The sequence below is a fragment of the Urocitellus parryii genome, chromosome 15 (genome assembly GCF_045843805.1).
Source record: "Urocitellus parryii isolate mUroPar1 chromosome 15, mUroPar1.hap1, whole genome shotgun sequence".
Lineage (NCBI taxonomy): Eukaryota > Metazoa > Chordata > Mammalia > Rodentia > Sciuridae > Urocitellus > Urocitellus parryii.
Window position 1 is genome coordinate 8,271,276 of NC_135545.1, and position 72,089 is coordinate 8,343,364.

The 72,089-nt window shown below is 42.3% G+C and overlaps 2 protein-coding genes and 4 pseudogenes across 2 annotated transcripts; 5 read left to right on the plus strand and 1 right to left on the minus strand.

Moving 5' to 3' along the window:
* The first annotated feature begins 3,805 nt into the window (after window positions 1-3,805).
* Window positions 3,806-5,870, plus strand: LOC144250383 (protein-L-isoaspartate O-methyltransferase domain-containing protein 1-like; annotated as a pseudogene).
* Window positions 5,871-13,300: 7,430 nt separating this feature from the next.
* Window positions 13,301-26,599, plus strand: LOC144250445 (sulfotransferase 2A1-like). Its single transcript, XM_077793289.1, has 6 exons — window positions 13,301-13,436; window positions 14,482-14,690; window positions 16,192-16,318; window positions 19,567-19,661; window positions 24,240-24,417; window positions 26,294-26,599. The coding sequence occupies exons 1-6, from the start codon at window positions 13,301-13,303 to the stop codon at window positions 26,404-26,406; spliced, it is 858 nt and encodes a 285-aa protein (XP_077649415.1). The 3' UTR covers window positions 26,407-26,599.
* A 12,882-nt stretch (window positions 26,600-39,481) lies between these two features.
* LOC144250275 (protein-L-isoaspartate O-methyltransferase domain-containing protein 1 pseudogene) lies at window positions 39,482-44,673 on the plus strand (annotated as a pseudogene).
* Window positions 43,865-46,772, minus strand: LOC144250342 (signal recognition particle receptor subunit alpha pseudogene; annotated as a pseudogene).
* Window positions 46,773-50,997: 4,225 nt separating this feature from the next.
* Window positions 50,998-64,310, plus strand: LOC144250438 (sulfotransferase 2A1-like). The gene is made up of 6 exons (XM_077793278.1): window positions 50,998-51,151; window positions 52,197-52,405; window positions 53,911-54,037; window positions 57,284-57,378; window positions 61,960-62,137; window positions 64,013-64,310. Exons 1-6 carry the CDS (start codon window positions 51,016-51,018, stop codon window positions 64,123-64,125), a joined length of 858 nt encoding a protein of 285 aa, XP_077649404.1. The 5' UTR covers window positions 50,998-51,015; the 3' UTR covers window positions 64,126-64,310.
* A 5,790-nt stretch (window positions 64,311-70,100) lies between these two features.
* LOC144250276 (protein-L-isoaspartate O-methyltransferase domain-containing protein 1 pseudogene) lies at window positions 70,101-71,100 on the plus strand (annotated as a pseudogene).
* Window positions 71,101-72,089: the final 989 nt, after the last annotated feature.

The window sequence follows — 72,089 nt, forward strand, 5'->3', positions numbered from 1 at the left end:
ACAACCCTTGTGACAGATAAAATGGGGGCATTTAGATAAGGTGCCCAGTAGCACAGAAGGATCTCCAGGATTGGCACCTTGCTCTACCTGAGGACGATGCTCACATGTCTCCACTGGATTGACAGCTTCACTGAACTGTGTTCTAAATGCAAACTGGGAACAACATCTTCACTTCTGTAATAGATAAAAACTGACCCACAGCTCCCTCCATCTCTGGGAGAATCAATGGCAGTTTTCACTGAGCTGTGATTCATTGTTTCCTATGGAAGACGGGAACCAAGTGCAGCTCTGCCACTTGGTGGAGTATTGACCTTCAGTAAGATTCTGTTTCCTTTTTACATTACTATGTTATTGGTGCATGAAGTACAAAGGAAGAGATGGGTTCGTGGTGGCACACACATGCACACAGCATAATCAGGTCTGTTTCACTGCTGGACACCCCTCCCCCTTCCCCTTCCCTCCTTCTTCCCTCTTCTGGTTTATTTTTAAGACTCCACTGTCTCATCTATTTCCTTTTTTCTTTCCAGCTTCTGCATATGAGATAAAATGTACAACCCTTGACCTTCTGAGTCTTATTTATTTCACATCAGGATGTTCTCCATTTGAATTCATTTGCCTGAAAAATGACATAATTTTGTAATTCTTTATGGCTGAATAAAGCTTCCTGGTGTATATATACCACATTTTGTATCCACTCATCATTTGACAGGTTGTTTCCCTTAACTTGGTTATTGTGAGTGTCACTGGCATAACCAGGGTGTGCATGTACTGGTGTTTACTATGCTGACTGGAATTCTTTTGAGTAAATACCAAGCTGTGACAGAGCTGGGGCAAGTGATGGCTTTATTCTTAATGCTGAAGAATCTCCATTCCTAGCTCCATAGTCCTTGTGCTGAGTTATAATTCCATCAACAGTGCAACGGTGCTCCTTTCTCCCGTGCCCTCACCAAATTTATTATTACACTTCACTCTTGACTTTCTAATTAGAGTGAGATAAAATCTATTTGCATTTCTGATTTACATTTTCCTGATTGCTAAGGATATTGAACATTTTTTGACACATTTGTTGACCATCTGTATTTCTTCTTCTGGAAGATCTCTATTTAGTTCATTTTCCCACTTATTGTCTGGTGTATTTGGGTTTTTGGAGATAACTTTCTTTAAGCTATTTCTATGTTCTGTCAGAAGGGTAGCTGTTGAAGATTCTCTCCCATAATTTAGCATCTTTCTTCAGATACTTGCTTCTGTTTCTGTTCAGAACCCTTTTAATTTAATGTCTTTCCATTTGCTAATTTCTTGTTTTATTTCCTAAATTTTAGGAGTCTTATGGAGGAAGCCTGTGACTCTATGTTGGAGACTTGACCCTCTGATTTTCGTAGCAGTTATAAAGTTTCTGGTCTTACTGTAGGTCTTTGGCCCACTCTGTGTGAATTTTCTATTAAGATGAAGTGCAGGCATCTACTTCATCATGTTCCTGTGGAAACTCCTGGGTGACATGTTTGGAGAGTCCCAACAGAGGGACTAGACAGGAAGAACAGATTGTAGCCATACAGTCAGAGTCTCCTTGCCACCAGGGAGAACTGCAGACCTTACACAGCAGGCACTCAAGGGCACTGGGATAACTGTGGTGAGCACAGCACTGTCTCAGGGATCACCCAGTGTTCTCCATTTATACAACAGGAACTTGGTTATCACCAGGAACAGGGTATTGCAATGCATAGATCACAGTAGGCCAGTGGGTGCTGGACTCTACTGTCCCTCAGTCATAGCACTGGTCTAGGACAGGGCATGGACTGAAGTTCAGAACTGAGAATGGGTTTGGGTGACACTGTGCGATCCAGCAGAGAGCATGACTGGGTCACACCTGGTGACACATTTTGGACAGTGCTTCAGAGAAAATATATGTAAGTGTCACTACAATCCTGACACAGGGACTCACTTTAATAGAGTAACCATTTTACCAAAAGAACTGAAAAGACACTTCTGAGAAGAGCAAATAGAAATGGACAACACATATATAAAAAAATGTTCAGCATCCCTAGCAATCTCAGAAATGGAAACCAAAATGACATTGAGATTTCATCTCACTCTGCTCAGAAAGACAGTCATCAAGAACACAAATAATAAATGTTGGGGAGGATGTGGGGAAAGGGCACACTCACACTTTGTGGGTGGAACTGCAACTTAGTACAACCACTCAGGAAAGAACTATGGAGATTCCCCCAAAGACTAGGAATGGAACCCCCATGTGACCCAGCAATCCCACTCCTTGGCATTTATCCATCTCTAAAGTCAGAATACTGTAGTGATGCAGCCACATCAACGTACACACCAGCAGAACTCACAAGAACCCAGTTTTGGAACTAGCTCAGGTACCCATCAACAGGTAAACAGGTTAAGGAAATGTGGTGTATACACACAGAGGAGTATTACTAAGTCATAACAAAAGATGAAATTATGGCATTTACAGGAATTAGATGGAACTGGAGAATGTCATGCTGAGTGAAATCAGACAACTGAGAAAGTGAAGGGTGAAATGTTTTGGCTCATATGGAGAACCAAGGTCAAAGTAGAGTTGAGAAGTATATGTGTGGCAGGTGCTCTGGTATCATAAAGATAGAGGGAATATCAGTGGAGAAGAAGAAAAAGATGAGGGGGCAGGAGGGACCGGAGATGAGAAAATGGAGACTAGAGTGGACAAAATCATGCAGTGTGCATTATAAATACAGCACAGTGGGCTCCACCTCAATGCATCTCTATAAAGCATAAGTGCATAAATACTAGTGGATAGAGGAGGGAAAAGTGGGGGAGGAACATCACAGCCACTGGGGACGGAAGTGGATCAAATTATATTCCATGCGTGTGAGGAACTAATGTGACTCCATTTTTGAAAAACAAGCCTTTACCTCCAAAACCCTGTCCAAGGAAGGCGACATGACCCTTATCCTTGGAGAAACCAAAAGAGCCTCTCTAGGCACATACCCACTCTGCTGAGTTGTTGGTCTCTAAATAATAGGAGAGGTCTGAGGCGCCAGGTGTCCCTGACTCATTTAGGGTAGATGAGGACCCATAGCAACCCCCTAGCAACCACCAATCAGCATGAGACAGGGAACATACCTGGGATGCCAGGTGACCCCCAATGGTTTATGGGGGTTGATAACATGTTGGGAAACCATGTAGTTTAGCACATCCACTATTGTGGCTTAAACCAATCAGTTCAAAGGAATCCCCCTGTTGTACTAACCCATCAACCCTACCCAACTTGTTCCCGCCAGTGAATGTGCTAATCAATGTTAAGAGTTGTTGTTTGAGTTTCCCATGGTATGGAATGATTTGCTGTGTGATGTTGTGATACATAGAATACCCCCCAAATGCTGTAAAATCTCACTGAACAAAGGACGGGGGCTCACTCCATGGGACTGTTGTGTCGGGAACTGTGTGATTCCAGGCTCGAGCTTGCAATAAAGACTCTTGTGGGATTGCATTGTATTCAGCTCCTGGAGTTCTATTTGGGTCCCATGAATCTGGCATTTCACGTGCATGATTGTGTCAAAATGAAGCCACCTGAGAGCTTTCCGCATGCCCAACTCTCTGGGGGTACTGGAGGCTGGGACAGTCTGGATGCCCTGGTGCAGGTCCGAGCCCCGCCCCCCCCCCAGGCGGTGGTGGTGGCTGGTGGTGGTGGTGGCGGCCGGCGGACTGGGAGCTTGCAGAGTCCTAGTGCCTGGCTCCTGCGCCACAGGATCAGTTTATTTTTGGAAATCAAGTGCAGTATTAAAAAGAAAACAAACCATACTACATTATTGGAAACCATTTCTACTGATCTTATTACATTTTTAAATTTATGATTTGATTTGAATATTATCATGGGAGGAGCTGTGAGTGCTGGGGAAGATAATGATGACTTAATTGATAACCTTAAAGAAGCTCAGTATAGCCTTCAGAGCAATTGATCGTGGAGATTACTATTTGGAAGGCTACAGAGACAATGCTGACAAAGACTTAGCCTGGAAGCATGGAAACATACACTTGTCAGCACCTTGCATTTATTCTGAAGTTATGGAAGCATTGAAACTTCAACCAGGATTATCTTTTCTTAACCTGGGAAGTGGAACCGGATATTTAAGTACAATGGTGGGCTTAATTTTAGGACCTTTTGGAATAAATCATGGGATTGAGCTTCATTCAGATGTGGTGGAATATGCCAAGGAAAACCTGGAGAGCTTCATCAAAAATAGTGATAGCTTTGATAAATCTGAGTTCTGTGAACCTGCATTTGTGGTTGGTAATTGCCTCCAGATAGCATCTGACAGTCATCAGGATGATCGATTTATTGTGGAGCTGGAGTTCAGAAAGACCGTGAAAATTACATGAAAATATCACTAAAAGTTGGAGGCATGCTAGTTATGCCTATAGAGGATCAGTTAACACAGATTATGCGAACTGGACAAAATACTTGGGAAAGTAAAAATATTCTTGCTGTTTCATTTGCTCCACTTGTACAACCCAGTAAGAATGATAATGGCGAACCAGACTCTGTGGGACTCCCTCCCTGTGCTGTCAGGAATCTAGAGGACTTGGCTCCTCTTTACATTCGGCGCACACTTAGAAATTTCATAAATGATGAGATGCAGGCCAAGGGGATTCCTCAAAGGGCTCCACCTAAGAGGAAAAGAAAGCAAGTTAAACAGAGAATCAACACTTGTGTGTTTGTGGGTAATCAGCTCATTCCTCAGCCTTTAGACAGTGAGGAGGATGAAAAAATGGAAGAAGATAACAAAGAGGAGGATGAGAAAGATCATAATGAAGCCATGAAGCCAGAGGAGCCACCACAGAATTTACTGAGGGAAAAAATCATGAAGCTGCCCCTCCCTGAGTCTTTGAAAGCTTACTTGACATATTTTAGAGACAAATAACTTATATCAAAAAGAATGCCTACTGATGATTCCTTTAGTCTTGAAAATGTAGTGTTTATTAGGAGTTAAAAGAAAGAGAATTATTTGTTTCATCAGAGTGAATCATAGTGGGGAAAAAATATAACTTGTTTCTCTTAGTAACAAAGATGATGTATTCAGTGATGAAAAAGAAACTCTTTTATAAAATCTATTTTTCTTTAAATCTTGGGAAAATGCTGTTTTAACTCAGTGATTTCAAAGAGGAATGCAGCAATAGTCAAGACTTTGTGTAATATAAGTCCTTTTCTGATTCCCTACAGATTTGTAGAGGTGAGGGTTAGATTTAATTTTATATAAGTAATTGTTAAGCATATATAATCTGATTTGAATTGCAGTTGTTTGCATTTCCTCTATGAAAACTTTCTTATCTAATAAGGAAATCAAATGCTTTGTAGACCTATTTACCTTACTTTTGTTGCAATCACTGTTGCTGAGTTGCTGTAGATATGTTCCTGGCAATATATGAGTGCAATAATAATACAAGATATTGAGCAATTTAGCTTTAAAAAACCCACACATTTCATGAAATTTTACAGCCCTGCAGCTTTTACTTTTGAATTTATTGCCAAAAGACTTGGGGAAAATACCTGCTTCTCTTATAGAGATTTTAAGAGCACAGCAAGTGAATATTAAAGTAGAAAGTATATACTTAATACAACTCAATTTGTATGGACCCTTTACATTTTCAGTATTTAAAAATAATGAGGTTATCTTAACTCAGAATTTTCAAAGGTAGTATATTTAGGATTGTTTTTCTCTAGTTCACTGTACAAAGTATTTGGTTTTTTAAAAAAAATCTATCATCCTCTCTGACTATAATAGCATAGAGAAAAGAGTGAATAAATAAGCACGAGTGATCACCACTTTCTCAGCTCCAAATAGCAGGGCCAGAGCAGATATGGTCAGCTGATGCACTTTAGCCAATGGGACTTCTAGTCTATCTGTATATTTAACATTACAAGATAGGGATAAACTTGCCTACATTTGCTTTGGATCTTTCTAATGTAAGAAATATTCACAGAACTTGTATGTAGACACATTTGTATTAAAAATCTGGTTCAGAATCATAGTGTAATCTTTGGGACCTACACCGTGTGCATTCAACTTCTTCCCATATTTTTCTGTTTCTTTGGTAAAATTATATATTCATTTTTGCTTAATGTCGCATACTTAAGCTACATAGTGTATTAGTGACAAAACAGGTAATGCCGTTATTAGGTTTTTTTTTTCCTCTTAAGGCTAGAAAACACTCATTCCTTGTTAAAATGTACAATGTAATATATTTACTACGTAGTGTTAACATGGATCATGTATTTTTTAATGGGAAAAATTTGAAATTACCATTTATTACCACCAGCATCATATTAAAACAGTTGCTCAGATTTTCTTATGGAAACTCAAATCATTGTATAGTGAAAGACTGTTATCTCTTTACTAAGATTCAAATATTGTTTCAAAAATCTCAGCTCTAGTAATTCCACATATCTAAAACACTTGTTTGGAGTGGGCACCTAACTCATTGGTGGACCCCTTGACTAGCATGTGTGAAGCCCTGGGTTCTGTGCTCAGAACGACAAAGACAATAACAAGCAATTGTTTGAAATGATCTAGACACGAAATTGCTCCCAATCATTTTAGTAATGTGAAAGATAATTTCTTGGAAGGTATTTGTTTTATACTCATGGCTGGGAAATGGAATGGGGGACTCTAAATTTTTTCTTAGATAATTATTAACCTTTTATTAAGAAATTCCCCATCTCATTTCTAAGAAAAAAAATCAGTTTTATGCTTTTGTTATCTGTTACAAATATTCATTTAATTCTTGAGTTGTTTCGAAGTTTAATCATGAATTCCTGGTACCCACATATTTTTATCTAGAAAACCTAGGAGGAGTTTTCATCTTGTCTGATTCCCCACTCCCATTTTTTAAAAAAAATTGTTGTCATTTGAGCTGGTGCCAGATGCATAAAAATACACATTTTTTTTGTTGATGCTCTTACCCATTTAGTAAAATTTTTGTTAAGGATATATTTGAAGATGGACATTTTCATATTGTCTTTCATTCTGTTGACCTTAGCAAAATATATAGTAGATTTTCAAGATCACTGCTTATTTTTTTTTTTGCCATTGAACTGTATCTTTTGTGTTCTTAAATGCATTTATTTTACAGGTATGACTTTTATCGTTGACTTTAAATAAAGAGGTAGAAATAAAATATGAAAATTCAAGTGAGAGCCTTCTTATCTATTATGCAAATATATTGGAATAAGAATATTTTGGGTTTGTGTTTTTAATGAACTCATATTTACTTGATTATAGAAAATTATGCTTTTATCAGTAGAGAAGTAGCAAATGAAGATGAAATAGAAGTAAATGAATGTAATGGGGAATATCACGGAATTTTATAGATAGATACAACATTAGATATCATCGAATTGAGGCATTTGATTTTGCAAATAAGAAAGTAGGCCTAGAGTGGTGGCATGTTTTGCTAGTTATATAGCTAGTTGGAGAAAGGGCTTGAAATAGTATTCAGCATTAGCGAAATCCCAAGATTCTGGCAATGATACCATAACTACTGAGAAGCTAATTTAAATCTGTACGGCTTACTGGTTGATACACGTGGTTCTGATATTAATAAAAAAATTAAAATAGCATACATAGTGATTACAATAAAATACAGAGCGCGTATTGATTTCTAGCTGTTTTAGATAATAAAATTGAAACAAAGCCTGTTGAATCATTGGAAGACTTGGAAAGTCATTTTAAATAAAAAATTACATATAATTAAGCATCAAAAAAAAAATGAAGCCACCTATTATGTGTCACCACAATGCTCCACTAAACCATCAGAAAGCTCACCATTTTACTATGTTGCCTGGGTGGTGTCCACACTTCCTCATTGAACTCATGGGATTGGTGGGATGATGCAACTGGCGACACGTATTAAGTGTGCACAGTGCTTTAGACACATGTCACCACTCCATAATGACTGAGCGCTCACAGGGTCACATGATTGCCATAACTCTCTAGAATTTCTTGGCAATCCTGTAATGAAACAAAACTCAGGAAAGAGTTTCCCCTTTTATAAAAGGTAGCTCTTTTGTCTTTTTTAAATTAGTTGTTCAAAACATTACAAAGCTGTTGACATATTATATTTCATGCATTAGATTCAAGTGGGTTATGAACTCCCATTTTTACCCCGTATACAGTTTGCAGTATCACATCGGTTACACATCCACGTTTTTACATATTGCCATACTAGTGACTGTTGTATCCTGCTACCTTTCCTATCCTCTACTATCCCCCCTCCCCTCCCCTCCCCTCCCCTCTTCTCTCTCTACTCCATCTACTGTAATTCATTTCTATCCCTTGTTTTGTTTTGTTTCGTTTTTCCTTTCCCTCACATCCTCTTATATGTAACAATGAGGGTCTCCTTCCATTTCCATGCAATTTCCCTTCTCTCTCCCTTTCCCTCCCACCTCTCATCCCTGTTTAAAGTTAATCTTTTTCTCATGCTCTTCCTCTCTGCTCTGTTCTTAGTTGCTCTCCTTATATCAAAGAAGACATTTTGCGTTTGTTTTTTAGGGATTGGCTAGCTTCACTTAGCATAATCTGAATTAATGCCATCCACTTCCCTGCAAATGCCATGATTTTGTCATTTTTTAGTGCTGAGTAATACTCCATTGTGTATAAATGCCACTTTTTTAATCCATTCATCTATTGAAGGGCATCTGGGTTGGTTCCACAGTCTAGGTACTGTGAATTGTGCTGCTATGAACATCCATGTAGTATCCCTAAGTTCTTCAGGGAATAGTCCAAGAAGGGCAATAGCTGGGTCAAATGGTGGTTCCATTCCGAGCTTTCCCAGGAATCTCCATACTGCTTTCCAAATTGGCTGCACCAATTTGCAGTCCCACCAGCAATGTACAAGTGTACCCTTTTCCCCACATCCTCGCCAGCACTTGTTGTTGTTTGACTTCATAATGGCTCCCAATGATGGTATCTTAGGGTGGTTTTGATTTGCATTTCTCTGACTGTGAGAGATTGTGAGCATTTTTTTCATGTACTTGTTGATTGATTGTATGTCCTCCTCTGAGAAGTGTCTGTTCAGGTCCTTGGCCCATTTGTTGATTGGGTTATTTGTTTTCTTATTGTTTAATTTTTTGAGTTCTTTGTATACTCTGGACATTAGGGCTCTATCTGAAGTGTGAGGAGTAAAGATTTGTTCCCAGGATGTAGGCTCCCTATTTACCTCTCTTATTGTTTCTCTTGTTGAGAAAAAACTTGTTAGTTTGAGTAGGTCCCTTTTGTTGATTCTTGGTTTTAACTCTTGCGCTATGGGTATCCTATTAAAGAATTTGGAGCCCGACCCCACAATATGTAGATTGGAGCCAACCTTTTCTTCTATCAGATGGGGAGTCTCTGATTTGATATCAAGCTCCTTGATCCATTTTGAGTTAACTTTTGTGCATGGTGAGAGAAAGGGATTCAGTTTCATTTTGTTGCATATGGATTTCCAGATTTCCCAGCATCATTTGTTGAAGATGCTATCCTTCCTCCATTGCATGCTTTTAGCCCCTTTATCAAATATATGAGAGTTGTAATTTTGTGGATTGGTCTCTGTGTCCTCTATTCTGTACCATTGGTCCACCCACCTGTTTTGGTACCAGTACCATGCTGTTTTTGTTACTATTGCTCTGTAGTACAGTTTGAAATCTGGTATCGCTACACCTCCTGATTCACACTTCCTGCTTAGAATTGCTTTTGCTATTCTGGGTATTTTGTTTTTCCATATGATTTTCATAATTTCTTTATCTATTTCTACAAGAAATGTCGTTGGGATTTTGATTGGCATTGTATTGAACATATAGAGAACTTTTGGCAATATCGCCATTTTGATGATGTTAGTTCTGCCTATCCATGAACAGGGTGTATTTTTCCATCTTCTAAGATCTTCTTCTATTTCTCTCTTTAGGGTTCTGTAGTTTTCATGGTATAAATCTTTCACCTCTTTTGTTAGGTGGATTCCAAAGTATTTTTTTTTTTGAGGATATTGTGAATGAGGTGGTTTTCCTCATTTTCATTTCAGAAGATTTGTTGCGGATATACAGGAATGCTTTTGATTTATGCGTGTTGATTTTATATCCTGCCTCTTTGCTGAATTCATTTATTAGCTCTAGTATTTTGTTGGTAGACCCTCTTGGGTCTTGAAGGTATAAAATCATATCATCCACAAATAGTGACAATTTAAGTTTTTCTTTTCCTATCGTAATGCCTTTAATTTCTTTTGTCTGTCTAATTGCTCTGGCTAGTATTTCTAGAACTATATTGAATAGAAGTGGTGAGAGAGGGCATCCCTGTATTGTTCCAGACCCAACAATATGCTGCTTTCAGGAGACTCATCTGACAGAAAAAGACATTCACAGGCTGAAAGTGAAAGATTGGGAAAAATCATACCATTCATATGGTCCTCAGAAGCAAGCAGGAGTGGCCATACTCATACCAAATAAAATCAACTTCAAACCTAAGTTAATCAAAAGGGATAAAGAAGGACACTAAATACTGTTAAAAGGAACCATTCACCAAGAAGACATAACAATTATCAATTTGTATGCACCAAATAATGGTGCTGCAACGTTCATAAAACAAACTCTCCTCAAGTTCAAGAACCAAATAGACCACAACACAATAATTATGGGTGACTTCAACACACTGCTCTCACCATTGGACAGATCCTCCAAACAAAAGCTGAATAAAGAAACTATAGAACTCAATAACACAATCAGTAACCTAGACTTAACTGACATATATAGAATATATCAACCATCATCAAGAGGGTATACGTTCTTATCAGCAGCACATGGATCCTTCTAAAAGATAGACCATGTATTATGCCATAGGGCAACTCTTAGTAAATATAAAGGTGTGGAGTTAATACCATGCATCTTATCTGATCATAATGAAATGAAACTGGAAATCAATGATAAAAGAAGGAAGGAAAAATACTGCATCACCTGGAAAATGAACATTATGTTACTGAATGATCAATGGGTTACAGAAGACATAAAGGAGGAAATCAAAAAATTCTTAGAGATAAATGAAAATACAGACACAACATATTGGAATCTATGGGACAAAATGAAAGCAGTTTTAAGAGGGAAATTCATTGCCTGGAGTTCATTCCTCAAAAAAAGAAAAAAAACCAACAAATAAATGAGCTCACACTTCATCTCAAAACCCTAGAAAAGGAAGAGCAAAACAACAGCAAATGCAGCAGAAGGCAAGAAATAATTAAAATTAGAGCGGAAATCAATGAAATTGAAACCAAAGAAACCATGGAAAAAATTGACAAAACTAAAAGCTGGTTCTTTGAAAAAATAAATAAGATGGACAGAGCCTTAGCCATGCTAACTAAGAGAAGAAGAGAGAGAACTCAAATTACTAACATACAGGATGAAAAAGGCAGTATCACAACAGACAGTACAGAAATACAGAAGATAATTAGAAATTATTTTGAAACCCTATATTCCAATAAAATAGAAGATAGTGAAGATATCAATAAATTTCTTAAGTCATATGATTTTCCCAGATTGAGTCAGGAAGATACACACAATTTAAACAGACCAATAACAAAGGAGGAAATAGAAGAAGCCATCAAAAGACTACCATCAAAGAAAAGCCTGGGACCAGATGGGTATACAGCGGAGTTTTACAAAACCTTTAAAGTAGAGTTAATTCCAATACTTTTCAAGTTATTTCAGGAAATAAAAAAGAAGGAGCTCTTCCAAATTCATTCTATGAGGCCAACATCACCCTGATCCCAAAACCAGAAAGAGACACTTCAAAGAAAGAAAACTACAGACCAATATCTCTAATGAACCTAGATGCAAAAATCCTCAGTAAAATTCTGGCGAATCAGATACAAAAGCATATCAAAAAAATTGTACACCATGATCAATAGGATTCTTCCCTGGGATGCAAGGCTGGTTCAATATAAGGAAATCAATACACATTATTCACCACATCAATAGACTTAAAGATAAGAACCATATGATCATCTCGATAGATGCAGAAAAAGCATTCGACAAAGTACAGCATCCCTTTATGTTCAAAACACTAGAAAAACTAGGGATAACAGGAACTTACCTCAACAGTGTAAAAGCTCTCTATGCTCAGCCTCAGGCTAGCATCATTCTGAATGGAGAAAAACTGAAGGCATTCCCTCTTTGGTCTTGATGTGCACAGTGTTCTGTCTGTCCAGAGCACATGTGCCCCTGCAACTTTGCCTGCTTCAGTTCCTCTCTGCCTTCAGCCAGGTGAATACTCATGCCCCAACTCTTGGTCATTCTTCCCAGGATGCACACAGCAGTCTGTGGCCACATAGATTTAGATTCAGTGTCCACAGCTCCTAGTTCAACACAAGTGCTCAGTCTATAGATTCTCCCAGGAATCAGCAGGAAAAGTGGAACGTGTTTTTGTTCCTGATCATCAACATCTACATGGAACCCCGTTGCCTTCAATGTGGGGTTTACGTCATGGATCAGCTGGTTTTCCTTGTAGCTGACAGAAGCCCATGGGAACTGACAAAAATGTAGGTGCATCTTTCAGCATTCCTGGAATCAGTAGGTGGCTATTTATGGGCACCCTGGATAGGAGTGTTACATGAACATGTGGAGCTGTTGGTCCTTGTGTCCCCTGGGCACTGAGAGTGCTCTACCAAGGATGAAAGAGAGCTTCGATGGATCTTTGATGTGGGATATGAAGATTCTCTCATCTCAGTCCCTAAATCCTGACACCATGAAACCCACTCCCACATGTTAACCAGGAGGAAAGGAGGACTGGACCCTGGAATCAGCGACAGTCCACCCCTCTGTCTGCTGACTCTGAAGCAGGTTCTTGTCCTTTAGAGTCAAGGAGTCTTCCATCCACAGATCCACAAAGTCCTTCCAGGCTATTATTTTTACACTGTAGCTATTGATTTCATGTAAAATTTCTATATTGAAAACTCTTCAAAACACGTTTAAACAAAAAAAAATGGCTTTCTTCAGGCCCCAGACATTCCTCAGTGGGGTTATTTTGCAGCACTTGCTATGGGGTCCTGCCTATAAACTCATGCTCAGATCCTGATCCTTTTGTTCCCTGAATGATTGCTAAATTGCTCAATGCAAAGAAACTTTGATCACCAGTCACAATTTCGTTTTATCACCAAGTTAATTTGACAACAAGGAAAGTTAATGATTCTTTTGACTTTACTTCAAAGTCCAGCCTCCCAGTACCTCTCCCAATATCCAGTGGTGGATACAGCAGGAATCCCCTGCACCTCACACAGAGAGCTCATCACCATGACAGATGGCTACTTGTGGTTTGAAGGGATACGTTTCCCTGTGATTGGTTATAGCTATGAAGTTTTGAAAGAAGCATGTGCTCAGTTTGTGATAAAGGATGAAGACACAGTATTGGTGACCTACCCCAAATCAGGTAAGGAAACAGGACGGGGACCATCAATGGGAAAGGCAATGGCTGCATTCCTCGATTACTAAGCAGATGGATGGCCTCCCCTCTCCATGCCAGTGAGCCCTGCTTTGGGGAAGAAGGGGGCAGTGCCCCAGGCCACTTGCATCCAGACTAGGACAGAGTGACTAAGTGCTCAGCAGGGGTCATCTGAGTTATGAGAGGAAGATATAGGAGTGAATCGTAAGCAGATTTGGGCATTTGTGTGGTGGCACAGGAGAAGGGGGTGGAAGAGGGTGACCTGTGAAGACCTACTGGTGAAATAACAGCTCAATAGGAATGAAAAGTTGGAATGGAGGTCATGTGGTGGAGGGGTTCTGTAGAGCAGGAGGGTCAGCGTGGACTTGGAAAGAGCCTGGAAAATTCAAGGGACTGAAAGGACAGGTGTCATGCACCTACAGGAGAGGGGCATGGAGCAGGATCAATGAAAACTGGGTGAGGATTGGGACCAATGACCTTTGATGGGACACAAGGTTGGAAAGTCAAGGGAAGTTGGGACATATTAGAAGGATCTCAGCCAAGAGCCAAGGGCTGGAAGCATCCAAAAATCCACTGGTAGTTTAACATGTAAACAAAACGTGGGGAGTAGATACAATGGAGTAAGATTCAGCCTTAACCAGGACGACAGGCTGACTCCTCCTACAATATATTCAATACTGGGACCCATGCTAAGTGAAGTCTGATGGGCACAAAAGGAAAATACTGTAGGAATCCAGGGGGCAAAGTGTAGTCAAGTTCACAGAAACAGAGAGCCCCATATTGGTTCCCTGGGGCTGAAAGATGGAATTAGTAGGAAAATGTTGTTAAGGAGCAGAGAGTTTCAGTTTTTCAAGACAAAAAGTTTCTGGACATTGGCTGAGCAACAGCAGGAACATGCTGAACTCTGCTCAGCACCACCCCATGGCATGCTTAAAATGGGCAGATGGTAAAGTGCATGTTATGTATTTTATCAGAAGTTTTGTTCACAAGCCAGGTTGAAGTGAGTGACCGTCAGTTTTCCTTTTTTATCTAGGAACCAACTGGTTGATTGAAATTCTCTGCCTGATTCACTCCCATGGTGATACCAAGTGGATTAAATCTGTGCCCATCTGGGATCGTTCACCCTGGATAGAGACAGATGTGGGTTACAATCTTTTAAATGAGAGAGAAGGCCCGGGTCTCATATCCTCTCACCTCCCCTTCCATCTCTTCCCCAAGTCTCTATTCACTTCCAAGGCCAAGGTCAGTGCCTAGTGTTCAGCCCATGCTTTCCCCTTGCATGTGCCTAGGTTAACCCTGCAGATCTGCTGGGGCGAGTGCTCACTGGGTAGATTGGTGAGACTGCGATTCCCAGATATTATTTAGGTACATGTGGCCACAACCAGACCACACGTGAGTGCAAGGATGTGGATCATTCAGCAGATTAGCCTCAGCTGAATTCAGGGGTAATATGACTGGCTAAAATTAGAACCTTAGAAAAGCACATTCCATGTGTAACCAGAATTATAACTGCATCTACACTCGAGTGTCCCAGCATACAGCTCTTACAGATGTCCGCCAATACTCCCTCAATCACAGCCTCCTGCCAGGTAAGAGGAAGCACCCAAATCAGTGTTTCCCATATGTGGGGAGCAGACCTGCATACACTGATGAGTGCTCACATCCAGGGGACTGCTAGGAGTCGTGGCTAGCTAGGTAATGACGCCAGCCCTCTGAACGTCACTGTGCTCTGTGATCAGCAGCCTCTCCAGTCTCCCCATGGCTGATGGGTGATCAATACAGACAGTGGATATCCAAGATCTAACATGCCAAAGACTATATTTAGGAAGATCCTTTCTTTAACTTGACTTCTGAATTCTTTCATATATTAAGTTTAATTGATGCCAAGATCCTAGAACAATAACCAAGTGTCTTGGAAATGTCACAAAACGCCTAATAGTGAGTCCCATTTGCATGTCTCCTGTTGGATTCCATTGGCCTCTGCCTGAGTAAACTGAGGCTGTGAAGTAAGTCCTCCAATAAGAACTCCAAGAAAGTTGGTGCAAATAGAAAGTTAGTTTCGAATGATTAAGTACCAAGTGGTGTGTGTGTGTGTGTGTGTGTGTGTGTGTGTTCACTAATCTTACACAAGAGCCTCCTCATGTGAACAAACATACACAGTTGGTCAACTATCATGCAGAGCAGGTGTACAACATTTCTATAATCCAAAAATTCTCCCCAGTCCCTGTCTACCACCAGTGCCCACCACCTGAGGGCAATACTCCCTAGACTTACAGCCACAGATTACTTTTGCTTATTCCTGAATTTTCTATAAATGCATGCATGCTGTCTGGATGTCATACATGTGAGAGTTGTCGATGGTCTTGAGTGAAGAATGCTGTATGTGCAATGAATCTGAATATTCCATAATTTATTAATCCAGTGTGCTGTTAGTGATCATGTGGGAAAGCACACACACCCCTCACCACTTACCATTTAACACTTTCCAGCAGCTTCCCAGGAAGAGTAGACAAGTATCCCAGAAAGAAGAGCCAAGGTCTTCCTCCTCTCCTCCTGGCATATGACCATGTAATAGGAACTTTAAGATGTGTATTTGGTGAATGAACGCTGTAACTAATTTATTAAAGGAACCCACAGTTTTAATAAAGACTAAGGAAGAACTGCCCAGGGAAAGATCAAGATCAAGGTGGGGAAATGAGTGACTGAGACTGATTTTTATTTTTCTCATTTTCCCTAATTTAAGGTGATATATGTCATGAGAAATCCCAAAGATGTTCTTGTGTCAGGTTATTATCATCAGTCTATGATGAAACTATGTAAGCAACCAGAGTCACTGGAACAGTATTTTCAATGGTTCATCCAAGGAAACGGTGAGTGTTTTTCCCATATAGGTCTGTGTCCTGTACTCTGCTGGCCTTTTTCCTATTTTGTGGTATACCTATTTTATTCATCTTCTGCACACTTTCCACATATGAGAGAAAGCAGACAACTCTTGACTCTGGGAGTCTGGCTTATTTCCATCAGCATGCTGGTCTCCAGTTCCATCCATTTTCCTGTAAATGACATAATTTAGTTCTTCTTTATGACTGAGTGATATCCATTATGTGTATGAACCACATTCTCTGTATCCATTCATCAGTCAGTGGACACCAAGGCTGTCCCAGAGCTCAGCTGCTGGGAGTTGAACTGCTATCCACCTGGGGGGCATGTGTTGCTATAGTGTGCTGACTTTGTTGTGATGGATCCAAGGAGCTCTATGATTAGGGCACATGCTGGCTCCATTCCTAGTCTTTTGAGGAATCTTCAGACTGTTTTCCAAGGTGTTGTACTAGTCTCCAATCCCAAAAGTGTGTAAGTGCTCCTTTTCACTCAGTCCCTCCCAGTGTTTATTACTATTTGTGTTCTTGAAGATTTCCATTGCAACTGGAGTGAGACATGATCTTTGTGTAGTTTCTATTTGATTTTCTCTGGTTGTTAAAAACGTTGAAATTATTTTCATAAAATTGTTGGCCATTTTATTTCTTCTTTTGAGAAATGATTGTCATTGGCCCATTTCTTGATTTGATATTTGGTTTTTGGTGTTAAGATTTTGTTTCTTATCCAAATCAATAAATTGGCTAAGAAACTGAACAGGAACTTTTCAGTGGAAGATATACAAACAATGAACAAATACATAAAGAAGTTCAACATCTCCAGTAACAGAGAAATGCAAATTAAAACCACTCTAAGATTCCATCTCACTCCAGTCAGAATGTCAATTTTCAAAAATACAAGCAACAAGAAGTGTGGTAGGATGTGGTAAGGGGAAATGGCATACTCATACATTGGTGGTAGGACTGCAAATTGGTGCAACCACTCTGGAAAGCAGTATGGAGATTCCTTAGAAGACTTGGAGTGGAACCACATTCGACCCAGCTATTCCACTCCTTGGTCTTTACCCAGAGGAGTTGAAATCAGCAGAATCTAGTGACACAGCCACACCAGTATGTATACCAGCTCAATTCACAATAGCTAAACTTGGAAGCAACCTAGATGCCCTTCAGTAGATGAATGGATAAAGAAGCTGTGGCACTTATTCACAATGGACTATTACTCAGCATTAAGAGAGAATAAATTCGTAGCATTTGCAGGTAAATGGATGGAGTTTTAGAATATCATGCTATGCAAAGAAAGCCAATCCTAAAAACAATGGCCAAATGTTCTCTGTGATAAGTGGACCCTGAACCAAAAGGGACAAGGGCAGTGGTCAAGGGAAGAATAGAGGAAATTTGATTGGGGAAAGCAGGGGAGGAGACATGGGGGCAGGAAAGACAGTGGAATGAGATGGACATCATTACTCTAATTCCATGTGGGAGTGCAGATGTGGTGTGACTCTACATGATTCACAACCAGGGAAATGAAATGTTGGGCTCCGTTTGTGTACAATGAATCAAAATGCATTCTACTGTATGTATAACTAATTAGAAGAAATAAATACTAGTAATAATAATAACATTATTTTTGAGTTCTTTTATGCTCTGGATGTTAATCTTCTGTCAGAAAATTAGCTGGAAAAGGTTTTGCTCCCTTCTGTGAGACCTCTCTCTCTGTCTCGCCTCCTCACTGTGTGGAAGCTTTTCAACTTGAGCCTCTCCATTTATCAACTCCTGGTTTTCTTTCCTGAACACTAGGAGTCTTATAGAAGTAACACTTGCACCTACAGGTCAGAGGATAGGCACTATGATTTCCACTAGTAGTTACAGTGTTTATGGTCTAATTCCTGATTTTTGATCCACTTGGAGTTGATTTTTCTGCAGGATTTAGTCTCATTCTTCTACCTGTAGATGTTCAGATTCCCAAGCAGAATTTATTAAATAGGCTTTGTTTTCTCCAACATTTGCTTTTGGTGTCTTTCTTAAGGGTCATTTGACTCTATCTGTGTGGGTCTGTCTCTGAGTCTTTATTCTAATCTACTGATCTCCGTGAATATTTTGATATTAGCACACATTTTTTTACTATACCTTTTCTGTATGACTTGAGACTGGGTGTACTTTAAAACATGATAGCTTCAGCATTATTATTATTATTCTATGGCACTGGGGATGAGACCCAGGGCTCTGCAGGTTCTAGTCAAGTGCTCTACGACTGAGCCACATCCCCAGCCCCTTTACATACTTTATCTAGAAAGAGGGCCTCCCTAAGTTGCTGAGGCTGGCTTTGAACTCTCTCAATCCTCCTGCCTCAGCCTCCCAAGTATCTGGGATATAGGCAAGCACCATCACATTCCTCTACCTGGGTATTTGTGGATACCTTTGTGAATGGAATTGCATGTTTTAATTCTTCCTCAGCAGATCCATTCTCGTGATGAAGAACAGTGCTTCTTTTTTTGCATGTTGATTTTGTATGTTGCTATTTTCCTCAATTGATCAGTTCTAGGAGTTTTTGGGGAAAGGTTCTTGGGTGTTCCCAGCAGAGCCTCCTATCACCTGCAAACAGTGACCACGTGGCCAACTGGTGAGGTTTTGATTCCCTTCTCTGCCAACACCTCTGGCTGGAGTCTCTAGGGCTCTATTGTAAGGCAGTGGTGAAAGTGGACATCCTTGCCTTGTTCCTGATGTTAGGAGAGATGCTTCCCGTTTTTCCCTGATTAACATGATGTTGGCTTGGGGTTTGTCACACACAGCCCTCATGATGCTCAGCCAAGTTCTTCTGTCAAGGCAAATTCTATTGATGTGGTGAACCTTCATGGATTTGCCTGTGTTGACCAACCTTACATCCCTGGATTGAAATCAGCATCTCGTGATGTACAGTCTTAGAGTGTGAAGACAGCATGTCCTGAGTATAATCTTAATGCTGAATAGGATTTGCTGGAATTTTAGTAAGCTGTTCTGTATCTGTGTTCAGCAGGAATATGGGTCTGTTATTTTCTTACTTGATCTGTGTTTCCCAGTTGGGTATCAGTATGTGACTATTTCCATAGAATGAATTCAGGAAAGATCCCCCTCTCTATTTCATTACCTAGTTTGAGCAGCATTGATCAATAATATGTGAATCAAGCTGTCAGTGTGTGTAGAGTGATATGGATGCTGCTGCCCTGTTTTGGCAGTGTGTAACCTGCACCCCTGTGCCTGCCCCACAGTGCCCTATGGATCATGGTTTGAGCACATTCGTGGCTGGATGTCCATGAGAGACAGGGAGAACGTCCTGCTGCTGAGTTATGAAGAGCTGCAGAAGGTGAGCCCCCTCTCATAGTTGGCGCCTACAGCACCCCAACATCCTCACTCTCCCCGAAGTCCCTGGTCCTATGTGTCTCCCCTTCACGTTCCCTGTCAAAGCATAGGCTGTGGAGGTCACTGAGAGGAGATGAGCCTTTGACCTCCACTTCCCTGCTTCTGTGAGACCCTCCCAAACTCCAAGCTCTTTCTTCATATCTTCCAAACTTATAGCATCTGGCATCATCTAAAGGGCCCTCCCACAAACTCTTGATCCTCCTGCCTCAGCCTCCCGAGTATCTGGGAAACAGGCAGGCACCATCAGACTCCTCGACCAAGTGCCACGACTTATGCCACCCACTAGGGCTGCCAGGGTCTCTGCCTGCAGGACCCCCTCTGTTCCCAGAAACCTAGCCATCAGAAGGGGTGGGCATGAAGCACTAATCCCAGAGTTAGGTCCACTTTCTGGCTTCCCCCTTGACTGACAAAGTGACATGAATGAGAGGTGCCACTTTGGGTGACTATTGTGAGGGGTCAGGGGCTGGAGTAACAGGCAGGGCCTAAGGATGAGCTCAGCCCTGGTGGGTGGGTGCAGGGTACAGCTGGGAACAGCAATGACTTCCAGTGATCTGAGGCTCAGGGTGGGACTGTGGAGAAGAGTAACTAAGTATATATTTCAAAATAGCAAATGGAGAGGGTTTTGAATGTTCCCAACTAAATAAATACTGTCATCTGAGTTAGCAGAACGGCCACTTACACCGATTGAATCATCACACAATGAGCAGGTACTTACCTAACGCTATTTTCTGCTGGTGCAGAGAAAACTGCCCATGAACAGCACAGAGATTCACAGGGCTCTGAGGGAGGCTCACAGGTCCAGACGGAACAGAAAGCTTTAAAATATTTAGAAGCGTTTTCAGAAGTGGTCAAAAATGAACAAAATGTAAAGGAGTGAGCAGACCTTAGAAAACACTTCTCCTGTGGGTGTGTCTTGGGGACAGAGAAGGTGCCACAGGCTCAGGCATCTGTTTCCCCTGGAGAAGGGACCCTGGTCACCTTCCTGCAGCTACTTCCTGTTCTGCTGTGTCCTCAGCATGAGGTCGGTCCTCAGGGAGGAGCCTTGGTGCCACCTTCAGCCACCTCAGCAGCAAGCTGCACACTCCCTGTGATTCTCTTCTCCAACCAACAACATGTTCTTTTTTTTTTTTTTGGCTATTTGTTTTTTTATTGGTTGTTCAAAACATTACATAGTTCTTGATATATCATATTCCACACTTTGATTCAAGTGGGTTATGAACTCCCATTTTTACCCCTTATACAGATTGCAGAATCACATCAGTTACACTTCCATTGATTTACATATTGCCATAGTCGTGTCTGTTGTTCTGCTGCCTTTCCTATCCTCTACTATCCCCCCTCCCCTCCCCTCCCCTCCCCTCTTCTCTCTTTACCCTATCTACTGTAATTCATTTCTCCCCCTTGTATTATTTTTCCCTTTCCCCTCACTTCCTCTTGTATGTAATTTTGTATAACCCTGAGGGTCTGCTTCCATTTCCATGCAATTTCCCTTCTCTCTCCTTTTCCTTCCCACATCTCATCCCTGTTTAATGTTAGTCTTCTTCTCATGCTCTTCTTCCCTACTCTGTTCTTAGTTACTCTCCTTATATCAAAGAAGACATTTGGCATTTGTTTTTTAGGGATTGGCTAGTTTCACTTAGCATAATCTGCTCTAATGCCATCCATTTCCCTCCAAATTCTATGATTTTGTCATTTTTTTAATGCAGAGTAATACTCCATTGTGTATAAATGCCACATTTTTTTTGTCCATTCATCCATTGAAGGGCATCTAGGTTGCTTCCACAGTCTTGCTATTGTGAATTGTGCTGCTATGAACATCGATGTAGAAGTGTCCCTGTAGCATGCTCTTTTTAGGTCTTTAGGGATTAGACCCAGAAGGGGAATAGCTGGGTCAAATGATGGTTCCATTCCCAGGTTTCCAAGAAATCTCCACACTGCTTTCCAAATTGGCTGCACCAATTTGCAGTCCCACCAGCAATGTATAAGTGTACCCTTATCCCCACGTCCTCGCCAGCACTTGTTGTTGTTTGACTTCATAATGGCTTCCAATCTTACTGGAGTGAGATGGTATCTTAGGGTGGTTTTGATTTGCATTTCCATGAATGCTAGAGATGGTGAGCATTTTTTCATGTACTTGTTGATTGATTGTATGTCCTTCTCTGAGAAGTGTCTGTTCAGGTCCTCGGCCCATTTTTGATTGGGTTATTTGTTATCTTATTGTCTAATTTTTTGAGTTCTTTATATACTCTGGATATTAGGGCTCTATCTGAAGTGTGAGGAGTAAAGATTTGTTCCCAGGATGTAGGCTCCCTATTTACCTCTCTTATTGTTTCTTTTGCTGAGAAAAACTTTTTAGTTTGAGTAAGTCCCATTTGTTGATTCTAGATATTAATTCTTGTGCAATAGGTGTCCTATTGAGGAATTTGGAGCCCGACCCCACAGTATGTAGGTCGTAGCCAACTTTTTCTTCTATCAGATACCATGTCTCTGATTTGATATCAAGCTCCTTGATCCATTTTGAGTTAACTTTTGTGCATGGTGAGAGAAAGGGATTCAGTTTCATTTTGTTGCATATGGATTTCCAGTTTTCCCAGCACCATTTGTTGAAGATGCTATCCTTCCTCCATTGCATGCTTTTAGCCCCTTTATCAAATATAAGAAAGTTGTAGTTTTGTGGATTAGTCTCTGTGTCCTCTATTCTGTACCATTGGTCCACCCGCCTGTTTTGGTACCAGTACCATGCTGTTTTTGTTACTATTGCTCTGTAGTATAGTTTGAAGTCTGGTATCGCTATACCACCTGATTCACACTTCCTGCTTAGCATTGTTTTTGCTATTCTGGGTCTTTTATTGTTCCATATGAATTTCATGATTGCTTTCTCTATTTCTACAAGAAATGCCATTGGGATTTTGATTGGCATCGTATTAAACCTATAGAGAACTTTTGGTAATATCGCCATTTTGATGATGTTAGTTCTGCCTATCCATGAACAGGGTATATTTTTCCATCTTCTAAGATCTTCTTCAATTTCTCTCTTTACGGTTCTGTAGTTTTCATCGTATAAGTCTTTCACCTCTTTTGTTAGGTTAATTCCCAAGTATTTTATTATTTTTGAGGATATTGTGAATGGAGTGGTTGTCCTCATTTCCATTTCAGAGGATTTGTCGCTGATATACAGGAATGCCTTTGATTGATGCGTGTTGATTTTATATCATGCCACTTTGCTGAATTCATTTATTAGCTCTAATAGTTTCTTTGTAGACCCTTTTGGGTCTGGTAGGTATAGAATCAAGTTATCTGCAAATAGTGATAATTTAAGTTCTTCTTTTCCTATTTTTATGCCATTAATTTCCTTCTTCTTTCTAATTGCTCTGGCCAGTGTTTCGAGAACTATGTTGAACAGAAGTGGTGAGAGAGGGCTTCCCTGTCTTGTTCCAGATTTTAGAGGGAATGCCTTCAGTTTTTCTCCATTCAGAATGATGCTAGCCTGAGGCTTAGCATAGATAGCTTTTACAATGTTGAGGTATGTTCCTGTTATCCCTAGTTTTTCTAGAGTTTTGAACATAAAGGGATGCTGTACTTTGTCGAATGCTTTTTCCGCATATATCGAGATGATGATATGGTTCTTGTTTTTAAGTCTATTGATGTGGTGAATAACATTTATTGATTTCCGTATATTGAACCAGCCTTGCATCCCAGGGATGAATCCTACTTGATCATGGTGCACGACCTTCTGTGGGTGTGTCTTGGGGATAGAGAAGGTGGCACAGGCTCAGGCATCTGTTTCCCATGGAGAAGGGACCCTGGTCACCTTCCTGCAGCTGCTTCCTGTTCTGCTGTGTCCTCAGCATGAGGTCGGTCCTCAGGGAGGAGCCTTGGTGCCACCTTCAGCCACTTCAGCAGCAAGCTGCACACTCCCTGTGATTCTCCTCTCCAACCAACAACATGTTCTTACATCATTGCCACAGTGGGGTCTTCTTGTCACTCAGTGACTGGGGCTTGTTAAAGCATAACTATCATAAAGGACTATGGTACTGACAGGAGGTCTAGGTCCCCAAGGAAATCCTCTCTTCTCATAATGACCTGTTCCCTTGCTGCGATCTCCCAGGAAAACCCATCGATAATCATAGTATCAAATTAAGGAGATATTGTAAAGCCCCGTGTGTTAATAAGTACCAGTCAAGGGACGCAGGATCACTTGGGGGTGAGGATTAGCCTTTGGGGACTTTGTTTCCCTGCCTTATCTTGAAATCTCAGGCGTCTCCTTGGAAACCCCAGCCCCTGCCTTTGGGGTGTCCTGACTCAGCCTCCTGGGAAGCCCCTGTGAGCTTCATGTCACCACATACCTCACACCCTCTGCTGGCCCTGTGTCTGTCTCCCTCCTCTGCATCCCCAGCAGGCTTCTCCCATCCTGATGTCATTCCCCTCCTCTTCCTCCCCACAGCCCTCCTATCACCTCCCCCATCCTCCAGGTCCTGCTCTCCTGCCCGCTCATAGCTTCCCTCTTCATGCTCACATGTAGGACCCAAGAAGCACCATAGAGAGGATCTGTCAGTTCCTGGGAAAGAAGTTGACTCCAGAAGAACTGGACTCAGTCCTCAAGAACAGCTCCTTCCAAGTCATGAAACAAAACAAGATGTCCAACTTTGAAATGGTGCCTGAAGCTTTATTTACTAAGCCTTTCCTAATTACAAGAAAAGGTAAATGCCCTGGATTCAGAATGGGTTAGACTACGTGGGCATCTTGTGTTTGCCCCTGGCACTAAGAATGCAGGTGTTGGGACATTTCAACTTGAGTCCTTCATGGCCCAGAGCCTCTCGTTTCCTTCAGGAAAACTGTGTTCATGGGACTGGGGTGGGCTGCAGGTACCTGGAGAAGGCTGACTCAGTCTTGGGGCGGAGGTGGGTTCTGGAGATGGTGGTGTCTGGGCCACTCCACTGGTGACTTACCACAGATCACTGCCCTAAAGAGAGAGATACACAAAGAAAGACATGATTGGAGAGAGTAGAGAGGAGGGCATTTGCTATGAGACATTGTAAGGCCTCCTTCCTGTGAGGAAAGACGAATCATTTCCCCACCCTGGCGATCAGGCCTATTGAAAATGTCTGTTCCAAGTAGTGGCAGGACCTGTTTTGCAAAATTCCTCCAGTTCACATGGATCTGAAATGGTGACCCATGGAATCCATATAGTAAATGCTTCAAGGGATATTCAGGAGGTCAGGATTCCTGCCACCCAGTGAGCCTGGAGCACAGAGCCATAAAACAGAGATGGGGATGGGACTCGGGAAAGAACCCAGCCTGGCAGAGGAAATCAGTAAAGATTGTTCTACTAATGAAGATAACTATGTGTCATGTGTGGTATTAGGACAGCCATGACATATGACATAGGCTGCTACTTTATACGCATCTGAGTGTATGGTTTCCATGCGTATTTTACATTGGGTTAGCTATTGTTATGTTTTTATTAATTAATTAGATCGGTCTGCTATTTGAAAATTAATTTATAGGATGCATAATAGTCTAATCACATAAGTAAAGGGTAAGAATCATGTCCATATCTTTAGCACCCATTCCACCCCCACCACTCTGTCAGTGGGTAACCCCTCCAGGGAGTTTTTAAAACCCTTGTCTAAAGCTAGTCTATTCCTCATTTTTTATCAATCCTTTCAAAAACTATTTATTGAGCATATGTGGTGAATTCATTTAAGCAGTGAATTCTTAGGCAATTTGTGAAAATGATTTCATACCTTAATATGTTAGAAATGCGTACCTTATGCACATTCAAAAAGTAAGTACAAAGAAGATCTCATGTTTGATCATTGCTTTCAACGAGGATAGAGCTGTAGGGTTCTGAGCTGAGAGCCCCACTAAGTCACTGCACTGGAGTAAACATATGAGTGAGGCCAATGGACAGAGGTGGAGGTGTCTGCTAGGACAGCACTCTGGGGTAAGGAGCAGGAAAGGTAAACACCCTGAGGAGGGGGCAGCCTGGCATGTCTGAAGCTGAATCAGAAGACTGTGTCATGGAGCCGAGAGCAAATGGGCAGTCCCAGGGATGGAGTCCCAACCAACAAGGACCCTACAGCTAGAGCCTCAAAGCACCAGGGAACTTGGCTGAAGGAGAGTGGACGTCCTGGGAAACTCTTAGCCACAAGGCACTGGAGCCACTGGATCCGGCAAGGGGTCAACATGGGTTCCTTGTGCAGAAGAACTGATCACAGGGATTGGCCAAAGCAGAGACTAGGTGTGACCTGCTCTCATCACCCAGGTCAGAAATTTTGTTACCTTGGGTCAAAGTGCTCAAAAAACAAGTGGTCAGACTTAGTTCCAGTCCAGATGTTCTGATTTATAGTCAGGATCGCTGCCTGTGGATTCTGTGCAGGATGGTTTGGGAGAGCAGGGCAGTCAGGACACACTTTCCAGACAGGGAGAAGGGGAAATGCGCATGGTGGCCAGGCAGGAGAAGGCCTCATCAATGACCCAGGGGTCACTCTGCTGTCTACACTGAGCAGGGAGGTGGTAGCCGTCTTAAGCCCTATCCCTAGATCTCATCTGTGTCTACTTCATGTTTTCCAGGCATCTCTGGGGACTGGAAGAATCACCTCACAGTGGCCCAAGCTGAAGCCTTTGATAAAGTTTACCAGGAGAAGATGGCGGGTTTCCCCAAAGAGCTGTTCCCATGGGAGTAACCTCTGACAGATCCAGGATCTTCCATGGACACTGTGATGGTTTTCCTGTCCTGGACAAGTACAAGACTGAGAGGTTCTCCACATAAAAACCACTTCTACAGCAAAAGGGGGTGGGAGGATAGGATAACATAGAGAACCAATGAAATATAAGATAATCAATAAGCAAAAGGAATTCTAGTTGGTTAGAGGAGGAGAATGGAGGAGGAGGGGCATCCGGGGAAGGGGGATCAAGAAGGGAAATAAACTTTCACACATGGGTGGGTTTTTCTGCATGAATCCAACTCCTATGTGTACCTACAATGCTCTGAAAGCATTTAAAACCTGTTTCTTCATTCTGGAGCCTTTATTTTGGTTCTCTCATCACTTGCTTATAAAAATGACTGGAATTTCCCTATTCACTTTGTCACATCCCAGCATTTAAAAAGTCATGTATAATTTTAAACAGACAGAAGTCTACCAATGTAAGATGAATATCACCCACAATTGTGTCTCATTTTTAAAACAAGAAATAAAATGTAGCCACACTTAGGTTCCTTTCCTTTATGTGCATCTCCAGACTGTGTTGTGATGAGGATCTGGAGGAGTGTAATTTCCAGAGTAGTTTATTCTCATTCCTGGTGGTGTTTACATCATAAATAACAATTGCTCTGTCTGGGACTTTTAAAACTTACATCAGTGGTGAAAGGAAGGATATATTCTGAGCTCTCTTTTCTACTCACCTTTACCCCATGGTTTTACCTGAGCTGAGGTGTAATGAGTGGTTAGGAATTGACTGAGACTTTGGACACAGTTTTATGATCTCCTATAAGTGACCCTGGGTTTCCCCCTGACCAGTTTCCCCATATTTAAAGCACTATTTGGTAAGCGTGACACAAACAAAGGTATGAGTTTTCCTAGGATACATTTAGAACTGAACTGGACTGTTCTTTCATTGGCCCCTGGTAGGTGTTATGAAAATTTTCTCCATAAGCTTGTAATGAAGGTAAAGTTCAAATAAACTCTACCCCTATCTGCTTTTAGTTCACTGTACCATTCACTAAATTTGGAGGTCATATATAGTATTTGTCTCCTGCACTTACTCCTCAGTCTATACTCAAAAGACTTGAAATGTACATAAGATAGTGACAAGCCACATCAATGTTCAAGCTCACCCTGACAGAGTCCCAGGGTTTTCTGTCAAACCAAACATAATCTAAACACAATAAGTGTATTTTAGTTATGATTTTTCATGAGCAAGTTGTAAATCCCACCCCCAATCTATGAACACAAAGGCATTGGTAAGGGTTATCCCACAGCCCACCAACAAGGCTGTTCACACTGTTATCAGTGCAGCAGAGCTGGGCAACTGGACATCTCCAGCATCATTTCCAGCAAGGCCTAACCTTGACTATCAAGTCTTCAGAACCAGATGTTCTAATGGGAAGAACTAACTGGTGAAAACACATGGTCATGAAGGTTAGCCACAGAAAAGAGGTTGGACATCATTCTCCCCTACTCTCTGGCAGGCGTGAACATCAGACATTACTTATGAGGATCACAGAGCAGGTCAGGGGCACTAGGCTCAGGGCAGCAACAGTCATTCTTCTTCACAGCTCCCCAGCTGCTCTGTTTGGGCCTGAATGTTCTCTCCACATAGAGTCCCAAGTTCCTCACACCAAATCTCTCAGGAAGGCCTGGCCTGTGAACTCAGCCATTGGCCACTGGTCATGTGCCCATTTTCAGGAAGTGTCTTGTCTGACTGGAGGTGGATTGTTAAAGCCAAGTCCCTCCATCCTAGAGTATGCAGTGCCGATGAGGAGAAAGATAATAACCCCACATTCACAGAAATGTAGGTCGGATCAAATGTAGAGTGTGGAGTCAGGCAGAGACACCCACTGGGGAATATCAACTTATGGTTTGGGAGAGACGGAGTCATCAGAGTCCCCATTTTATATAGTGATAAGAAGGGCCCTCTGAGCTGGTGACAGGGCTTTCCTAAGACATGAGGAATGGGGAGAGGGAGACAGAACCACCTGCCATCTTTCAGGAACACTTGTGGCAGACAGAGCCAAAATGTAAGTGACCTGAAATGGAGACACGTTTGGAATGTTTGAGGAATGGCACCCAGATCTGAGGTATTTTGAGAGGAAGGTCCACTCAAAAATTCAAATATACGGAGTTTCAGGAATTCCTGTGTGTTATATGTTCAGATGTTCAACCCTCAATATCAATAAGTAAATTCAGGCCTGGGTTGTAGCTACTATATGACTGAGGCAAGTGGATTGAATTTTAGAGGTCACTCTGGGCAGATTTAAAGACTTCATCTCAATATATGGAATACTCAGTTCTTGGGATGTAACGCAGGGGTAGAGCTCTTACCTACCTCACATGACGCCCCAAGTCAGTCCCCATGAACATCCCAGAAAAATCAACACACACCCATCAATGTTGAATACCTACATTCATTCAATGCTGTCCATCTATGAAACATGGGTATCAAACATCCCTTGTGACAGATAAAATGGGGGCATTTAGATAAGTTGCCCAGTAGCACAGAAGGATCTCCAGGATTGGCACCTTGCTCTACCTGAGGACGATGCTCACATGTCTCCACTGGATTGACAGCTTCACTGAACTGTGTTCTAAATGCAAACTGGGAACAACATCTTCACTTTTGTTTGAGATAAAAACTGACCCACTGCTCCCTCCATCTCTGGGAGAATCAATGGCAGGTTTCACTGAGCTGTGATTCATTGTTTCTTATGGAAGACGGGAACCAAGTGCAGCTCTGCCACTTGGTGGAGTATTGACCTTCAGTAAGATTCTGTTTCCTTTTTACATTACTATGTTATTGGTGCATGAAGTACAAAGGAAGAGATGGGTTCGTGGTGGCACACAGCATGCACACAGCATAATCAGGTCTGTTTCACTGCTGGACACCCCCTCCCCCTTCCCCTTCCCTCCTTCATCCCTCCTCTGGTTCTATTTTAGACTCCACTGTCTCATCTATTTCCTTTTTCCTTTCCAGCTTCTGCATAAGAGATAAAATATACAACCCTTGACCTTCTGAGTCTTACCTATCTCATATCGCGATGTTCTCCATTTGAATTCATTTGCCTGAAAAATGACATTATTTTGTAATTCTTTATGGCTGAATAAAGCTTCCTCATGTATATATACCACAATTGTATCCACTCATCTTTAACAGGTTGTATATATACCACATTTTGTATCCACTCATCATTTGACAGGCTGTTTCCCTTAACTTGGTTATTGTGAGTGTCACTGGCATAACCAGGGGGTGCATGTACTGCTGTTTAGTATGCTGACTGGAATTCTTTTGAGTAACTACCAAGCTGTGACAGAGCTGGGGCTCGTGGTGGCTCCATTCCTAACGCTGAGGAATCTCCATTCCTAACTCCATAGTGGTTGTGCTGTTTTATAATTCCATCAACAGTGCAAAGGTGCTCCATTATCCTGGGCCCTCACCAAATTTATTATTAGTCTTCATTCTTCACATTGTAATTAGAGTGAGATTGATTTGCAGTTTTGATTTACATTTCCCTGATTGCTAAGGATATTGAACATTTTTTGACACATTTGTTTAGCATCTGTATTTCTTCTTTTGGAAGATGTCTGTTTAGTTCATTTGCCCACTTATTGTCTGGTGTATTTGGGTTTTGGAGATTAGTTTCTCTGAGTTCTTTCTATGTTCTGTCAGAAGTATAGCCGGTGAAGATCTCCCATTCTTTAGCATCTTTCTTCACATACTTGCTTCCATTGCTATACAGAACTTTTAATTTTATGTCTTTCCACATGTTAATTCTTTGTTTTATTTCCTATATTTTAGGAGTCTTATGGAGGAAGCCTGTGACTCTATGTTGGAGACTTGACCCTCTGATTTTCGTAGCAGTTATAAAGTTTCTGGTCTTACTGCAGGTCTTTGGCCCACTCTGTGTGAATTTTCTATAAAGATGAAGTACAGGCATCTACTTCATCATGTTCCTGTGGAAACTCCTGGGTGACATGTTTGGAGAGCCCCAGCAGAGGGACAAGACAGGAAGAACAGATTGTAGCCATACAGTCAGAGTCTCCCATGCCACCAGGGAGAACTGCAGACAGTACACAGCAGGCACTCAAGGGCATTAGGATAATTGTGGCCAGTGCAGCACTGACTCAAAGGTCACCCAGTGATCTCCATTTATAGAACAGGAACTTGGTTATCACCAGGAACATGGGTACTGCATCACAGAGATCACAGTAGGCCAGTGGGTGCTGGACTCTGCTGTCCCTCAGTCATAGCACTGGTCCAGGCCAGGGCATGGACTGAAGTTAAGAACTGAGAATGGGCATGGGTGACACTGTGGGATCCAGCAGAGAGCATGACTGTGTCACTCCTGGTGACCAATTTAGGACATAGTATGCTTCAGAGGAAATATTTTTAAGTGTGACTAAAATCCTGACCCATGGAATTACTCCAATAAAGTAACCATTTTACCAAAAGAACTGAAAGGACACTTCTGAGAAGAGCAAGTATAAGTGGACAACAGATATATTAAAAAAAATTTCAACATCCCTAGCAATCACAGAAATGGAAACCAAATCTACATTGATATTTCATCTCACTCCACTCAGAATGTCAATCATCAAAAACACAAATCATAACTGCTGTGGAGGATGTGGGTAAAAGGCACACTCACACATTGTGGGTTATACTGCAAATTAGTACAACCTCTCAGGAAACAACTATGGAGATTCCCCAAACACTAGGAATGGAACCCCCATGTGACCCAGCAATCCCACTCCTTGGCATTTATGCATATCTAAAGTCAGAATACTGTAGTGACACAGCTGCATCAGTGTATATAACAGCTTAACTCACTTGAATCAAGTTTTGGGGAATAATCCAGGTGAGTGGATTAAGAAAATGTGGTGTATATAAATGTGTAGTGGAATATTACTAAGTTACAATGAAGATTGAATGCATGCTATTTTTTGGTAAATGGATGTAACTGGAGAATGTCATGCTGAGTGAAATAAGCCAGCTCAGAAAGTGAAGGTTTAATGTCTTCATTCATATGTGGAAGCTGGAGCAATGTTAGAGGGAAAACTGGGGGGTGGGGCTCTGATATTGTAAAGTTAGAGAGAGGGAAGATGAGTGTAGAATAAGTAGGTGGAGTGGGTGGGGAGAAGAATGGGAAAGGTGAGAAAATGAGAGTGGAATGGACAAAATCATGCAGTGGGCATTATAGATACAGCACAGCGGGCTCCACGTTAATGTATCTCTATAAAGCATAAGTACATAAATACTAGTGGATAGAGGAGGGAAAAGTGGGGGAGGAACATCACAGCCACTGGCGACGGAAGTGGAGCAAATTACATTCCATGCATGTGAGGAAGTAATGTGACTCCATTTTTGAGAAATCAGCCTCTACTTCAGGAAAGCCTGTCCTAGGAAGGGGGGGGTGTGATCCTTATCCTTGGAAAAAGCCCACAGAGCCTTTCTAGGCATATACCCACCCTTCTGAGTTGTTTGTCTGTAAATAACAAGAGAGGTCTGAGTCTCCATGTGTCCCTGACTCAGGCTAGATGAGGACCCATAGCAACCCCCCTAGCCACCACCAATCAGCATGAGACAGGCAAAATACCTGGGATGTCAGGTGACGCCCCAGTAGTTTATGGGGGTTGATAACATGTTGGGAAACCATATAGTTTAGCACATACACCCCTCGTGGCTTAAACCAATCAGTTCAATGGAATCCTTCTCTTTTACTAACCAATCACCCCTACCCATCTTGTTCCTGCCACTGAATGTGCTAATCAATGTTAAGAGTTGTTGACTTTCCCGTGGTATGGAATGATTTGCTGTGTGATGTTGTGGCGCATAGAGTATCCCCCCACAACCTATAAAATCTCACTGAACAAAGGACAGGGGCTCACTCCATTGGACCGCTGTGTCGGGAACGGTTGTGAGTCCAGGCTTGGTTTTGAGCTGAGAGCCCCACTGAGTCACTGCACTGGAGTAAACATATGAGTGAGGCCAATGGACAGAGGTGGAGGTGTCTGCTAGGACAGCACTCTGGGGTTAGGAGCAGGAAAGGTAAACACCCTGAGGAGGAGGCAGCCTGGCATGTCTGAAGCTGAATTAGAGGACTGTGTCATGGAGCCCAGAGAGCAAATGGGCAGTCCCAGGGATGGAGTCAACCAACATGGGCCCTACACCTAGAGCCTCAAAGCACCAGGGAACTTGGCTGAAGGAGACTGGACGTCCTGGGAGACTCTGAGCCACAAGGCACTGGAGTCACTGGATCTGGCAAGGGGTCAACATGGGTTCCTTGTGCAGAAGAACTGATCACAGGGATTGGCCAAAGCAGAGAGACTAGGTGTGACCTGCTCTCATCACCCAGGTCAGAAATGTTGTTAGCTTGGGTCAAACTGCTCAAAAAACAAGTGGTCAGACTTAGTTCCAGTCCAGATGTTCTGATTTATAGTCAGAATCTCTGCCTGTGGATTCTGTGCAGGATGGCTTGGGAGAGCAGGGCAGTCAGGACACTCTTTCCAGACAGGGAGAAGGGGAAATGCGCATGGTGGCCAGGCAGGAGAAGGCCTCACCAATGACCCAGGGGTCACTCTGCTGTCTACACAGAGCAGGGAGGAGGGCTCCATCTTAAGACCTCTCCCTAGATCTGATATGCGTCTACTTCATGTTTTCCAGGCATCGGTGGGGACTGGAAGAGTCACTTCACAGTGGCCCAAGCTGAAACCTTTGATAAAGTTTACCAGGAGAAGATGGCGGGTTTCCCCAAAGAGCTGTTCCCATGGGAGTAACCTCTGACAGATCCAGGATCTTCCATGGACACTGTGATGGTTTTCCTGTCCTGGGTCATGTTCAGGACTGAGGGGTTCTTCACATAAAAACCACTCCTACAGGAAAAGGATGCAGGGAGGATAGGGTAACATAAAAAACCAATGAAATATAAGAAAATTGAGGAGCAAAAGGAATTCTAGTTGGTTAGAGGAGGAGAATGGAGGAGGGGTCATGCAGGGAAGGGGGATCAAGAAGGGAAATAAACTTCCACACATGGGTGGGTTTCTCTGCATGAACCCAACTCCCATGTGTACCTACAATGCTCTGACAGAATTTAAAACCTGTTTCTTCATTCTGGAGCCTTTATTTTGGTTCTCTCATCACTTGCTTATAAAAATGACTGGAATTTCCCTATTCACTTTGTCACATCCCAGCATTTAAAAAGTCATGTATAATTTTAAACAGACAGAAGTCTACCAATGTAAGATGAATATCACCCACAATTGTGTCTCATTTTTAAAACAAGAAATAAAATGTAGCCACACTTAGGTTCGTTTCCTTTACATGCATCTCCAGACTGGGTTGTGATGAGGATCTGGAGGAGTGTAATTTCCAGACTAGTTTATTCTCCTTCCTGGTGGTGTTCACATCATAAATAACAATTGCTCTGTCTGGGACTTTTAAAACTTACATCAATGGTGAAAGGAAGGATATATTCTGAGCTCTCTTTTCCACTCACATTTACCCCATGGTTTTACCTGAGCTGAGGTGTAATGAGTGGCTAGGAATTGACTGAGACTTGGGACACAGTGTCCTCTTCTCCTATAAGTGACCCTGGGTTTCCCCCTGACCAGTTTCCCCATATTTAAAGCACTATTTGGGAAGAGTGACACAAACAAAGGTATGAGTTTTCCTAGGATACATTTAAAACTGAACTGGACTGTTCTCTCATTGGCCCTGGTAGGTGTTATGAAAATTTTCTCCATAAGCTTGTAATGAAGGTAAAGTTCAAATAAACTCTACCCCTATCTGCTTTTAGTTCACTGTACCATTCACTATATTGGAGGTCATATATAGTATTTGTCTCCTGCACTTACTCCTCAGTCTATACTCAAAAGACTTGAAATGTACATAAGATAGTGACAAGCCACATCAATGTTCAAGCTCACCCTGACAGAGTCCCAGGGTTTTCTGTCAAACCAAACATAATCTAAACACAATAAGTGTATTTTAGTTATGATTTTTCATGATCAAGTTGTAAATCCCACCCCCAATCTATGAACACAAAGGCATTGGTAAGGGTTATCCCACAGCCCACCAACAAGGCTGTTCACACTGTTATCAGTGCAGCAGAGCTGGGCAACTGGACATCTCCAGCATCATTTCCAGCAAGGCCTAACCTTGGCTCTCAAGTCTTCAGATCCAGAAGTTCTAATGGGAAGAACTAACTGGTGAAAACACATGGTCATGAAGGTTAGCCACAGAAAAGACATTGGACATCATTCTCCCCTACTCTCTGGTAGGCGTGAACATCAGACATTACTTATGAGGATCACAGAGCAGGTCAGGGGCACTAGGCTCAGGGCAGCAACAGTCATTCTTCTTCACAGCTCCCCAGCTGCTCTGTTTGGGCCTGAATGCTCTCTCCACATAGAGTCCCAAGTTCCTCACACCAAATCTCTCAGGAAGGCCTGGCCTGTGAACTCAGCCATTGGCCACTGGTCATGTGCCCATTTTCAGGGAGTGTCTTGTCTGACTGGAGGTGGATTGTTAAAGCCAAGTCCCCCCATCCTAGAGTATGCAGTGCTGATGAGGAGAAAGATAATAACCCCACATTCACAGAAATGTAGGTCGGATCAAATGTAGAGTGTGGATTCAGGCAGAGACCCCCAGTGTGGATTAATACATTTCTGTGAGGGGAGACACGGAGTCGTCAGAGTCGCCATTTTAGATAGTGATATGAAGGGCCATTCAGAGCCGGTGACAGGGCTTTCCTAAGACATGAGGAATGGAGAGAGGGAGAGAGGGATCTGCCATCTTTCAGGAACACTTGTGGCAGAAGAGCCAACATGTAAGTGACCTGAAATGGAGACACATTCAGGCTGTGTGAGGAGTGGCAGGAAGGCCACGCGGGTTGCATGAGGGTGGCTTCTCCTCAGCTCTGGAGGAAATTTGAGAGGAAGGTCCACTCAAAAGTTCAAATACACGGAGTTTCAGGAATTCCTGTTTGTTATATGTTCAGTTGTTCGACCCTCAAAGTCAATAATTACTCAACCAGATTTTGGGGTTCAGGCCTGGGCCCTAGCTACTATATGACTGAGGCAGGTGGATTGTATTTTAGAGGTCACTCTGGGAAGTTTTTAAGACTCCATCTCAAAATACAGAATACTCAGTGCTTGGGATGTCATGCAGGGGTAGAGCTCTTACCTACCTCACATGACGCCCTGAGGTAGTTCCCAAGAACATCACAGAAAAATCAACACACACCCATCAATGTTGAGTACCTACATTCATTCAATGCTGTCCATCTATGAAACATGGGTATCAAACATCCCTTGTGACAGATAAAATGGGGGCATTTAGATAAGGTGCCCAGTAGCACAGAAGGATCTCCAGGATTGGCACCTTGGTCTACCTGAGGATGATGCTCACATGTCTCCACTGGATTGACAGCTTCACTGAACTGTGTTCTAAATGCAAACTGGGAACAACATCTTCACTTTTGTTTGAGATAAAAACTGACCCACTGCTCCCTCCATCCTTGGGAGAATCAATGGCAGTTTTCACTGAGCTGTGATTCATTGTTTCTTATGGAAGACGGGAACCAAGTGCAGCTCTGCCACTTGGTGGGGTGATGACCTTCAGTAAGATTCTGTTTCCTTTTTACATTACTATGTTATTGGTGCATGAAGTACAAAGGAACAGCTGGGTTCGTGGTGGTACACACATGCACACAGCATAATCAGGTCTGTTTCACTGCTGGACACCCCCTCCCCCTTCCCCTTCCCTCCTTCTTCCCTCTTCTGGTTTATTTTTAAGACTCCACTGTCTCATCTATTTCCTTTTTTCTTTCCAGCTTCTGCATATGAGATAAAATGTACAACCCTTGACCTTCTGAGTCTTATTTATTTCACAAAACAAGATGTTCTTCGTTGAATTCATTTGACTGAAAAATGACATAATTTTGTAATTCTTTATGGCTGAATAAAGCTTCCTGGTGTATATATACCACATTTTGTATCCTCTCATCATTTGACAAGTTGTTTCCCTTAACTTGGTTATTGTGTCACTGGCATAACCAGGTTGTGCATGTACTGGTGTTTACTATGCTGACTGGAATTCTTTTGAGTAAATACCAAGCTGTGACAGAGCTGGGGCATATGATGGCTTTATTCTTAATGCTGAAGAATCTCCATTCCTAGCTCCATAGTCCTTGTGCTGAGTTATAATTCCATCAACAGTGCAAAGGTGCTCCTTTCTCCTGTGCCCTCACCAAATTTATTATTACACTTCACTCTTGACTTTCTAATTAGAGTGAGATAAAATCTATTTGCAGTTTTGATTTACATTTTCCTGATTGCTAAGGATATTGAACATTTTTTGACACATTTGTTGACCATCTGTATTTCTTCTTTTGGAAGATGTCTGTTTAATTCATTTGCCCACTTATTGTCTGGTGTATTTGGGTTTTTGGAGATGACTTTCTTTAAGTTATTTCTATGTTCTGTCAGAAGGGTAGCTGTTGAAGATTCTCTCCCATAATTTAGCATCTTTCTTCACATACTTGCTTCCATTGCTGTGCAGAACTTTTAATTTAATGTCTTTCCATTTGCTAATTTCTTGTTTTATTTCCTAAATTTTAGGAGTCTTATGGAGGAAGCCTGTGACTCTATGTTGGAGACTTGACCCTCTGATTTTCATAGCAGTTATAAAGTTTCTGGTCTTACTGTAGTTCTTTGGCCCACTCTGTGTGAATTTTCTATTAAGATGAAGTATAGGCATCTACTTCATCATGTTCCTGAGGAAACTCCTGGGTGACATGTTTGGAGAGTCCCAACAAAGGGACTAGACAGGAAGAACAGATTGTAGCCATACAGTCAGAGTCTCCCATGCCACCAGGGAGAACTGCAGACCTTACACAGCAGGCACTTGAGGGCACTGGGGATAACTGTGGTGAGCACAGCACTGTCTCAGGGATCACCCAGTGTTCTCCATTTATACAACAGGAACTTGGTTATCACCAGGAACAGGGTACTGCAATGCATAGATCACAGTAGGTCAGAGGGTGCTGGACTCTACTGTCCCTCAGTCATAGCCCTGGTCTAGGACAGTGCATGGACTGAAGTTCAGAACTGAGAATGGGCTTGGGTGACACTGTGCGATCCAGCAGAGAGCATGACTGGGTCACACCTGGTGACACATTTTGGACAGTGCTTCAGAGAAAATATATATTAGTGTCACTACAATCCTGACACAGGGACTCACTTTAATAGAGTAACCATTTTACCAAAATAACTGAAAAGTCACTTGTGAGAAGAGCAAATATAAATGGACAACACATATATAAAAAAATGTTAAGCATCCCTAGCAATCTCAGAAATGGAAACCAAAATGACATTGAGATTTCATCTCACTCTGCTCAGAAAGACAGTCATCAAGAACACAAATAATAAATGCTGGGGAGGATGTGGGGAAAGGGCACACTCACACTTTGTGGGTGGAACTGCAACTTAGTACAACCACTCAGGAAAGAACTATGGAGATTCCCCCGAAGACTAGGAATGGAACCCCCATGTGACCCAGCAATCCCACTCCTTGGCATTTATCCATCTCTAAAGTCAGAATACTGTAGTGATGCAGCCACATCAACGTACACACCAGCAGAACTCACAAGAACCCAGTTTTGGAACTAGCTCAGGTACCCATCAACAGGTAAACAGGTTAAGGAAATGTGGTGTATACACACAGAGGAGTATTACTAAATCATAACAAAAGATGAAATTATGGCATTTCCAGGAATTAGATGGAACTGGAGAATGTCATGCTGAGTGAAATCAGACAACTGAGAAAGTGAAGGGTGAAAAGTTTTGGCTCATATGGAGAACCAAGATCAAAGTAGAGTTGAGAAGTGTATGTGTGGCAGGTGCTCTGGTATCATAAAGATAGAGGGAATATCAGTGGAGAATAAGAAGAAGATGAGGGGGCAGGAGGGACCAGAGATGAGAAAATGGAGAGTAGAGTGGACAAATTCATGCAGTGTGCATTATAAATACAGCACAGTGGGCTCCACCTCAATGCATCTCTATAAAGCATAAGTGCATAAATAGTAGTGGATAGAGGAGGGAAAAGTGGGGGAGGAACATCACAGCCACTGGGGACGGAAGTGGATCAAATTATATTCCATGCATGTGAGGAACTAATGTGACTCCATTTTTGAAAAACCAGCCTCTACCTCCAAAACCCTGTCCAAGGAAGGCGACGTGACCCTTATCCTTGGAGAAACCCAAAGAGCCTTTCTAGGCACATACCCACCCTGCTGAGTTGTTGGTCTCTAAATAATAGGAGAGGTCTGAGGCGCCAGGTGTCCCTGACTCATTTAGGGTAGATGAGGACCCATAGCAACCCCCTAGCAACCACCAATCAGCATGAGACAGGGAACATACCTGGGATGCCAGGTGACCCCCAATGGTTTGTGGGGGTTGATAACATGTTGGGAAACCATGTAGTTTAGCACATCCACTATTGTGGCTTAAACCAATCAGTTCAAAGGAATCCCCCTGTTGTACTAACCCATCAACCCTACCCAACTTGTTCCCGCCAGTGAATGTGCTAATCAATGTTAAGAGTTGTTGTTTGAGTTTCCCATGGTATGGAATGATTTGCTGTGTGATGTTGTGATGCATAGAATAGCCCCCAAATGCTGTAAAATCTCACTGAACAAAGGACGGGGGCTCACTCCATGGGACTGTTGTGTCGGGAACTGTGTGATTCCAGGCTCGAGCTTGCAATAAAGACTCTTGTGGGATTGCATTGTATTCAGTTCCTGGAGTTCTATTGGGGTCCCATGAATCTGGCATTTCACGTGCATGATTGTGTCAAAATGAAGCCACCTGAGAGCTTTCCGCATGCCCAACTCTCTGGGGGTACTGGAGGCTGGGACAGTCTGGATGCCCTGGTGCAGGTCCGGGCCCCGCCCCTCCCCCAGTGGTGGCGGTGGCTGCGGCTGGTGGTGGTGGTGGCGGCCGGCGGACTGGGAGCTTGCAGAGTCCTAGTGCCTGGCTCCCGCGCCACAGGATCAGTTTATTTTTGGAAATCAAGTGCAGTATTAAAAAGAAAACAAACCACACTACATTATTGGAAACCATTTCTACTGATCTTATTACATTTTTAAATTTATGATTTGATTTGAATATTATCATGGGAGGAGCTGTGAGTGCTGGGGAAGATAATGATGACTTAATTGATAACCTTAAAGAAGCTCAGTATATCCGTACTGAAAGAGTGGAGCAAGCCTTCAGAGCAATTGATTGTGGAGATTACTATTTGGAAGGCTACAGAGACGATGCTGACAAAGACTTAGCCTGGAAGCATGGAAACATACACTTGTCAGCACCTTGCATTTATTCTGAAGTTATGGAAGCATTGAAACTTCAACCAGGATTATCTTTTCTTAACCTGGGAAGTGGAACTGGATATTTAAGTACAATGGTGGGCTTAATTTTAGGTCCTTTTGGAATAAATCATGGGATTGAGCTTCATTCAGATGTGGTGGAATATGCCAAGGAAAAACTGGAGAGCTTAAATCAAAAATAGTGATAGCTTTGATAAATCTGAGTTCTGTGAACCTGCATTTGTGGTTGGTAATTGCCTCCAGATAGCATCTGACAGTCATCAGGATGATCGAATTTATTGTGGAGCTGGAGTTCAGAAAGACCGTGAAAATTACATGAAAATATCACTAAAAGTTGGAGGCATACTACTTATGCCTATAGAGGATCAGTTAACACAGATTATGGGAACTGGACAAAATACTTGGGAAAGTAAAAATATTCTTGCTGTTTCATTTGCTCCACTTGTACAACCGAGTAAGAATGATAATGGCGAACCAGACTCTGTGGGACTCCCTCCCTGTGCTGTCAGGAATCTACAGGACTTGGCTCGTCTTTACATTCGGCGCACACTTAGAAATTTCATAAATGATGAGATGCAGGCCAAGGGGATTCCTCAAAGGGCTCCACCTAAGAGGAAAAGAAACAAGTTATATTTTTTTTTTCCCACTATGATTCACTCTGATGAAACAGAGAGGTGGGAGGGAAAGGGAGTGAGAAGGGAAATTGCATGGAAATGGAAGGCGATCCTCAGGGTTATACAAAATGTCATATAAGAGGAAAGGAGGGGCAAGACAAGATAATACAAATGGAAGAAATGATTTACAGTAGAAGGGGTAGAGAAAGAAAAGGGGAGGGGAGGGGAGGGGAGGGGAGGGGGGACAGTAGAGAATAGGACAGACAGCAGAATACATCAGACACTAGAAAGGCAATATGTCAAGCAATGGAAGGGAAACTGATATGATACAGCAATTTGTATATGGGGTAAAAGGGGGAGTTCATAATCCACGTGAATCAAACTGTGTAATATGATGTATTATGAACTATGTAATGTTATGAACGACCAATAAAAAAAAAAAAAAGAGTGGGAAAAAAAAACAAACTATTCTAAAGTTAAAAAAAAAAAAAAAATAAAATGTACAATGTAATATATTTACTACATAGTGTTAACATGGATCATGCATTTTTTAATGGGAAAAATTTGAAATTACCATTTATTACCACCAGCATCATATTAAAACAGTTGCTCAGATTTTCTTATGGAAACTCAAATCATTGTATAGTGAAAGACTGTTATCTCTTTACTAAGATTCAAATATTGTTTCAAAAATCTCAGCTCTAGTAATTCCACATATCTAAAACACTTGTTTGGAGTGGGCACCTAACTCAGTGGTGGACCCCTTGACTAGCATGTGTGAAGCCCTGGGTTCTGTGCTCAGAACCACAAAGACAATAACAAGCAATTGTTTGAAATGATCTAGACACGAAATTGCCCCCAATCATTTTAGTAATGTGAAAGAAAATTTACCCTCATGGCTGGGAAATGGAATGGGGGACTCTAAATTTTTTCTTAGATAATTATTAAACTTTTATTAAGAAATTCCCCATCTCATTTCTAAGAAAAAAATCAGTTTTATGCTTTTGTTATCTGTTACAAATATTCATTTAATTCTTGAGTTGTTTCAGAAGTTTAATCATGAATTCCTGGTACCCACATATTTTTATCTAGAAAACCTAGGAGGAGTTTTCATCTTGTCTGATTCCCCGCTCCCATTTTTTAAAAAAATTCTTGTTATTTGAGCTGGTGCCAGATGCGTAAAAATACACATTTTTTTTTTGTTGTTGATGCTCTTACCCATTTAGTAAAATTTTTGTTAAGGATATATTTGAAGATGGACATTTTCATATTGTCTTTCATTCTGTTGACCTTAGCAAAATATATAGTAGATTTTCATGATCACTGCTTATTTTTTTTTTTTTGCCATTGAACTGTATCTTTTGTGTTCTTAAATGCATTTATTTTACAGGTATGATTTTATCTTTGACTTTAAATAAAGAGGTAGAAATAAAATATGAAAATTCAAGTGAGAGCCTTCTTATCTATTATGCAAATATATTGGAATAAGAATATTTTGGGTTTGTGTTTTTAATGAACTCATATTTACTTGATTATAGAAAATTATGCTTTTATCAGTAGAGAAGTAGCAAATGAAGATGAAATAGAAGTAAATGAATGTAATGGGGAATATCATGGAATTTTATAGATAGATAAAACATTAGATGTCATCGAATTGAGGCATTTGATTTTGCAAATAAGAAAGTAGGCCTAGAGTGGTGGCATGTTTTGCTAGTTATATAGCTAGTTGGAGAAAGGGCTTGAAATAGTATTCAGCATTAGCGAAATCCCAAGATTCTGGCAATGATACCATAACTACTGAGAAGCTAATTTAAATCTGTATGGCTTACTGGTTGATACACGTGGTTCTGATATTAATAAAAAAATTAAAATAGCATACATAGTGATTACAATAAAATACAAAGCGCGTATTGATTTCTAGCTGTTTGAGATAATAAAATTGAAACAAAGCCTGTTGAATCATTGGAAGACTTGGAAAGTCATTTTAAATAAAAAATCACATATAATTAAGCATCAAAAAAAAAAATGAAGCCACCTATGATGTGTCACCACAATGCTCCACTAACCATCAGAAAGCTCACCATTTTACTCTGTCGCCTGGGTGGTGTCCACACTTCCTCATTGAACTCATGGGATTGGTGGGATGATGCAACTGGCGACACCTATTAAGTGTGCACAGTGCTTTAGACACATGTCACCACTCCATAACTACTGAGCGCTCACAGGGTCACGTGATTGCCATAACTCTCGAGAATTTCTTGGCAATCCTGTAATGAAACAAAACTCAGGAAAGAGTTTCCCCTTTTATAAAAGGTAGCTCTTTTGTCTTTTTTTTAATTAGTTGTTCAAAACATTACAAAGCTCTTGACATATTATATTTCATGCATTAGATTCAAGTGGGTTATGAACTCCCATTTTTACCCCGTATGCAGTTTGCAGTATCACATCGGTTACACATCCACGTTTTTACATATTGCCATACTAGTGACTAATGTATCCTGCTACCTTTCCTATCCCCTACTATCCGCCCTCCCCTCCCCTCCCCTCCCATCTTCTCTCTCTACCCCATCTACTGTAATTCATTTCTATCCCTTGTTTTGTTTTGTTTCGTTTTTCCTTTCCCTCACATCCTCTTATATGTAACAATGAGGGTCTCCTTCCATTTCCATGCAATTTCCCTTCTCTCTCCCATTCCCTCCCACCTCTCATCCCTGTTTAAAGTTAATCTTTTTCTCATGCTCTTCCTCTCTGCTCTGTTCTTAGTTGCTCTCCTTATATCAAAGAAGACATTTTGCATTTGTTTTTTAGGGATTGGCTAGCTTCACTTAGCATAATCCGAATTAATGCCATCCACTTCCCTGCAAATGCCATGATTTTGTCATTTTTTAGTGCTGAGTAATACTCCATTGTGTATAAATGCCACTTTTTTAATCCATTCATCTATTGAAGGGCATCTGGGTTTGTTCCACAGTCTAGGTACTGTGAATTGTGCTGCTATGAACGTCGATGTAGCAGTATCCCTAAGTTCTTCAGGGAATAGTCCAAGAAAGGCAATAGCTGGGTCAAATGGTGGTCCCAAATCCAGCTTTCCCAGGAATCTCCATACTGCTTTCCATATTGGTCGCACCAATTTGCAGTCCCACCAGCAATGTACAAGTGTACCCTTTTCCCCACGTCCTCGCCAGCACTTGTTGTTGTTTGACTTCATAATGGCTTCCAATCTTACTGGAGTGAGATGGTATCTTAGGGTGGTTTTGATTTGCATTTCCCTGACTGCTAGAGATGGTGAGCATTTTTTCATGTACTTGTTGATTGACTGTATGTCCTCCTCTGAGAAGTGTCTGTTCAGGTCCTTGGCCCATTTGTTGATTGGGTTATTTGTTTTCTTCTTTTTTATTTATGAAATTTATTTTCTTATATAAATTATGTATTTCTCTAGGCAGACAGCCTTCACCTTATTGCACTAATAGCACATCTGTAATACCAAGCTACAGGACAAGTCTTAACAAGAGGTTTGTTTTCTTCAAAGTAGCACTTGTCTACCAGGCACTGTAGAAGACAGGGATGAAAAAGAAGCCAGGACCTGCTCAGGAGGTGAAGGGTTGGGCTGGGCAGGGGGCAACGGATACCCTTCTGATAATTGCTTTTCTCCCAGGAAGGGGAACATGCAAGGCTTACACATGGATTCCAGGACTAGGGGAAGAGTCAGAAGGCTGAGAAGCCCAATGCAACACTGCAACTCAGTTCCCTGTGTTTGAGGGAAACAGGGACTCACCTTTCACTCATTTTGTAACAAATCACTCTGGCCAAGGTGATGCTTTGGAGAAAATACAGTATAGGGGTCATCAGATTTTGAATTAGCAGCAATTAAGAACAGGCCACGTACTGCCACAGTGAAGTGGATGTCATCCTGGCACCAGGGACCTGAAAGCTGTGTATCCTAGGAGAAGGTGCTGTTTAAGACCCAAAGCTGGCTCTATAGAGTCTCTTAACCTAATGAAGCTGGGACCTCAAACTGCTCCTTAGGCTCAGATGGCTCTATGACCATACTAGTTCACAAAGTTCTTATGTTGGGTCTTCCAACCATTGGTCAAAGCTGTAATGAGACTGAGTCTATAGGCAGAGTGAAGGGGATGCCTGAGTAGGAAGAGGGAGGCTCAAGGGGGGAAAGGGAAGGTCAGTGGGCAGTGACTGAAACATGATTAGGTCCTCCTTGCAGATGGAGGCTGGGCTGACAAGGAAGTGGGGTTGGAAGGAGCTGCAAGCTCCTAGAGCTCCCTCACTCTGCCTTTGTACTATACTGAAGACAAGTTGCTCACATACTCTAAAGCACATTCTTGATAACAGGAGTAGGGGTTTGTGGGGGAAAGCGGCAATTTGGTATTAGGCAAGAGCCACATTAAGCCTTCACGAGGGCAGCCACCACAGCCTTGGCATTGAGACTGCGGAGATCACAGTAGGTCTGGCCAGTGCCCACAAAGACGATGGGTTTGCTTGTGATGTATGTCATAGAACTAGCAGCTCCCACCTTGTCATCAATGGTGTCAAATTTGGTAAGGACAATGCCATCAATGAGCCGAGGTGTTTGAGCCATAGAATGGTCAGCCAAGGCTCTATTGAATTTGACCAGCTGGTCCACGGCTTCATTGCCTACTAAGGCCTCCCCCACAAACAGCACCAAGTCAGGTGTATTGACAGTAATGAGTTTGGCCAGGGCAGTCATCAGGGGAGCATTGTCTTGCATGCGGCCAGCCGTGTCCACCAGTACCACATCAAAGCCTTGGTTACGTGCAAAGGCAATGGCTTCCATGGCAATACCAGCAGCATCCTTGCCATAGCCCTTTTCAAACAACTGCACCATCGTGCGGCCACCATGCTTTTCTGGGGGATGTAGGGCAGTCAGACGCCGGGTATGTGTTCTCAGCTGCTCCACAGCCCCAGCACGAAATGTGTCACAGGCAGCAATGAGAACACTGAAGCCATTCTCTAACAGCCAGAAGGATATCTTGGCAAGATTAGCAGACTTCCCCACTCCATTAACACCACAGAAGGTGACAACATAAGGGCGCTGGCAACGCTGGGCATCCATGATATCCCGGAGCATGTCGACTCGACGCTGCGGCTGCAGAATCTGCACCAGAGACTCCTGTAGAGCTTGCTTGACTGTGGAAGTCACCGTGCTGAATGTCCCCATCACCTTCCCTTCTAACTTGTTGGCAACAGATTCACAGAGCTGGACGGCAATGTCTGCAGCCACATTCTTAGCAATGAGATGATCACGCATCTTGTCCAGCACAGATTCCATGTCTTCACGACTCAAGCTCTTGGAACCCACAAGGCCCTTCAGCATCCCAAACATGCCACCCAGAGTTCCCTTGGTAGCACTAGGTTTGGTGGAGTTTTGAGCGGCCCCTTCATCATCTGAAGCTGCCCCCCAGGCCCAGTCCCTCGAATCAAGTTGATGTCCTCAGACAGGGCAGCCTCTGGAGTTCCATGGGTGGTAGGAGTGCTATGATCCAAGACTTCCTTGTTAGCACAGCCACCTAGTTCCCACACCCGGGGGGCTTTTTTGCCCTTCTCTTTGGGAGCATCTGACTTCATGGACTTGCTGGATTTGTCCATACCCCTCCCATGCTTCTGAATGAACTCTTCTCTCTTCCTGCATATCAGCTCCTCTTTAGAAAGTTCTACTCCATTCTCGGCCCCCACTGAGAGACCTGACTTTTCTGCAGGGGCTGCTTTGCTGGTAGCCAAAAGGCCATCAGAACCTTCCTTCTTGGTCCCCCCTTTTTTTTTTTTTGCTGTTCTTTGCTTTTTCCTTGGGCTTTTCCCCCCGTGTTTCAATCATGGACCTTACAGTTTTCTTAGCCTTTTCAGAATCTTCATATTTCTTCATGGTAGTGGGAGCGCGGATCTTACTGCTCTCCTCAGCTTCGCGAAGAAGCCGCAGGAAGTCATTTTGGAAATCAAAAGTGCCATTCAACAGACTTAAAGCACTTTGCTGTTGGATCTCTGTGCGGTACTTGTCTCGAAACAGCCGGTGCACATCATCTATCAATTTGTCTACATACGTCAGTGTTAGAATCTTCTGAAAACCAACCACAAACACCAGCTCAAACTGGTTGTCCAGTTTATACTTGAGTGTGAGGGCTTCATGGGTGAAGGAGTTGTTACCTCCCTGCTCCTGCAGCAGCACGGAACGAATCAACGCGTTAACGGGCCCGGTGCATGAGTCGCTCACGCCCTGGAAGCACCAGAGCACGAGCCCGCCCTTGGAGAAAATGGTGAAGAAGACGAGCATGGCGGCAGCTGGAGAGGAGCTGGGGCCGGCACCGGGAACTCGGCCGCTATCACCGCCGCTTCCTGCTGTGCCCTTGTTTTCTTATTGTTTAATTTTTTGAGTTCTTTGTATACTCTGGATATTAGGGCTCTATCTGAAGTGTGAGGAGTAAAGATTTGTTCCCAGGATGTAGGCTCCCTATTTACCTCTCTTATTGTTTCTTTTGCTGAGAAAAAACTTTTTAGTTTGAGTAGGTCCCATTTGTTGATTCTTGTTTTTAACTCTTGTGCTATGGGTATCCTATTAAGGAATTTGGAGCCCGACCCCACAATATGTAGATCGGAGCCAACCTTTTCTTCTATCAGATGCGGAGTCTCTGATTTGATATCAAGCTCCTTGATCCATTTTGAGTTAACTTTTGTGCATGGTGAGAGAAAGGGATTCAGTTTCATTTTGTTGCATATGGATTTCCAGATTTCCCAGCATCATTTGTTGAAGATGCTATCCTTCCTCCATTGCATGCTTTTAGCCCCTTTATCAAATATATGAGAGTTGTAATTTTGTGGATTAGTCTCTGTGTCCTCTATTCTGTACCATTGGTCCACCCACCTGTTTTGGTACCAGTACCATGCTGTTTTTGTTACTATTGCTCTGTAGTACAGTTTGAAATCTGGTATCGCTACACCTCCTGATTCACACTGCCTGGTTAGAATTGCTTTTGCTATTCTGGGTATTTTGTTTTTCCATATGAATTTCATGATTTCTTTATCTATTTCTACAAGAAATGTCGTTGGGATTTTGATTGGCATTCCATTAAACCTATAGAGAACTTTTGGTAATATCGCCATTTTGATGATGTTAGTTCTGCCTATCCATGAACAGGGTATATTTTTCCATCTTCTAAGATCTTCTTCAATTTCTCTTTTTAGGGTTCTGTAGTTTTCATGGTATAAATCTTTCACCTCTTTTGTTAGGTTGATTCCCAAGTATTTTATTTTTTTTTTTTTTGAGGATATTGTGAATGAGGTGGTTTTCCTCATTTTCATTTCAGAAGATTTGTTGCTTATATACAGGAATGCTTTTGATTTATGTGTGTTGATTCTATATCCTGCCTCTTTGCTGAATTCATTTATTAGCTCTAGTATTTTCTTTGTAGACCCTCTTGGGTCTTGAAGGTATAAAATCATATCATCCACAAATAGTGATAATTTAAGTTCTTCTTTTCCTATTTTTATGCCTTTAATTTCTTTTGTCTGTCTAATTGCTCTGGCTAGTATTTCTAGAACTATATTGAATAGAAGTGGTGAGAGAGGGCATCCCTGTATTGTTCCAGACCCAACAATATGCTGCTTTCAGGAGACTCATCTGACAGAAAAAGACATTCACAGGCTGAAAGTGAAAGGTTGGGAAAAATCATACCATTCATATGGTCCTCAGAAGCAAGCAGGAGTGGCCATACTCATACCGAATAAAATCAACTTCAAACCTAAGTTAATCAAAAGGGATAAAGAAGGACACTATATACTGTTAAAAGGAACCATTCACCAAGAAGACATAACAATTATCAATTTGTATGCACCAAATAATGGTGCTGCAACGTTCATAAAACAAACTCTCCTCAAGTTCAAGAACCAAATAGACCACAACACAATAATTATGGGTGAATTCAACACACTGCTCTCACCATTGGACAGATCCTCCAAACAAAAGCTGAATAAAGAAACTATAGAACTCAATAACACAATTAATAACCTAGACTTAACTGACATATATAGAATATATCAACCATCATCAAGAGGGTATACGTTCTTATCAGCAGCACATGGATCCTTCTCAAAGATAGACCATGTATTATGCCATAGGGCAACTCTTAGTAAATATAAAGGTGTGGAGTTAATACCATGCATCTTATCTGATCATAATGAAGTGAAACTGGAAATCAATGATAAAAGAAGGAAGGAAAAATCCTGCATCACCTGGAAAATGAACATTATGTTACTGAATGGGTTACAGAAGACATAAAGGAGGAAATAAAAAAATTCTTAGAGATAAATGAAAATACAGACACAACATATCGGAATCTATGGGACACAATGAAAGCAGTTTTAAGAGGGAAATTCATTGCCTGGAGTTCATTCCTCAAAAAAAGAAAAAACCAACAAATAAATGAGCTCACACTTCATCTCAAAACCCTAGAAAAGGAAGAGCAAAACAACAGCAAATGCAGCAGAAGGCAAGAAATAATTAAAATTAGAGCGGAAATCAATGAAATTGAAACAAAAGAAACCATGGAAAAAAATTGACAAAACTAAAAGCTGGTTCTTTGAAAAAATAAATAAGATGGACAGAGCCTTAGCCATGCTAACTAAGAGAAGAAGAGAGAGAACTCAAATTACTAACATACAGGATGAAAAAGGCAATATCACAATAGACAGTACAGAAATACAGAAGATAATTAGAAATTATTTTGAAGCCCTATATTCCAATAAAATAGAAGACAGTGAAGATATCAATAAATTTCTTAAGTCATATGATTTGCTCAGATTGAGTCACGTAGGTACACACAATTTAAACAGACCAATAACAAAGGAGGAAATAGAAGAAGCCATCAAAAGACTTCCATCAAAGAAAAGCCCGGGGCCAGATGGGTATACAGCAGAGTTTTACAAAACCTTTAAAGTAGAGTTAATTCCAATACTTTTCAAGTTATTTCAGGAAATAAAAAAGAAGGAGCTCTTCCAAATTCATTCTATGAGGCCAACATCACCCTTATCCCGAAACCAGAAAGAGACACTTCAAAGAAAGAAAACTACAGACCAATATCTCTAATGAACCTAGATGCAAAAATCCTCAATAAAATTCTGGCGAATCAGATACAAAAGCATATCAAAAAAATTGTACACCATGATCAAGTAGGATTCATCCCTGGGATGCAAGGCTGGTTCAATATAAGGAAATCAATACACATTATTCATCACATCAATAGACTTAAAGATAAGAACCATATGATCATCTCGATAGATGCAGAAAAAGCATTCGACAAAGTACAGCATCCCTTTATGTTCAAAACACTAGAAAAACTAGGGATAACAGGAACTTACCTCAACATTGTAAAAGCTCTCTATGCTAAGCCTCAGGCTAGCATCATTCTGAATGGAGAAAAACTGAAGGCATTCCCTCATTGGTCTTGATGTGCACAGTGTTCTGTCTGTCCAGAGCACATGTGCCCCTGCAACTTTGCCTGCTTCAGTTCCTCTCTGCCTTGAGCCAGGTGAATACTCATGCCCCGACTCTTGGTCATTCTCCCCAGGATGCACACAGCAGTTTGTGACCACAAGATTTAGATTCAGTGTCCACAGCTCCTAGTTCAACACACAGTGCTCAGTCTATAGATTCTCCCAGGAATCAGCAGGAAGAGTGGAAAGTTTTTTGTTCCTGATCATCGACATCTACATGGAACCCCATTGCCTTCAATGTGGGGTTTACGTCATGGATCAGCTGGTTTTCCTTGTAGCTGACAGAAGCCCATGGGAACTGACAAAAATGTAGGTGCATCTTTCAGCATTCCTGGAATCAGTAGGTGGCTATTTATGGGCCCCCTGGATAGGTGTGTTGCATGAACATGTGGAGCTGTTGGTCCCTGTGTCCCCTGGGCACTGAGAGTGCTCTACCAAGGATGAAAGAGAGCTTCCATGGATCTTTGATGTGGTAGATATGAAGATTCTCTCATCTCAGTCCCTAAATTCTGACACCATGCATCCCACTCCCACATGTTAATCAGAAGGAAAGGGAGGACTGGACCCTGGAGTCAGTGACAGTCCACCCCTCTGTCTCCTGACTTTGAAGCAGGTTCTTGTCCTTTAGAGTCAAGGAGTCTTCCATCCACAGATCCACAAAGTCCTTCCAGGCTATTATTTTTACACTGTATCTATTGATTTCATGTAAAATTTCTATATTGAAAACTCTTCAAAACACGTTTAAACAAAAAAAAATGGCTTTCTTCAGGCCCCAGACATTCCTCAGTGGGTTATTTTGCAGCACTTGCTATGGGGTCCTGCCTGTAAACTCATGCTCAGATCCTGATCCTTTTGTTCCCTGCATGATTGCTAAATTGCTCAATGCAAAGAAACTTTGATCACCAGTCACAATTTCGTTTTATCACCAAGTTAATTTGACAACAAGGAAAGTTAATGATTCTTTTGACTTTACTTCAAAGTCCAGTCTCCCAGTACCTCTCCCAACATCCAGTGGTGGCTACAGCTGGAAAACCTGCACCTGGCACAGAGAGCTCATCACCATGACAGATGGCTACTTGTGGTTTGAAGGGATACGTTTCCCTGTGATTGGTTACAGCTATGAAGTTTTGAAAGAAGCATGTGCTCAGTTTATGATAAAGGATGAAGACACTGTATTGGTGACCTACCCCAAATCAGGTAAGGAAACAGGACGGGGACCATCAATGGGAAAGGCAATGGCTGCATTCCTCACTTACTAAGCAGATGGATGGCCTCCCCTCTCCATGCCAGGGACCCCTGCTTTGGGGAAGAAGGGGGCAGTGCCCAAGGCCTCTTGCATCCAGACTAGGACAGAGTGACTAAGTGCTCAGCGGGGTCATCTGAGGTATTATAGGGATATATAGGAGTGAATCATAAGCAGATTTGGGCATTTGTGTGGTGGCACAGGAGAAGGGGGTGGAAGAGGGTGACCCGTGAAGACCTATTGGTGAAATACCAGCTCAACAGGAATGAAAATTTGGAATGGAGGTCATGTGGTGGAGGGGTACTGTAGAGCAGGAGGGTCAGCGTGGACTTGGAAAGAGCCTGGAAAATTCAAGGGACTGAAAGGACAGGTGTCATGCACCTACAGGAGAGGGACATGGAGCAGGATCAATGAAAACTGGGCGAGGATTGGGACCAATGACCTTTGATGGGACACAAGGTTGTAAAGTCAAGGGAAGTTGGGACATATTAGAAGGATCTCAGCCAAGAGCCAAGGGTTGGAAGCATCCAAAAATCCACTGGTAGTTTAACGCATAAACAAAATGTGGGGAGTTGATACAATGGAGTAAGATTCAGCCTTAACCAGGACGACAGGCTGACTCCTCCTACAATATATTCAATACTGGGACCAATGCTAAGTGCAGTCTGATGGGCACAAGAGGACAAATAGTACAGGAATCCATGGGGCAAAGTGTAGTCAAGTTCATAGAAACAGAGAGCCCTATGGTGGGTTCCAGGGCCTGAAAGATGGAATTAGTAGGGAAATGTTGTTAAGGAGCAGAGAGTTTCAGTTTTTCAAGACAAAAAGCTTCTGGACATTGGCTTAGCAAAAGCAGGAACATGCTGAACACTGCTCAGCACCACCCCATGGCATGCTTAAAATGGGCAGAGGGTAAAGTGCATGTTATGTATTTTATCATAAGTTTTGTTCACAAGGCAGGATGAAGTGAGTGACCATCACTTTTCCTTTTTTATCTAGGAACCAACTGGTTGATTGAAATTCTCTGCCTGATTCACTGCCATGGTGATACCAAGTGGATTCGATCTGTGCCCATCTGGGAACGGTCACCCTGGATAGAGACAGATGTGGGTTACAATCTTTTAAATGAGAGAGAAGGCCCGGGTCTCATGTCCTCTCACCTCCCCTTCCATCTCTTCCCCAAGTCTTTATTCACTTCCAAGGCCAAGGTCAGTGCCTAATGTTCAGCCCATGCTTTCCCTTCCATGTGCCTAGGTTAACCCTGCAGATCTGCTGGGGCGAGTGCTCACTGGGTAGATTGGTGAGACTGGGATTCCCAGATATTATTTAGGTTCATGTGGCCACAACCAGACCACACTTGAGTGCAAGGATGTGGACCATTGAGCACATTAGCCTCAGCTGAATTCAGGGGTAATATGACTGGCTGAAGCTAGAATCTTAGAAAACCACATTCCATGTGTAACCAGAATTATAACTGCATCTGCACTGGAGTGTCCCAATTTACAGCTCTTACAGATGTCCGCCAATACTCCCCCAATCACAGCCTCCTGCCAGGTACGAGGAAGCACTCAAGTCAGTGTTTCCCATATGTGGGGAGCAGACCTGCATACACTGATGAATGCTCACATCCAGGGGACTGCTAGGAGTCGTGGCTAGCTAGGTAATGACGCCAGCCCTCTGCACGTCACTGTGCTCTGTGATCAGCAGCCTCTCCAGCCTCCCCATGGCTGATGGGTGATCAGCACAGACAGTGGATATCCAAGATCTAACATGCCAAAGACTATATTTAGGACGATCCTTTCTTAAACTTGACTTCTGAATTCTTTCATGTATTAAGTTTAATTGATGCCAAGATCCTAGAATAATAACCAAGTGTCTTGGAAATGTCAGGAAACGCCTAATAGTGAGTCCCATTTGCATGTCTCCTGTTGGATTCCATTGGCCTCTGCCTGAGTAACTGAGGCCTGTGAAGACATAAGTCCTTCAATAACAACTCCAAGAAAGTTGGTGCAAATACAAAGTTAGTTTCGAATGATTAAGTACCAAGTGGTGTGTGTGTGTGTGTGTGTGTGTGTGTGTGTTCAGTAATCTTAAACAAGAGCCTCCTCATGTGAACAAACATACACAGTTGGTCAACTATCATGCAGAGCAGGTGTACAACATTTCTATAATCCAAAAATTCTCCCCAGTCCCTGTCTACCACCAGTGCCCACCACCTGAGGGCAATACTCCCTAGACTTACAGCCACAGATTACTTTTGCTTATTCCTGAATTTTCTATAATGCATGCATGCTGTCTGGACGTCATACATGTGAGACTTGTCGATGGTCTTGAGTGTGAGAATGCTGTATGTGCTATGAATCTGAATATTGCATAATTTATTAATCCAGTGTGCTATTAGTGATCATCGTGGGAAAGCACACACACCCCTCACCACTTACCATTTAACACTTTCCAGCAGCTTCCCAGGATGAGTAGACAAGTATTCCAGAGAGAAGAGCCAAGGTCTTCCTCCTCTCCTCCTGGCATATGACCATGTAATAGGAACTTTAAGATGTGTATTTGGTGAATGAACGCTGTAACTAATTTAGTAAAGGAACCCACAGGTTTAATAAAGATTAAGGAAGAACTGCCCAGGGAAAGATCAAAATCAAGGTGGGGAAATGACTGACTGAGACTGATTTTTATTTTTCTCATTTTCCCTAAATTTAAGGTGATATATGTCATGAGAAATCCCAAAGATGTTCTTGTGTCAGGTTATTATCATTGGAGTATGACAAAACTATGTAAGCAACCAGAGTCACTGGAACAGTATTTTCAATATTTCATCCAAGGAAATGGTGAGTGTTTTTCCCATATAGGTCTGTGTCGTCTACTCTGCTGGTCTTTTTCCTATTTTGTGGTATACCTATTTTATTAATCTTCTGCACACTTTCCACATATGAGAGAAAGCAGACAACCCTTGACTCTGGGAGTCTGGTTTATTTCCATCAGCATGCTGGTCTCCAGTTCCATCCATTTTCCTGTAAATGACATAATTTAGTTCTTCTTTATGACTGAGTGATATCCATTATGTGTATGAACCACATTCTCTGTATCCATTCATCAGTCAGTGGACACCAAGGCTGTCCCAGAGCTCAGCTGCGGGGAGTTGAACTGCTATCCACCTGGGGGGCATGTGTTGCTATAGTGTGCTGACTTTGTTGTGATGGATCCAAGGAGCTCTATGATTAGGGCACATGCTGGCTCCATTCCTAGTCTTTTGAGGAAACTTCAGAGTGATTTCCATGGTGTTGAACTAATATCCAATCCCAAGAGTGTGTATGTGCTCCTTTTCACTCAATCCCTCCCAGTGTTTATTACTATTTGTGTTCTTGAAGATTTCCATTGCAACTGGAGTGAGACATGATCTTTGTGTAGTTTCTATTTGCTTTTCTCTGGTTGTTAAAAACGTTGAAATTATTTTCATAAAATTGTTGGCCATTTTATTTCTTCTTTTGAGAAATGATTGTGATTGGCCCATTTCTTGATTTGATATTTGGTTTTTGGTGTTAAGATTTTGTTTCTTATCCAAATCAATAAATTGGCTAAGAAACTGAACAGGAACTTTTCAGTGGAAGATATACAAACAATGAACAAATACATAAAAAAGTTCAACATCTCCAGTAACAGAGAAATGCAAATTAAAACTACTCTAAGATTCCATCTCACTCCAGTCAGAATGTCAATTTTCAAAAATACAAGCAACAAGAAGTGTGGTAGGATGTGGTAAGGGGAAATGGCATACTCATACATTGCTGGTGGCACTGCAACTTGGTGCAACCACTCTGGAAAGCAGTATGGAGATTCCTTAGAAGACTTGGAGTGGAACCACATTCGACCCAGCTATTCCACTCCTTGGTCTTTACCCAGAGGAGTTGAAATCAGCAGAATCTAGTGACACAGCCACTCCAGTATGTATACCAGCTCAATTCACAATAGCTAAACTTGGAAGCAACCTAGATGCCCTTCAATAGATGAATGGATAAAGAAGCTGTGGCACTTATACACAATGGACTATTACTCAGCATTAAGAGAGAATAAATCGTAGCATTTGCAGGTAAATGGATGGAGTTTTAGAATATCATGCTATGCAAAGAAAGCCAATCCTAAAAACAAAGGCCAAATGTTCTCCGTGATAAGTGGACCCTGAACCAAAAGGGACAAGGGCAGTGGTCAAGGGAAGAATAGAGGAAATTTGATTGGGGAAAGCAGGGGAGGAGACATGGGGGCAGGAAAGACAGTGGAATGAGATGGACATCATTACCCTAATTCCATGTGGGATGCAGATGTGGTGGGACTCTACATGATGCACAACCAGGGAAATGAAATGTTGGGCTCCGTTTGTGTCCAATGAATCAAAATGCATTCTACTGTATGTATAACTAATTAGAAGAAAGAAATACTTGTAATAATAATAACATTATTTTTGAGTTCTTTTATGCTCTGGATGTTAATCTTCTGTCAGAAAATTAGCTGGAAAAGGTTTTGCTCCCTTCTGTGAGACCTCTCTCTCTGTCTCGCCTCCTCACTGTGTGGAAGCTTTTCAACTTGAGCCTCTCCATTTATCAACTCCTGGTTTTCTTTCCTGAACACTAGGAGTCTTATAGAAGTAACACTTGCACCTACAGGTCGGAGGATAGGCACTACGATTTCCACTAGTGGTTACAGTGTTTATGGTCTAATTCCTGATTTTTGATCCACTTGGAGTTGATTTTTCTGCAGGATTTGGCTTCATTCTTCTACCTGTAGATGTTCAGTTTTCCAAGCAGAATTTATTAAATAGGCTTTGTTTTCTCCAACATTTGCTTTTGGTGTCTTTCTTAAGGGTCATTTGACTCTATCTGTGTGGGTCTGTCTCTGAGTCTTTATTCTAATCTACTGATCTCCGTGAATATTTTGATATTAGCACACGTTTTTTTACTATACCTTTTCTGTATGACTTGAGACTGGGTGTACTTTAAAACATGATAGCTTCAGCATTATTATTATTATTCTATGGCACTGGGGATTAGACCCAGGGCTCTGCAGGTTCTAGTCAAGTGCTCTATGACTGAGCCACATCCCCAGCCCCTTTTCATACTTTATCTAGAAAGAGGGCCTCCCTAAGTTGCTGAGGCTGGCTTTGAACTCTCTCAATCCTCCTGCCTCAGCCTCCCAAGTAGCTGGGATATAGGCAAGCACCATCACATTCCTCTACCTGGGTATTTGTGGATACCTTTGTGAATGGAATTGCATGTTTTAATTCTTCCTCAGCAGATCCATTCTCGTGTTGAAGAACAGTGCTTCTTTTTTTGCATGTTGATTTTGTATGTTGCTATTTTTCTCAATTGATCAGTTCTAGGAGTTTTTGGGGAAAGGTTCTTGGGTGTTCCCAGCAGAGCCTCCTAACACCTGCAAACAGTGACCACACGGCCAACTGGTGAGGTTTGGATTCCCTTCTCTGCCAACATCTCTGGCTGGAGTCTCTAGCGCTCTATTGAAAGGCAGTGGTGAAAGTGGACATCCTCGTATTGTTCCTGATGTTATGAGAGATGATTCCCGTTTTTCCCTGATTAACATGATGTTGGCTTGGGGTTTGTCACATACAGCCCTTATGATGCTCAGCCAAGTTCTTCTGTCAAGGCAAATTCTATTGATGTGGTGAACCTTCATGGATTTGCCTGTGTTGACCAACCTTACATCCCTGGGTTGAAATCAGCATCTCGTGATGTACAGTCTTAAAGTGTGAACACAGCATGTCCTGAGTATAATCTTAATGCTGAATAGGATTTGCTGGAATTTTAATAAGCTGTTCTGTATCTGTGTTCAGCAGGAATATGGGTCTGTTATTTTCTTACTTGATCTGTGTTTCCCAGTTGGGTATCAGTATGTGACTAGTTTCATAGAATGAATTCAGGAAAGATCCCCCTCTCTATTTCATTACCTAGTTTGAGCAGCATTGATCAATAATATGTGAATCAAGCTGTCAGTGTGTGTAGAGTGATATGGATGGCACAGCCCTGTTTTGGCAGTGTTTAACCTGCACCCCTGTGCCTGCCCCACAGTGCTCTATGGATCATGGTTCGAGCACATTCGTGGCTGGATGTCCATGAGACACAGGGAGAACGTCCTGCTGCTGAGTTATGAAGAGCTGCAGAAGGTGAGCCCCCTCTCATAGTTGGCGCCTACAGCACCCCAACATCCTCACTCTCCCCGAAGTCCCTGGTCCTCAGTGTCTCCCTTCCACGTTCCCTATCAAAGCATAGGCTGTGGAGGTCACTGAGAGGAGATGAGCCTTTGACCTCCACTTCCCTGCTTCTGTGAGACCCTCCCAAGCTCCAAGCTCTTTCTTCATAACTTCCAAACTTATAGCGTCTGGCATCATCTAAAGGGCCCTCCCACAAACTCTTGATCCTCCTGCCTCAGCCTCCCGAGTATCTGGGAAACAGGCAGGCACCATCAGACTCCTCGACCAAGTGCCACGGCTTATGCCACCCCTTAGGGCTGCCAGGGTCTCTGCCTGTAGGACCCCCTCTGTTCCCAGAAACCGCATCAGAAGGGGTGGGGCAGAAAGCACTAATCCCAGAGCTAGGTCCACCTTTCTGGCTTCCCCCTTGACTGACAAAGTGACATGAATGAGAGGTGCCACTTTGGGTGACTATTTTGAGGGGTCAGGGGCTGGAGTAACAGGCAGGGCCTGTGGATGTGCTCAGCCCTGGTGGTGGGTGCAGGGTACAGCTGGGAACAGCAATGACTTCCCGTGATCTGAGGCACAGGATGGGACTGTGGAGAAGAGTAACTAAGTATATATTTCAAAATAGCAAATGGAGAAGGTTTTGAATGTTCCCAACTAAATAAATACTGTCATCTGAGTTTGCAGATGTGCCACTTACACCGATTGAATCATCACACAATGAGCAGGTACTTACCTAACGCTATTTTCGGCTGGTGCAGAGAAAACTGCCCATGAAAAGCACAGAGATTCACAGGGCTCTGAGGGAGGCTCACAGGTCCAGACGGAACACAAAGCTTTAAAATATTTAGAAGCATTTTCAGAAGTGGTCAAAAATGAACAAAATGTAAAGGAGTGAGCAGACCTTAGAAGACACTTCTCCTGTGGGTGTGTCTTGGGGACAGAGAAGGTGGCACAGGCTCAGGCATCTGTTTCCCCTGGAGAAGGGACCCTGGTCACCTTCCTGCAGCTACTTCCTGTTCTGCTGTGTCCTCAGCATGAGGTCGGTCCTCAGGGAGGAGCCTTGGTGCCACCTTCAGCCACCTCAGCAGCAAGCTGCACACTCCCTGTGATTCTCTTCTCCAAACAACAACGTGTTCTTTTTTTTTTTTTTTGGCTATTTGTTTTTTTTTTTTGGTTGTTCAAAACATTACATAGTTCTTGATATATCATATTCCACACTTTGATTCAAGTGGGTTATGAACTCCATTTTTACCCCTTATACAGATTGCAGAATCACATCAGTTACACTTCCATTGTTTTACATATTGCCATACTCGTGTCTGTTGTTCTGCTGCCTTTCCTATCCTCTACTATCCCCCCTCCCCTCCCCTCCCCTCCCCTCTTCTCTCTTTACCCTATCTACTGTAATTCATTTCTCCCCCTTGTATTATTTTTCCCTTTCCCCTCACTTCCTCTTGTATGTAATTTTGTATAACCCTGAGGGTCTGCTTCCATTTCCATGCAATTTCCCTTCTCTCTCCCTTTCCTTCCCACCTCTCATCCCTGTTTAATGTTAGTCTTCTTCTCATGCTCTTCTTCCCTACTCTGTTCTTAGTTACTCTCCTTATATCAAAGAAGACATTTGGTATTTGTTTTTTAGGGACTGGCTAGTTTCACTTAGCATAATCTGCTCTAATGCCATCCATTTCCCTCCAAATTCTATGATTTTGTCATTTTTTTTTAATGCAGAGTAATACTCCATTGTGTATAAATGCCACATTTTTTTTTGTCCATTCATCCATTGAAGGGCATCTAGGTTGCTTCCACAGTCTTGCTATTGTGAATTGTGCTGCTATGAACATCGATGTAGCAGTGTCCCTGTAGCATGCTCTTTTTAGGTCTTTAGGGATTAGACCCAGAAGGGGAATAGCTGGGTCAAATGGTGGTTCCATTCCCAGCTTTCCAAGAAATCCCCACACTGCTTTCCAAATTGGCTGCACCAATTTGCAGTCCCACCAGCTATGTACAAGTGTACCCTTTTCCCCACATCCTCGCCAGCACTTGTTATTGTTAGACTTCCTAATGGCTGCCAATCTTACTGGAGTGAGATGGTATCTTAGGGTGGTTTTGATTTGCATTTCTCTGACTGCGAGAGATTCTGAGCATTTTTTCATGTACTTGTTGATTGATTGTATGTCCTTCTCTGAGAAGTGTCTGTTCAGGTCCTTGGCACATTTTTGATTGGGTTATTTGTTATCTTATTGTCTAATTTTTTGAGTTCTTTATATACTCTGGATATTAGGGTTCTATCTGAAGTGTGAGGAGTAAAGATTTGTTCCCAGGATGTAGGCTCCCTATTTACATCTCTTATTGTTTCTTTTGCTGAGAAAAAACTTTTTAGTTTGAGTAAGTCCCATTTGTTGATTCTAGTTGTTAACTCTTGTGCTATGGGTGTCCTATTGAGGAATTTGGAGCCCGACCCCACAGTATGTAGGTCGTAGCCAACTTTTTCTTCTATCAGATACCATGTCTCTGATTTGATATCAAGCTCCTTGATCCATTTTGAGTTAACTTTTGTGCACGGCGAGAGATAGGGATTCAGTTTCATTTTGTTGCATATGGATTTCCAGTTTTCCCAGCACCATTTGTTGAAGATGCTATCCTTCCTCCATTGCATGCTTTTAGCCCCTTTATCAAATATAAGAAAGTTGTAGTTTTGTGGATTAGTCTCTGTGTCCTCTATTCTGTACCATTGGTCCACCCGCCTGTTTTGGTACCAGTACCATGCTGTTTTTGTTACTATTGCTCTGTAGTATAGTTTGAAGTCTGGTATCGCTATACCACCTGATTCACACTTCCTGCTTAGCATTGTTTTTGCTATTCTGGGTCTTTTATTGTTCCATATGAATTTCATGATTGCTTTCTCTATTTCTACAAGAAATGCCATTGGGATTTTGATTGGCATCGTATTAAACCTATAGAGAACTTTTGGTAATATCGCCATTTTGATGATGTTAGTTCTGCCTATCCATGAACAGGGTATATTTTTCCATCTTCTAAGATCTTCTTCAATTTCTCTCTTTACGGTTCTGTAGTTTTCATCGTATAAGTCTTTCACCTCTTTTGTTAGGTTAATTCCCAAGTATTTTATTATTTTTGAGGATATTGTGAATGGAGTGGTTGTCCTCATTTCCATTTCAGAGGATTTGTCGCTGATATACAGGAATGCCTTTGATTTATGCGTGTTGATTTTATATCATGCCACTTTGCTGAATTCATTTATTAGCTCTAATAGTTTCTTTGTAGACCCTTTTGGGTCTGCTAGGTATAGAATCATGTCACCTGCAAATAGTGATAATTTAAGTTCTTCTTCTCCTATTTTTATGCCATTAATTTCCTTCTTCTGTCTAATTGCTCTGGCCAGTGTTTCGAGAACTATGTTGAACAGAAGTGGTGAGAGAGGGCTTCCCTTTCTTGTTCCAGATTTTAGAGGGAATGCCTTCAGTTTTTCTCCATTCAGAATGATGCTAGCCTGAGGCTTAGCATAGAGAGCTTTTACAATGTTGAGGTATGTTCCTGTTATCCCTAGTTTTTCTAGAGTTTTGAACATAAAGGGATGCTGTACTTTGTCGAATGCTTTTTCCGCATATATCGAGATGATGATATGGTTCTTGTTTTTAAGTCTATTGATGTGGTGAATAACATTTATTGATTTCCGTATATTGAACCAGCCTTGCATCCCAGGGATGAATCCTACTTGATTATGGTGCACGACCTTCTGTGGGTGTGTCTTGGGGACAGAGAAGGTGGCACAGGCTCAGGCATCTGTTTCCCATGGAGAAGGGACCCTGGTCCCCTTCCTGCAGCTGCTTCCTGTTCTGCTGTGTCCTCAGCATGAGGTCAGTCCTCAGGGAGGAGCCTTGGTGCCACATTCAGCCACTTCAGCAGCAAGCTGCACACTCCCTGTGATTCTCCTCTCCAAACAACAACATGTTCTTACATCATTGCCACAGTGGGGTCTTCTTGTCCCTCAGTGACTGGGGCTCGTGAAAACATCACTATAATAAAGGACTATGGTGCTGACAGGAGGTCTAGGTCCCCAAGGAAATCCTCTCTTCTCATAATGGCCTGTTTCCTTGCTGAGATCTCCCAGGAAAACCCATCGATAATCATGGGGTCAAGTTAAGGAGATATTGTAAACCCCAGTGTGTTAATAAGTGCCAGTCAAGGGAGCAGGATCACTTGGGGGTGAGGATTAGCTTTTGGGGACTTTGTTTGCCTGCCTTATCTTGAAATCTCAGGAGTCTCCTTGGAAACCCCAGCCCCTGCCTTTGGGGTGTCCTGACTCAGCCTCCTGGAAAGCCCCTGTGAGCTTCATGTCACCACATACCTCACGCCCTCTGCTGGCCCTGTGTCTGTCTCCCTCCTCTGCGTCCCCAGCAGGCTTCTCCCATCCTGATGTCATTCCCCTCCTCTTCCTCCCCACAGCCCTCCTAACACCTCCCCCATCCTCCAGGTCCTGCTCTCCTGCCCGCTCATAGCTTCCCTCTTCATGTTCACACGTAGGACCCAAGAAGCACCATAGAGAGGATCTGTCAGTTCCTGGGAAAGAAGTTGAGTCCAGAAGAACTGGACTCAGTCCTCAAGAACAGCTCCTTCCAAGTCATGAAACAAAACAAGATGTCCAACTTTGAAATGGTGCCTGAAGCTTTATTTACTAAGCCTTTCCTAATTACAAGAAAAGGTAAATGCCCTGGTTTCAGAATGGTTTAGACCACGTGGGCATCTTGTGTTTATCCCTGGCACTAAGAATGCAGGTGTTGGGACATTTCAACTTGAGTCCTTCATGGCCCAGAGCCTCTCCTTTCCTTCAGGAAAGCTGTGTTCATGGGACTGGGGTGGGCTGCAGGTACCTGGAGAAGGCTGACTCAGTCTTGGGGAGGAGGGGGTTCTGGAGATGGTGGTGTCTGGGCCACTCCACTGGTGACTTACCACAGATCACTGCCCTAAAGAGAGAGATACACAAAGAAAGACACAATTGGAGAGAGTAGAGAGGAGGGCATTAGCTATGAGACATTGTAAGGCCTCCTTCCTGTGAGGAAAGATGAATCATGTCCCCACCCTGGGGTTCAGGCCTATTGAAAATGTCTGTTCCAAGTAGTGGCAGGACCTGTTTTGCAAAATTCCTCCATTTCTCATGGATCTGAAATGGTGTCCCATGGAATCCATATAGTAAATGCTTCAAGGGATATTCAGGAGGTCAGGATTCCTGCCACCCAGTGAGCCTGGAGCACAGAGCCATAAAACAGAGATGGGGATGGGACTCAGGAAAGAGCCCAGCCTGGCAGAGGAAATCAGTAAAGATTGTTCTACTAATGAAGATAACTATGTGTCATGTGTGGTATTAGGACAGCCATGACATATGACATAGGCTGCTACTTTATTCGCATCTGAGTGTATGGTTTCCATGCGTATTTTACATTGGGTTAGCTATTGTTATGTTTTTATTAATTAATTAGATCGGTCTGCTATTTGAAAATTAATTTATAGGATGCATAATAGTCTAATCACATAAGTAAAGGGTAAGAATCATGTCCATATCTTTAGCACCCATTCCACCCCCACCACTGTGTCAGTGGGTAACCCCTCCAGGGAGTTTTTAAAACCCTTGTCTAAAGCTAGTCTATTCCTCATTTTTTATCAATCCTTTCAAAAACTATTTATTGAGCATATGTGGTGAATTCATTTAAGCAGTGAATTCTTAGGCAATTTGTGAAAATGATTTCATACCTTAATATGTTAGAAATGCGTACCTTATGCACATTCAAAAAGTAAGTACAAAGAAGATCTCATGTTTGATCATTGCTTTCAACGAGGATAGAGCTGTAGGGTTCTGAGCTGAGAGCCCCACTAAGTCACTGCACTGGAGTAAACATATGAGTGAGGCCAATGGACAGAGGTGGAGGTGTCTGCTAGGACAGCACTCTGGGGTAAGGAGCAGGAAAGGTAAACACCCTGAGGAGGGGGCAGCCTGGCATGTCTGAAGCTGAATCAGAAGACTGTGTCATGGAGCCGAGAGCAAATGGGCAGTCCCAGGGATGGAGTCCCAACCAACAAGGACCCTACAGCTAGAGCCTCAAAGCACCAGGGAACTTGGCTGAAGGAGAGTGGACGTCCTGGGAAACTCTTAGCCACAAGGCACTGGAGCCACTGGATCCGGCAAGGGGTCAACATGGGTTCCTTGTGCAGAAGAACTGATCACAGGGATTGGCCAAAGCAGAGACTAGGTGTGACCTGCTCTCATCACCCAGGTCAGAAATTTTGTTAGCTTGGGTCAAAGTGCTCAAAAAACAAGTGGTCAGACTTAGTTCCAGTCCAGATGTTCTGATTTATTGACAGGATCTCTGCCTGTGGATTCTGTGCAGGATGGTTTGGGAGAGCAGGGCAGTCAGGACACACTTTCCAGACAGGGAGAAGGGGAAATGCGCATGGTGGCCAGGCAGGAGAAGGCCGCACCAATGACCCAGGGGTCACTCTGCTGTCTACACAGAGCAAGGAGGAGGGCTCCATCTTAAGACCTATCCCTAGATCTGATATGCATCTACTTCATGTTTTCCAGGCATCTCTGGGGACTGGAAGAATCACCTCACAGTGGCCCAAGCTGAAGCCTTTGACAAAGTTTACCAGGAGAAGATGGCGGGTTTCCCCAAAGAGCTGTTCCCATGGGAGTAACCTCTGACAGATCCAGGATCTTCCATGGACACTGTGATGGTTTTCCTGTCCTGGACAAGTACAAGACTGAGAGATTCTCCACATAAAAACCACTTCTACAGCAAAAGGGGGTGGGAGGATAGGATAACATAGAGAACCAATGAAATATAAGATAATCAAGGAGTAAGAGGAATTCTAGTTGGTTAGAGGAGGAGAATGGAGGAGGAGGGGCATGCAGGGAAGGGGGATCAAGAAGGGAATTAAACTTTCACACATGGGTGGGGTTTTCTGCATGAATCCAACTCCTATGTGTACCTACAATGCTCTGAAAGCATTTAAAACCTGTTTCTTCATTCTGAGCCTGTATTTTGCTTCTCTCATCACTTGCTTATAAAAATGACTGGAATTTCCCTATTCACTTTGTCACATCCCAGCATTTAAAAAGTCATGTATGATTTTAAACAGACAGAAGTCTACCAATGTAAGATGAATATCACCCACAATTGTGTCTCCTTTTTAAAACAAGAAATAAAATGTAGCCACACTTAGGTTCCTTTCCTTTACGTGCATCTCCAGACTGTGTTGTGATGAGGATCTGGAGGAGTGTAATTTCCAGAGTAGTTTTATTTTCCTTCCTGGTGGTGTTTACATCATAAATAACAATTGCTCTGTCTGGGACTTTTAAAACTTACATCAATGGTAAAAGGAAGGATATATTCTGAGCTCTCTTTTCTACTCACATTTACCCCATGGTTTTACCTGAGCTGAGGTGTAATGAGTGGCTAGGAATTGACTGAGACTTGGGACACAGTGTCCTCTTCTCCTATAAGTGACTCTGGGTTTCCCCCTCACCAATTTCCCCATATTTAAAGCACTATTTGGCAAGCGTGACACAAACAAAGGTACAAGTTTTCTAGGATACATGTAGAACTGAAGTGGACTGTTCACTCATTGGCCCCTGGTAGGTGTTATGAAAATTTTCTCCATAAGCTTGTAATGAAGGTAAAGTCCAAATAAACTCTACCTCTGACTGCTTTTAGTTCACTGTACAATTCACTAAATGTGGAGGTCATGCAGCAGAGCTATTTAGTATTAATCTCCTGCACTTACTCCTGAGTCTATACTCAAAGGACTTGAAATGTACATAAGATAGTGACAAGCCACATCAATGTTCAAGCTCACCATGACAGAGTTCCTGGATTTTCTATTAAACCAAACATAATGTAAACACAATAAGTGTATATTATTTATGTTTTTTCATGAGCAATTTGTAAATCTCACTGTCCACCACTGAACAAAAAGGCAATGGTAAGGTTGATCCCACATCCCACCAACAAGGCTGTTCACACTGTTATCAGTGCAGCAGAGCTGGGCAACTGGACATCTCTGGCATCATTTCCAGCAAGTCCTAACCTTGACTATCAAGTCTTCAGACCCAGAAGTTCTAATGGGAAGAACTAACTGGTGAAAACACACGGTCATGAAGTTTAGCCACAGAAAAGACGTTGGACATCATTCTCCCCTACTCTCTGGCAGGCGTGAACATCAGACATTACTTATGAGGATCACAGAGCAGGTCAGGGGCACTAGGCTCAGGGGCAGCAACAGTCATTCTTCTTCACAGCTCCCCAGCTGCCCTGTTTGGGCCTGAATGTTCTGTCCACATAGAGTCCCAAGTTCCTCACACCAAATCTCTCAGGAAGGCCTGGCCTGTGAACTCAGCCAATGGCCACTGGTCATGTGCCCATTTTCAGGGAGTGTCTTGTCTGACTGGAGGTGGATTGTTAAAGCCAAGTCCCCCACATCCTAGAGTATGCAGTGCTGATGAGGAGAAAGATAATAACCCCACATCCACAGAAATGTAGGTCGGATCAAATGTAGAGTGTGGAGTCAGGCAGAGACCCCCAGTGTGGATTAATACATTTCTGTGAGGGGAGAGACGGAGTCGTCAGAGTCGCCATTTTAGATAGTGATATGAAGGGCCATTCAGAGCTGGTGACAGGGCTTTCCTAAGACATGAGGAATGGAGAGAGGGAGAGAGGGATCTGCCATCTTTCAGGAAGAGTTGTGGAAGACAGAGCCAAAATGTAAGTGACCTGAAATGGAGACAATTTCAGGCTGTTTGAGGAATGGCAGGACTGCCACCTGGGTTGCATGAGGGTGGCTTCTCCTCAGCTTTGGGGGAAATTTGAGAGGAAAGTCCACTCAAAAATTAAATACACGTAGTTTCAGGAATTCCTGTGTGTTATATGTTAAGTTGTTCGACCCTCAAAGTCAATAATTACTCAAGCAGATGATGGGGTTCAGGCCTGGGCCCTAGCTACTATATGACTGAGGCAGGTGGATTGTATTTTAGAGGTCACTCTGGGAAGTTTGTAAGACATTATCTCAAAATATGGAATACTCTGTGCTTTGGATGTAACGCAGGGATAGAGCACCGTGCCTACCTCACATGATGCCCTGAGGTAGTCCCCATGAACATCATAACAAAAATCAACACACACCCATCAATGTTGAATACCTACTGTCATTCTATGCTGTTCATCTATGAAACACAGGTATCAGTAAGATTCTGTTTCCTTTTTACATTACTATGTTATTGGTGCATGAAGTACAAAGGAATAGCTGGGTTTGTGGTGGCACACAGCATGCACACAGCATAATCAGGTCTGTTTTACTGCTGGACACCCCCTCCCCCTTCCCCTTCCCTACTTCATCCCTCCTCTGGTTCCATTTTAGACTCCACTGTCTCATCTATTTCCTTTTTCCTTTCCAGCTTTTGCATAGGAGATAAAATATATAACCCTTGACCTTCTGAGTCTTTCTTATCTCACATCACGATGTTCTCCATTTGAATTCATTTGCCTGGAAAATGACATAATTTTGTAATTCTTTATGGCTGAATAAAGCTTCCTGGTGTATATATACCACATTTTGTGTCCTCTCATCATTTGACAGGTTGTTTCCCTTAACTTGGTTATTGTGTCACTGGCATAACCAGGGGGTGCATGTACTGGTGTTTACTATGCTGACTGGAATTCTTTTGAGTAAATACCAAGCTGTGACAGAGCTGGGGCACATGATGGCTTTATTCTTAATGCTGAAGAATCTCCATTCCTAGCTCCATAGTCCTTGTGCTGAGTTATAATTCCATCAACAGTGCAAAGGTGCTCCTTTCTCCCGTGCCCTCACCAAATTTATTATTACACTTCACTCTTGACTTTCTAATTAGAGTGAGATAAAATCTATTTGCAGTTTTGATTTACATTTTCCTGATTGCTAAGGATATTGAACATTTTTTGACACATTTGTTTAGCATCTGTATTTCTTCTTTTGGAAGATGTCTGTTTAGTTCATTTGCCCACTTATTGTCTGGTGTATTTGGGTTTTTGTAGATAACTTTCTTTAAGCTATTTCTATGTTCTGTCAGAAGGGTAGCTGTTGAAGCTTCTCTCCCATAATTTAGCATCTTTCTTCAGATACTTGCTTCTGTTGCTGTGCAGAACCCTTTAAATTTAATGTCTTTCCATTTGCTAATTTCTTGTTTTATTTCCTAAATTTTAGGAGTCTTATGGAGGAAGCCTGTGACTCAATGTTGGAGACTTGACCCTCTGATTTTCATAGCAGTTATAACATTTCTGGTCTTACTGTAGGTCTTTGGCCCACTCTGTGTGAATTTTCTATTAAGATGAAGTACAGGCATCTACTTCATCATGTTCCTGTGGAAACTCCTGGGTGACATGTTTGGAGAGTCCCAACAAAGGGACTAGACAGGAAGAACAGATTGTAGCCATACAGTCAGAGCCTCCTTGCCACCAGGGAGAACTGCAGACCTTACACAGCAGGCACTTGAGGGCACTAGGATAACTGTGGTGAGCACAGCACTGTCTCAGGGATCACCCAGTGTTCTCCATTTATAGAACAGGAACTTGGTTATCACCAGGAACAGGGTACTGCAATGCATAGATCACAGTAGGTCAGTGGGTGCTGGACTCTACTGTCCCTCAGTCATAGCACTGGTCTAGGACAGTGCATGGACTGAAGTTCAGAACTGAGAATGGGCTTGGGTGACACTGTGCGATCCAGCAGAGAGCATGACTGGGTCACACCTGGTGACACATTTTGGACAGTGCTTCAGCGAAAATATATGTTAGTGTCACTACAATCCTGACACAGGGACTCACTTTAATAGAGTAACCAATTTACCAAAAGAACTGAAAAGACACTTCTGAGAAGAGCAAATATAAATGGACAACACATATATAAAAAAATGTTCAGCATCCCTAGCAATCTCAGAAATGGAAACCAAAATGACATTGAGATTTCATCTCACTCTGCTCAGAAAGACAATCATCAAGAACACAAAAAATAAATGTTGGGGAGAATTGGGGAAAGGGCACACTCACACTTTGTGGGTGGAACTGCAACTTAGTACAACCACTCAGGATAGAACTATGGAGATTCCCCCGAAGACTAGGAATGGAACCCCCATGTGACCCAGCAATCCCACTCCTTGGCATTTATCCATCTCTAAAGTAAGAATACTGTAGTGATGCAGCCACATCAACGTACACACCAGCAGAACTCACAAGAACCCAGTTTTGGAACTAGCTCAGGTACCCATCAACAGGTAAACAGGTTAAGGAAATGTGGTGTATACACACAGAGGAGTATTACTAAGTCATAACAAAAGATGAAATTATGGCATTTCCAGGAAATAGGTGGAACTGGAGAATGTCATGCTGAGTGAAATCAGACAACTGAGAAAGTGAAGGGTGAAAAGTTTTGGCTCATATGGAGAACCAAGATCAAAGTAGAGTTGAGAAGTATATGTGTGGCAGGTGCTCTGGTATCATAAAGATAGAGGGAATATCAGTGGAGAAGAAGAAAAAGATGAGGGGGCAGGAGGGACCGGAGATGAGAAAATGGAGAGTAGAGTGGACAAAATCATGCAGTGTGCATTATAAATACAGCACAGTGGGCTCCAGCTCAATGCATCTCTATAAAGCATAAGTGCATAAATACTAGTGGATAGAGGAGGGAAAAGTGGGGGAGGAACATCACAGCCACTGGGGATGGAAGTGGATCAAATTATATTCCATGCGTGTGAGGATCTAATGTGACTCCATTTTTGAAAAACCAGCCTCTACCTCCAAAAGCCTGTCCAAGGAAGGCGACGTGACCCTTATCCTTGGAGAAAGCAAAAGAGCCTCTCTAGGCACATAACCACCCTGCTGAGTTGTTGGTCTCTAAATAATAGGAGAGGTCTGAGGCGCCAGGTGTCCCTGACTCATTTAGGGTAGATGAGGACCCATAGCAACCCCCTAGCAACCACCAATCAGCATGAGACAGGGAACATACCTGGGATGCCAGGTGACCCCCAATGGTTTGTGGGGGTTGATAACATTTTGGGAAACCATGTAGTTTAGCACATCCACCTCTTGTGGCTTAAACCAATCAGTTCAAAGGAATCCCCCTGTTGTACTAACCAATCAACCCTACCCAACTTGTTCCCGCCAGTGAATGTGCTAATCAATGTTAAGAGTTGTTGTTTGAGTTTCCCATGGTATGGAATGATTTGCTGTGTGATGTTGTGATGCATAGAATAGCCCCCAAATGCTGTAAAATCTCACTGAACAAAGGACGGGGGCTCACTCCATGGGACTGTTGTGTCAGGAACTGTGTGATTCCAGGCTCGAGCTTGCAATAAAGACTCTTGTGGGATTGCATTGTATTCAGTTCCTGGAGTTCTATTGGGGTCCCATGAATCTGGCATTTCACGTGCATGATTGTGTCAAAATGAAGCCACCTGAGAGCTTTCCGCATGCCCAACTCTCTGGGGGTACTGGAGGCCAGGACAGTCTGGATGCCTTGGTGCAGGTCCGGACCCTGCCCCTCCCCCTGAGGCAGCGGTGGCGGTGGCTGGTGGTGGTGGTGGCGGCCGGCGGCCTGGGAGCTTGCAGAGTCCTAGTGCCTGGCTCCCACTCCACAGGATCAGTTTATTTTTGGAAATCAAGTGCAGTATTAAAAAGAAAACAAACCACACTACATTATTGGAAACCATTTCTACTGATCTTATTACATTTTTAAATTTATGATTTGATTTGAATATTATCATGGGAGGAGCTGTGAGTGCTGGGGAAGATAATGATGACTTAATTGATAACCTTAAAGAAGCTCAGTATAGCCTTCAGAGCAATTGATCGTGGAGATTACTATTTGGAAGGCTACAGAGACGATGCTTACAAAGACTTAGCCTGGAAGCATGGAAACATACACTTGTCAGCACCTTGCATTTATTCTGAAGTTATGGAAGCATTGAAACTTCAACCAGGATTATCTTTTCTTAATCTGGGAAGTGGAACCGGATATTTAAGTACAATGGTGGCCTTAATTTTAGGTCCTCTTGGAATAAATCATGGGATTGAGCTTCATTCAGATGTGGTGGAATATGCCAAGGAAAAACTGGAGAGCTTCATCAAAAATAGTGATAGCTTTGATAAATTTGAGTTCTGTGAACCTGCATTTGTGGTTGGTAATTGCCTCCAGATAGCATCTGACAGTCATTAGGATGATCGAATTTATTGTGGAGCTGGAGTTCAGAAAGACCATGAAAATTACATGAAAATATCACTAAAAGTTGGAGGCATACTAGTTATGCCTATAGAGGATCAGTTAACACAGATTATGCGAACTGGACAAAATACTTGGGAAAGTAAAAATATTCTTGCTGTTTCATTTGCTGCACTTGTACAACCCAGTAAGAATGATAATGGCGAACCAGACTCTGTGGGACTCCCTCCCTGTGCTGTCAGGAATCTAGAGGACTTGGCTCGTCTTTACATTCTGCGCACACTTAGAAATTTCATAAATGATGAGATACAGGCCAAGGGGATTCCTCAAAGGGCTCCACCTAAGAGGAAAAGAAAGCGAGTTAAACAGAGAATCAACACTTGTGTGTTTGTGGGTAATCATGAAATTCATATTGAACAATAAAAGACCCAGAATAGCAAAAACAATGCTAAGCAGGAAGTGTGAATCAGGTGGTATAGCGATACCAGACTTCAAATTGTACTACAGAGCAATAGTAACAAAAACAGCATGGTACTGGTACCAAAACAGGCGGGTGGACCAATGGTACAGAATAGAGGACACAGAGACTAATCCACAAAACTACAACTTTCTTATATTTGATAAAGGGGCTAAAAGCATGCAATGGAGGAAGGATAGCATCTTCAACAAATGATGCTGGGAAATCTGGAAATCCATATGCAACAAAATGAAACTGAATCCCTTTCTCTCACTATGCACAAAAGTTAACTCAAAATGGATCAAGGAGCTTGATATCAAATCAGAGACTCCGCATCTGATAGAAGAAAAGGTTGGCTCCGATCTACATATTGTGGGGTCGGGCTCCAAATTCCTTAATAGGATACCCATAGCACAAGAGTTAAAAACATGAATCAACAAATGGGACCTACTCAAACTAAAAAGTTTTTTTACAACAAGAGAAACAATAAGAGAGGTAAATAGGGAGCCTACATCCTGGGAACAAATTATTACTCCTCACACTTCAGATAGAGCCCTAATATCCAGAGTATACAAAGAACTCAAAAAATTAAACAATAAGAAAACAAATAACCCAATCAACAAATGGGCCAAGGACCTGAACAGACACTTCTCAGAGGAGGATATACAATCAATCAACAAGTACATGAAAAAATGCTCACCATCTCTAGCAGTCAGGGAAATGCAAATCAAAACCACCCTAAGATACCATCTCACTCCAGTAAGATTGGCAGCCATTATGAAGTCAAACAACAACAAGTGCTGGCGAGGACGTGGGGAAAAGGGTACACTTGTACATTGCTGGTGGGACTGCAAATTGGTGCAGTCAATTTGGAAAGCAGTATGGAGATTCCTGGGAAAGCTGGGAATGGAACCACCATTTGACCCAGCTATTGCCCTTCTTGGACTATTCCCTG

Coding starts and splice junctions, on each gene's coding strand:
- LOC144250438 (XM_077793278.1), top strand. CDS start 51,016: ATGACAGATGGCTACTTGTGGTTTGAAGGGATACGTTTCCCTGTGATT. Junction 57,379..61,959: donor GTTATGAAGAGCTGCAGAAG/GTGAGCCCCCTC, acceptor GTTCACACGTAG/GACCCAAGAAGCACCATAGA. Junction 62,138..64,012: donor TTTCCTAATTACAAGAAAAG/GTAAATGCCCTG, acceptor CATGTTTTCCAG/GCATCTCTGGGGACTGGAAG.
- LOC144250445 (XM_077793289.1), top strand. CDS start 13,301: ATGACAGATGGCTACTTGTGGTTTGAAGGGATACGTTTCCCTGTGATT. Junction 13,437..14,481: donor GGTGACCTACCCCAAATCAG/GTAAGGAAACAG, acceptor TTTTTTATCTAG/GAACCAACTGGTTGATTGAA. Junction 19,662..24,239: donor GTTATGAAGAGCTGCAGAAG/GTGAGCCCCCTC, acceptor GCTCACATGTAG/GACCCAAGAAGCACCATAGA.